Here is a 66,617-nt window from a genome sequence, read left to right as displayed (position 1 = left end):
ATTTTTTTCTTGTAACTTCTACACTTTTTTCTTTTTGATCATTGTGCCCCCTAATTTTTCCTTTTCTGTTATTTTGTATTTTATTATTTTAACTTAATAAAGCTGTTTTTTAAAAAGAAATTATGCAGAATGTTCTGTCTATATCTTTTGCTTCCTTGATTGAATTCTTTTCATTTAGTATATTGTCTAAGATTTTCTTTCATCTTTTGTACATCGATATCAGGATCCAGCAGAAATTAATCGTCAAATATTTTAATAATGGATTTCAATAGTTACCAGTACAAAAGAGCACTCTATTGAAGGCTGGAAGGCTGAAGAACAAAAAGGATCAGCTTCTATAGCACCACAATAGATGGGAAACTAGGGACTTGGAAGTTGGAAACATAATAAATAGAAATATAGAAGAAAAAAACAGACATTTAGCCTGATAAACGACTTTGACTATGGTAAGACAAACTGAAAGATGTTTATTGAATACCATAGTCATAAAATTCAATCAGTTCGTAGGGAAGGTTCTGCAATCTTGAAATAATGGAGGCGAATCTTGAAGGATCAGAATAGGAAAAAAAAAACCTCAGGACCTACTGAGTAATTACTGAGTAATTTGAGAGAGAGATGGGACCCTATCAATTTAATAACTAACTAACTCAGTTTCAATCCACCTTCAACTACAGAAGCTGAATAAATTTTTGCATGTGAATATTGTCTTGATCATTAGAAGGAAGTACAGGACATAGGTATAGTAAATAAACATCCTGTGAATTAAAAATGTAATTAAATACTAATCTTAGAGGAAGTGATTATCCCTGTAGGGAATGTTAGCTGAAGTCCTGTCCTCCAGTTTCCACACCTTTTTCTGTATGTCAATTAACATTAAAAAAAATACTATATCTTCAGGGTGTGGGGAATTTTTGTCAATATCACAACTGACAAAGGCAGTAGCATCTATGGGTGGTGGGTTCAAAGTCAATGGGAGGTGGGTTCATAATAGGAAAGTCAGCAGTCATAACAGTACAATATTCAAATCCTACCCAATTTCTACTGTGTTTCCCAGAAAATAAGACCTGGTCATGTTCATTTATTTATTTTGCCTCCAAAAGAGGCACCAGGTCTCTGTGTGTGTCTTTTCCACTCACCTCCGGCACTGACAGCCCTGCTTAGCCACCCATTTCTGCAGCCGAAGGAGCAGCTTCATTCTGCAGCTGAGGATGGAGCTCTGGCCTGCATTTTGCAGTCAAAGACCTTTCCGGAAAGCCAGTGCAGCCAAAAATCGAGCTATGGATTGAATCCATAGCTCGATTCTCAGCTGCAGAGGCCTTGAAGAACTGAGCTATGGATTCAATCCATAGCTCAGTTCTTGGCTGCAATGGCCTCCTGGAAAGGCCTGTGACTGCAAAATGCAGGCCTAGGGTTCACCACAGAAGAAGTGGGCCAACAAGGAGAGGCCTTGCTGCCAGGTAAGTGGGTGCAGGGTACGTGCGGCAGCTCCACACCTCCTCCCCAGCCCTAGCTTGATTTTTAGGTGTGTGCCCTTGCCCCAGTGGGGCTTATTTTTGGGATAGGGCTTATATTAGACCCACCCCCAAATTCAAGCTAGGGCTTATTTTCAGGGTAGGTCTTACTTTCTGGGAAATACAGTTTATCTACTGTAAATTCATAGAGGTAGGTATTTGATTATACTGTCGTGATCACTGATTATTCTATTTTAACATTTCTCCCTCTTGTGGAAGCCATTAAATTAAGGAGGACATACATTTTCTCTTGTGCACCTCAGTTCATAATTTTTGAAAACCAGCAATGTGCCTATCCATTACATCATTACAGGTAGTCCTCGACTTACAACAGTTTGTTTAGTGACCATTCGAAGTTATTGCAGCACTTAGTGACTTATGACCGTTTTTCACACTGTGGCAGTATTCTCATGGTCATGTGATCAAAATACTGATATTTATGATGGTTGCAGTGTTCACCTTTTGCAACTTTCTGACAAAATCAATGGAGAAGCCAGATTCACTTAACAACCATATTAGTAAGTTAATAACTGCAGTGATTCACTTAACAACTGTGGTAAGAAAGGCTCTAAAATGGATCAAAATTTACTTAACTGTCTTGCTTAGCAACATAAATGTTGGGCTCAATTGTGGTCGTAAGTTGAGGACTACCTATAATGTAACATGCAATTTGAACTTCAAGATTGTGGAAGCTGCATTTGACAAAACTCCTGCCAATGTTGTGTAAAGATTTGAGAACAATTTCTCCTCCAGTGGAACTAAAGAGCAGTGGCATCCACAGGAGGAGGAAACATGGCAGGTGGATACTTTAGGTGTATATTTAAAAACAAAAAACTAACATAGAATAAAGAAAACAAAGAAATAGAGAGAAAGGGGGGACAAGGATAAAAAGAAACAGAAGCTTCTGATTGCCTTTGTAGGAAATACAAGTAACTCTTAGTCTACAATTACAAGAAAAGCTCATCTTTTTATAATATTCATTTTTTCTAATCATAAAAACGTATCATAAATAAGTCATAAATGTACTTTTCCCAATTTCATGCAAAAACTCAAGGTTTTCAGGGTATCCATAGACATTCTTTTCTCTGATCAAATAAGTTAATATAGCCATTTCTGAAAATTCAGGTTTAGATTTCTACCTTCAGCTTTTCAGAATACCCAGAACAAGCATGTCAGTGAAGATTCTACCACCACCATTCTTCCAATAAAGGAAAAAAAATATTAATATCATTGTTCATTAACTTACATGATCTGATTTTCCATCTACCACTCAGGAAAAAGGGAAATAAATAATAACTTGTTAATACAATTTTTGTTCACAATGGGAAGAGTTCCAATCTTAATTAGTTGCCAACTACAATTCCCAGCCCTCCATTTTTAACTAGAATAGAATCTTTACATGATACTAATTCTTTTTCTTTTCTTTTTTTCAGGGCAAGTTCAGGCAAGAAACAAGAAAGTTTTGTGGAGTTTCCTTGTGCTTCCTATTTGTGGCTGAGCCAAAGTGCTTCAGCAATAATCTTCTGGTTTGACTGTTCTTTGGCATTAGAAATTGTTTACCTGCTTGCAAGTTTGGATTAGGGGAAAAAGTATAAATAAGCATGGATTAAAGCATCAAACTGGAACTTGATCCCAAAATGTGTACAATTCTTAGCTACAGTATTTGCTTTGCTACCTGAGTTAATTCAGGGCTGCAAAAATAGAGGGAGGGAGGGAGGGAGGGAGGGAGGGGGAGAGAGAGAGAGAGAGAGAGAGAGAGAGAGAGAGAGAGAGAGAGAGAAAGAGAGAGAGAGAAGAAAACAAGAAAAGTAGTAGTATAGTGAGTGGAAAAATGTAAAATCAAGTCAACTTGATACTTGGTGACATCAAGGAGATATCTACATTGTTATTCTGGTTCTATGGAGTAAAAATAGCAATCAGTAGAAAATCATTATACTTTAAAACATGTATTCTTTACTACGTGATAGAAGAATGTAATTGTGATGTTTTAGATCAGATATGTCAAACTCGCGATGTCATGTGATGTCGCATGACGTATCAGAACTTTTCCCCCATTTCCGGCAACAGGGTGGGTCCGGTTTCCTCGTGACGCATCTGGCCCGTGGGACAGCAGTTTGACATCGCTGTTTTAGAGGGTTCCAATATCGCAGCAATTATCCTTAAATATCTATAGAATTTATGTCTTTAGTAAAATGCAGCAGATTTGAGGATTCATAGTGATTCTCTCTTATCTTTCCATGGCTCTCACAATTTTCCCCCAAGAGTTCCTTTAAACCAGAGATTGGTACACAATTTCATCAAAGCAAAGATTGTATATTATGATCCTGGAAGCAGCCAAAGTTAACCTAAAGAGAATGGGGCTGCATTTCCTCTATATAAGTAAATTAAAGTATACAAATACCAGATATAGTAACATTAGGAACTGGTTGCACCAGCATATTTTTATTTGATGTAACAGCAAATCATGTGTTGAATGAGGTAGTTAGGGTGAATCAGTTAGGTAATGGAAACAGTACTACAATGCTACATTTGAGAGAACAAAGAAGTGTTATGTCATGAGTATAGTTGTAAAAAGTTACTTTTAGAATTTTACCTGATATTGGATAAAGCACTTATATTCTCTGAAGAAAACCCATCAAAATATTAACCAGCCCTATCTCTGACCTTTCCAACTATTCAAAAGTCAGGCAGATCCAGCCGCTTCTGAAGATAAATGGTATGGCCTAGCATAAATTCAGAACTCCTGTAATTTGGGCCTCTATTTTATCAGGGTCTGCAATTCTATGTTCTATTTATTTTCATCCATGTTCTCTGGTAGGAAGGAGGGATTTAGAACAAGCATCCATTGAGTGATGCTTGCAGTCCTGGATTTCAGGCAGTGAACATTTCCAGAACTTTATGGAAAAAATTGAAAATGAATCAACAAGAATGTGTGCCCTGGCCCTCATTATTCACCTCATTAAATTCTGGGCCAGGGGATTTGAACAATTGCACAAATTATGTAAGTTAATCACATTTGCTTATATGGTGTGTTTGCTTATTTACTTGTTTTTATGTTGGTTTCAGAAAGGCTGAAAAGGTATGACTATTGGAGAAATTTTAAACATGTTCATTTCTGTACCCAATAAAAGAGTTACCTTGAGGTAAGATGGGTAGCCTATAAATTTATAATACATACATAAATGCATATATACTGTACATACATAAAATATTCCTTGCTTTTTTCTTGCAGAATTACAATATACATGAAGAGTAAAGTCTTGCTCTGTTATAAGAAACACTATTATGTATTCAACAGCCCAGAAATACTTGTCAGAAATTCTTCATTTGTTACCTATAGGATTGTTCAGAAATAATGCATTATGTTGAATATGGGTTATGTTTCTAACATGTGGATTCAATCTTTAAAGCAGATTCAAGAAAATTTTATCAAATGTAAGAGGATATACAAAACCAAATATGAATATTTATAGATAAATTCTCAACTCTGTTTATAATACAATAAGGATATATCACAACTTGATACAAAAACTAAAAAGCATTGGGTATAGTGCTACTATCAGATTAGGGTTGACTTTCCAATCAATGGATTGTACCATTATTATACTGAACACGGTTAGGATGTCATTCTATGTATTCTCTGCAAAGCAACTACTGTATGTACGGCCCTGAATCATTTTTCATTTTGCAAGTTAATGAATGTAGTTAATACATTTAAGATTAATATATTTATAGTAAAATCAAAAGTGCATTTATTAAAGGTTGGAGGTAGACTGTTGTCATGGCCCCCTCAGAGGTTGGTTTGAAGGAGGAGGAGGAAGAGTTGGAGCTGGGACCGTCTGACAGGGAAGGCACACCAGGGGCTGAGGAGAAAGCTGTCCTGGGCCCCTCAGGCATTGGGGGAGGTAGTCAACCAGATGGAGAGCTGTCTGCCTGCACAGACATGGGGGAGGATTGGCTACTGACCAGCAGTGGTGCAGATAGGCAGCTAATCTCCTCTGGCAAGGAACTGCTACCTCCCCCACTTGATCCAAGGGCAAGGAGAGTGGAGTGTAGGCAAGCCCAGAGAAAGTTTGCAAGGTTACTCGGGAGGAAGTCGCCCAGTGGTGGGATTCAAATATGTGAACAACCAGTTCTCTGTGTGGATGCCACTTCTGGAAGTCCATTCTGGGCCTGGACAACAAAAAAGTAGCTACTGGTTCTGCCAAACTGGTGCGAACCAGCTGAATCCCACCACTGAGATTGCCCCATCCCTCCTCACAAGAAACACCTGGAGGGAAGTAACTTAAGGAAAAGCCATGGGGAGTCAGTCTTTGCCAGGAACAATTATTTGCTTTGGCTTATACTCCCCTGGATGTTACTCATGGCTGTTGCTGTTTGTCTTGCCTCATTTGGAAGGTTGCTCTTCTCATTTTGTTTTGGACCTCATTCTTCTCTGGCGGTCTACGCTTGGTCTTTGCTTCACTGAGGCTTTGGAACGGCTTCTTTTCTGGGACCTGTTTCGACTGCCTTTGTCTTGTGCCTGGACCCTGCCTGGTGGATTGGACTTGGAACCCTGGAACTTGCCCGTGTGAGCGTACTCCTACTCTGGGGGCTTTCTTGGTACTGTAGGGGCTGTTGTTTTGGGGACTGAGGGTGTCTGCCTTCAGGATAGCGAGAGGGTGGAAACTTACCAGTAGTTGGAGGGCTGTTGGCTGGAACATTGTTTAAGAGAAATAAAGAAGTCTTTAAATGCCTGCCTTGCCTTGACCAACTGTAGTATCCAATTAAATATATTTAAACCCATTGGCCCTGTGCTGAGTTATGCACTTCTCAATTATTTTGAAACTACAAAAAATGGGGAATCCTCTTGGAGACAGGCTAGTCTAACTCCATAAACTTTCCCCAAATAGACTCAAAAATATGACTTGAAAACGTGGCCCTCTTGACAGTGCAATCTGGGAGTCAAAGATCAATGGTTTATGGAATGCCTATCACTGATGTACATAGAGAGTCATGGTGGACTTGTGATACAGTAGCAAGGGATTAAGTCCTTAAGAAGTACATAAGATTTAAGCTGAAATAGGATTGGGCTCTTATATTTTCTAAAATATTATATTTATTTAAACATCAGGAAGAACATTATACTTTTCCTAATTTTCATAACAGACAAAAATCTTGAAGTACATTAATGAGCAAAGAAATGTAGTGTGTATAACATCTTTCAAAAATAGAGGTGCTCCTTTTATTGTCTTCATCCATTAAATGGTGCTACCTTCTCAATTTAAAATACAGTGATTTGTTGGAAAAATATGTAAATATTTTGGAAATTTGGCTTCTCTGAAAGTCTGTTTGAAAAACAATAAACTATTATCATCCCACATAAGTCTCCAGAGACAGTAACAAATGGATATAAATGGGTTTTACTTCTACAACAATACAGTAAAATATATATTACATCACTATTTATTGGTATATTTTGTCTTTTTCAATTTTTATTATACTGTGGTGAGTCTTAATACATTCTATTAAACTCTTTTTCTTTATTACCTCAAGAGAAATACATTTCACCAAACACTTGGCATTTGTATTTTGAGCGTATGTTGCATTACTTTGAAATGATTTTAAAATTAGAAGTTTGTATAATCTATATATAAACTTTAAAAACTTCCAAGATAAGGCAGGATAGATTTGACTGGGTGATGCAGTGATATACGTGCAAAACGAAAATGAACTACTATATAGGGGTATGCATGGGACTGATTTAAATTGAAGTCTGTGTATCAAGTGAAGCTTCAAATCAACTTCGAATCCCTACAAAGTTTATTTTTATTGGTAAATGGCCAAAATTAAGTTTCTGTCTGTCTGTCTGTCAGCCTATGATGTTTCAGTGTCGCTGTTCTCATGTCTGCTGTATTCCTTCTATTTTGAACATTATCACTCAAGAAAGATATAAAAGGTTCATTTGCAATACCCTTGTACACAAATTGAAAAAAATGTTTCTTGTAGTTTAGTGATTAAAGTACCAAGTTAGAAATTGGGAGGCCAAAACCATCTGGGTGACTTTGGGCCAGTCACTCTCTCTCAGCCCAACTCATTTCACAGAGTTTTTGTAGGGAAAATAGGAGGAAGAAAAAGTATTAGGTATGTTTTTTTCCTGCAGTTATTTATAAAAATAATAAGACAGGATTTTTTTTTAAAAAAATGGAGTGTGCTTGGATTCTGAATTTTTTATTGATTATTACTGTGTAATAATGTTCACTCTATTGGGGCCTGTTTCAAATGTGGGAGCATTTGATATTGACCAAAAACAACTGCATTTGTTTCTATGCAGTAACAATAGGAGCTGTACATGTGCATTGAGTGTAAACTGATTTTTTTTCAAGTTGGTGTTCACTTCTTGCAACTGCCTGAACATGTCCCTGCAATTTTCTTGGCATGATTTTAGAAGTTATTTGCCATTGCTTTCTTTTTCCCAGGGTTAGCAGAGATAGACTGGTTTGAGGTCCTTCAGCTGGCTTCATGCCTAAGGAAGAACCAGAACTCCTGGTCTCCCAGTTTCTTAACTGGATGCCTTGATCCTATATCCAACTGGGTCTGCAACATTCATTAATTACTTATATTCAATTATTTCACGCTAATTGAAAAGAGATAGCAATTCCAATGTTTTCCATTCTGTTTTCAATTCATGGATCATTCCTCATTTTTATTTACCCACTTGAGTTCCTCTGATTGTCAGAAATACAGATCATGCTGTTGATACTTTAATATTTATATAATTAAAGAGTCAATAGAATCTAACAGGAATCTTACCAAGTAGCATTCCAGTCTTTGTGGAAAGGAAAACATTTCTGTCTGCTCTAGAAAATATAATTGTACCTGCAATGATAGCTTAAAATGAATCATAATAATATAACAGCCGACAGCAAGCTTCATTCAGCATAGCTTCTTTCCTAAGTACAAAGAGAAAACTATTTAAACAGTTACATCTTGTTTGTACATGAGAACATATGATGCTCATCTGAATGCCAGACCAAAAACCATTATGGAAAATAAACTAACTTTAAAACATGTTGTAAATTAGTGCTTACACATTTCACAAGGCAAACAATGTCCTGCTCACAGTTATCACCAGCCCAGATCTGATCTTAAATAGCAAGTTTAAACAAGGCCTTTACAGCTAGGGTGGGTTTTTTTTGACAGACCATGCAAAATAAAATCTTATTTTACAATTTTTGGCTTGGAACCATGAGTAAAAATTTGAACATACTTATTATTTCCTCTTAAATATAAGTTTTTTGATACTACAATTTGCATGCTTTTCATAACTCACACATACAGGAAAAAAATGTCACAACTGAATGGAATTTGGGATGTCATTTCCTTGGTAAAATTTTACTTGGGTACTTGGCATAGGTACTTGGGTACCGATAGAGCACAACGAACTTCACAAAGGATATAATTCTTATACTGTAATATTTATGATAAAACAGGAAGAACATGTCAGTGTTTACATTTTGATCTAAATAAATCAAAATAAAAGTTCTAAAATCAAGAAATCTAAATCTAAAAGAATTGAATAGAAATAGTTTTGTGGCTGAAAGCTTTCTTCATATAAAAAGATGTGATCTTTTTTTTTTAAAAAAGTCTATATTTTAGAAGGCTGAATTAAATCCCATTTCTCTTTTTGCTAGATTTATGTGTACATAGATATTAATTTATGAATTTCTGTTGAAAGAATGAAATAGCACTTCAATATTTGATGGTCTAGATTGGCTTTTCTTGTTAAAGAACCTTTTGTTAAACTTTCCTATTGTTTATTACTCCAAGTGAGGGCTTTTGAAACAAACAAGCAAGCTAAACATTATTCCCTTTTCTTTTTCAGAGTTTGCTTTGCTAAAAGCTTGCTAAAAAAATTCAGAACATGGATTTATAATATAAAAAGACAAACAGGATGTCAGGAATAGGATAATTTGGGAATGTTGAAATATCCAGTCCCTCCAGTTTATAAACAGTTATAATCTAACATCCTAGTAACTGAGCAATAGATGCAGACTTATTTTTTAGGATGTTAATTTTCCATTTGCAGTGTTTTTTCAAAAATGTACTTCTTAAATTGGAGTTAGGAGAAGACTGCTCCCTTAGTAGCAAATGCTGTTTTAATAATATGTAATTACTTATGTCATACTTCATTGCATCCATTGCAGGACTTGGGAGATTGAACGTGTGCTACGAAGGAAGAGTGGAAATAAAGAAATATTGAATGATTTATGTCATGTCTCATCCTGACTTATTAGCAGATATGTTGGCAGAGTCACCGTCTTGTCTGGTCTGAACATATTGGTGGTGGTGGTGGAGGAGGAGGAGGAGGAGAAGGAGGAGGAGGAGAATAAGAATATCTCTCTCCCCCCCCTTGTGTGTGCATGTGTGTATGTTTGTAATCAGCAAAGTGGATATATCACGGTGCTAATGAACACAGGTGACAACAATATAAATTTGCACAATTACTATTAAAGGGAAAAGTAGTAGTCTTTCAGCACCCTCTTCTGGACTATAATGAAATATAAAAACTGTAAAACTATAGAGGCATTTAAGATACTATGATCTCACCATTTAGCCATTGGCTAGCTGATTATCTCCAATGCATAATTTAAGACCTAAGAACAAGGAGAACAAGGAGCATCCTAACTGGAACAGAGCAACTTTGGTTAATTTTAAATTTTATGTAATTTGAGAGAGAAAATTCCCATCCCGTTATCAAGTCAGGATTATACTTGTTTACTATATATATAAAAAGAATTTCATATAAACGTAGTTGCTCTTCTTAATTGTTCTGCCTAGATTTCTTCTTACTACTGATCAATGGATAAGTGAAATAGTTTCAAGTTTAAAAGTACCTTTAACCATTGTTTTGTAACAGAACATAGTCACACACTTTCAGTTGTACTATGAGTCCATCTGTTATTGATCTGTACCTTAATTAATCTCTTAATATGGGTCATAAAAGCTGTGGCAGAGAACTAGACATAGACTTCACAATGAAAAAATGACTGCGGCTGATAATTTAATTGTAATAGCCGACTAAAGCACATACCATGATGCCTTGAACAAAAGATCTAGTATCAAACTGTTCACTTTTAGTAACATTTTTGTGATTTGAATAGGAGATATTTCTCCCAGTTTTTAAACACTTATTCCACAACAAACATTAACAACTAAGTTTTCAAAGTGCTATAACATGCATTGATTTCAAAGGTTTTCTAAAAGCTTTCTTTGTCTTGATATTCACGGACCAATTGCATGAGGCACTTGTAGGAGCAGGGATAATTCTTAAAAATGTAATAAATGGGCTAAATTATATGCATGTCCCATAGAAATGAATGGGAAGTTCTTTAACAGCATCTTTATGTTCTTCCATTCTCTCAAATTCATTTCAAAGTGGTGTGGGCAAAATATGCTCTCAAAACATCAGTCTTAAACATGTATAAACCATTAAAGCAAATGGCTTTTACTTTTTGACTCAAAATGGATATATACTAGACAGTGGTGGGATTCAGCTGGTTCACACCAGTTCAGCAGAACCAGTAGCTAATTTTTTGTTGACTTTGGAGAACTGGCTGAAACCCTAGCCCTTTTTCACAAGGCCCAGAATGACCACTGGTAGTATGTGGATGCCACTTCCGGAAGTCTGTTCTGAGCCTCACAGGCTCTGGGGAGGCCTCCCAGGTCCAGAATGGTCCATTGGAAGTGCATGGACACCACTTCCAGAAGTCCATTCTGAGCCTCGGGGGCCCAGGGGAGGCCTCCCAACCCCAGAACAGCCCACTGGAAATATGTGGACACCAATTCTGGAAATCCATTCTGGGCCTCCAAGGACTTCCAGAAGCAGCGTCAAGACAGAGAACCGGTTGTTCACATATTTGAATCCTACCGCTGACACTAGAGCACCTGACACTTAGGTTCCCATCTGAATAGTAAAAGTCTTTGCTGTGCTATTAGTGGGGGCCAGCCCACTATAGGAAGAATTGGCTTGAGTCCCCAGCTGAGAGAAATGAGTATGTTGCTGAATGAAGAGAGAAGCCAGCCGCTTCAAAAGAAGGTTCTTTTTATTGGTGGTCAGAAGCAACTTCAGCAATAGGTTCTGGGACAGGTGACAAAACAGTCTGGCTGTTTTTCTGTGGTTCTAGGGCTTTGTGATTTAGATGCCCAGGTTCCTTGTGAAATGTACTTTAATCTGTGCTTAAGTGTGCCCTTTTAATATTCTAATTGTTGTTGCCTGACTTCTATGGTCACTGAGAGGTAGTGCCCTATTCTTGGAGTTGTGGTGGGCAGAATATAGATTTTAGGTATCTTTTATCTCTTTTTCATTTTAATCTGGTCATTTCCAGCCTTCTGTGGAGGCTGAAGATCAGGGGTGTCAAACTCCTGACCCATGGGCCAGATGCATCATGCGGAAGCCGCGCCCACCCCATTGCCGGCAATGGCAAAACAGTCCCGATATGTGCATGTGTCACTCATGTGACATCACAAGTTTGACATGTCTGCTGTAGATAAGGCATTCTGTTTATGAGTGGAACAGTTTGTGGAACTAAATATCCATTCATCTGCTTGAGTGGTTTTACTTTAGGGAAGGCTTTTCTCTTCCAGGGTTGGGGGGGCTTTCTTTGCTAATATGGGGGCTTTTTATATTAAAAGGGAGGGTTGAGGATTCTCCCTACACAACCCATACTGAGAAAAGGAATTATTTATTTTTGGGGGGAGAGGAGAAAAGCAAATATCAAAGTATACAACAGTACCTTCCTCCTCCTCCTCCTCCTCTTACTACTACTACTACTACTACTACTACTACTAGTACTACTACCACCGTTGCTGCTGCTGCTATTATTGTTTGGTAATGGCAGCTTCAATTGTGCAAGAAAAGCCGGATGCAAGAACTTCAGATAACAGGGGATTTCTCTATAGGTTCAGTTCTAGGCAATTCAGCTGTAGCATTGCTATTATTTATTAAAATTATATGTCAATGAACACCCAGTGGCTATTTACTAATTATTTAAAGATGGAAAAACAAGGCATTAAAAAAAGAAAAAACAACAAAAAATAGAAATGGGAAGATAACAAATCAGGTAGAAACAAAACAAAATCTAAGTTAAAAGGAAGCTACAAACATCCCATCAAAGGCTTTGGTCTTCCAGTCCCTTTAAAACACGAACAGGGTGATGGGTGGTGGCTGTTCAGATCTCAGTGGGAATTTCATTCAATGAAAATCTCTATATTGGTTTTTCATGAAAATCAAGGATATCTATAGACATTTCATGCTCTTGTGTAAAGTTCAATCCTGCTTAGTATCAAGGGCATGGGACATTTTTAGGTGGATGGAGAAAGTAAAAGATGTCCCTTCACATACTTTGAGAAAGAAAAGTACAAAAATGCTGATACTGTAGATCAGGGATGTCCATCTTTGGCAACTTTCAGACCTGTGAACTTCAATTTTCAGAATTCCCAAGCCAGAATTATTGGCTGGGGGAAATCTGAAAGTTGAAGTCCACAAATCTTAAACCTGCTGTAGGACTCTAGGCTTTGGTAAATACATACAAAATACCAATAAAATGGGTGGGATCTTGGAAACTGAATGCTTTAAACTCTTTTAAAAACTGTTTTTGTTTATATTATTAGCAAACATGACTTCTCTTTCTGTGAGATCCTTCCCAGCAATGTTCAGACACAGAGGTGCATGGGTTTCACTATGCATTATGCCAAACCTTTGGTTCAGGTATGGTTGACAATTAAGCTAGAGTTAGCGCATCCCAGCAAAGACGCAGGCCCAGATGGGGTGCTGGGGATAGTGGTTAAAAACTGTGCCGACCAAGTAGCAGGTGGTCCTGACAAGGATCTTTAACATCTCCTTGCAAATGTCCTGTGTACCATCGTGCTTGAAAGCAGCTACCATTGTCCCAGTTCCCAAAGAAAACAGCAGTTGAGTGCCTAAATGACTACAGGCCTGTTGCATTAATGTCTGTAGTGATGAAATGCTTCGAAAGACTGGTTCTCCAACATCTTAGGACATGCCTCCCACCGGACTTCGGCAAACATCAATTTGCCTACAGGGGGAACAGGTCGACAGACGATGCCATAGCTACTGCTCTACACTCTGTAGCAAGCCCTCTAGAGAAACCTGGAAGCTATGTCAGGATGCTTTTCATTGATTACAGCTTGGCTTTCAACACCATTTTGCCGAGCACTCTCATTGAAAAGCTGACTGTCTTGAATTTTCCCCTTCCATCTGCAATTGGATTAAAGACTTTCTTAGGGACTGGCTACAAACAGTGAGGGTTGGGTCTGTTTTATCCATCCCCCTGAACCTTTGTACCGGCTTGCCACAGGGCTGCATGCTTAGCCCCTACCTTTACTCATTGTACACATATGATTGTGTATCATCTGACCTACCTACTGTGATAATTAAGTTCGCAGATGATACCACCATAGTGGTCTTATTACAGGTGGAGATGAAACAGCATACAGGGCGGAGGTACAAAAACTATCCATATGGTGTTGCACCTGAACATCAGCAAGACAAAAGAGATGGTGCTAGACTTCCGGAGGAAAAGAGAGGAACCTGCCCCAGTTTACATTGGGGGGGGGCTGTGTGGAGAGAGTTTCCTCCTTTAAATTTCTGGGAGTCTACCTCTGTGAAGATCTTACCTGGAAAGTTAATACAACCCAGGTGGCCAGAAAGACCCAACAGAGACTCCACTTCCTCAGGATCTTGTGGAAGAACAGGGTAGAACAACGGCTAATGACCTTCTTTTACCTGTCTACTATAGAGAGCATCCTCTCACATTGTATTGTGGTTTGGTATGCTGGCCTGACAGCCGTGGATAGGAAAGTATTACAGAGAGTGGTGAGCACAGCACAAGACATTGTGGGCTGTCCCCTGACACCACTGGATGACATTGCCAGGGCTCGCTGCCTTGGAAGAGTGAGGAAAATTCTCAGGGACGACTCACACCCTGGTCAGTATCTCTTTACTCTCCTACCATCGGGTAGGAGATACAGGAGTATAGCCAGCTGTACCAACAGGCTGAAGAACAGCTTTTATCCATGGGCTGTCAGGCTCTTGAACGGGAAATAATTCTATAATTTTTATGTATGATTGACTTGCGAGGCCAGTGTGTTGTGCAATTAGCTCACATGCTGTAACAAGATGGTGGGTTTGTTGTCACTGTGAGTTGCGGTGGGGGGACACGAAGGGAGGCTCAGCCAATCTCAATGTATACATGGTTGTACTTTGACAATAAAGATTCATCCGTTCATGCAGGCTCTTACATAATTTGACTGGTAGACATAGATTGTGAAGAATCAAGAACTAATAAAATGCCAAATGGAATTGAACAGCATTCCCATTACGTCCAATATGCATGATACAAATTGTATGTCAACATATAAAGAAGACAGTAGATTGTGGAAGCATAGATTGTCATGATATTTCCTTTTAAATGGTATCTTTGTCATTATGTATTAATATGAAGACAAATATTTCCATATTCTTTGATGCGTTTTGGTTTTGCTCTGTTGGGTGTTCTATCACTCCTGGATAGTTTTTTTTTGTTTTACTAGATTTGTATTATGTGATTCCGATTGTGCCAGATCTCCCAAAGCAGCAATAAAATCAAACCAAAAGCATCACAATATATGAAAATATATATAAATAAATGTCATAAGTAATCAATAACTTTCCATGTACCAGGGAGCAACCATAGACCATCCACACATCAGGAGAAGCCAAAGTGACTCTCTTAACTTGCAAAGGTCCACAGAAATAGCCAGTTGTTGTGGAGTTTCCCAAAAGCCAACAGGGTTGGGTCACTTTGAAATCCGGAAGAATATTATTTCAGAGAAAGGGTAAAACTGAGAAGATCTTAATGTGGGATCCTTGCAGGAGACAGTCCACAAATTACAAGATTCATAGGGATCTTCTCTTCCAGATCCAAACAGATAAACAAACTTATTTCATTCAAAAATGATTTTTGGTTGTGAAACTGAAGAATCTATACTTTGCTTTACCTTTTAGTTCCTTTCCTCTATTTGCACCTTTTTCTATTATCAGTATGGATATTAATAAAATGCTATCAATCATCTATTAGCATTTCAACATTACCCTAAGCTTTGCTACAGCATTTTACATTTGTGCCTATGAGTTTTTTTAATCACTAAAACATGACACAAAACAATCTAGAAACTTTGTACCTTCACACTAATTTTCTTTAAACAAAAATCTGCACGCACTTTGGGGACACATTGATATAGGCTTATCATACACGGGCAGAAATGATATAGATGAGCTCTAGATGGCAGTAAAAATCCAGAGTTTTTGGTATATTTCTGTGAATTCTACAGAAGCTTAGATTGTATAGTATGGTATACCTAAAATAAATAATATTAATTATTTTCATAAGCATTTTTATCATGGAAATATGTTTATGGATAGCGTATTGGGGAAAATAGAAGTTCTGGCAAATTGCACATAGACAATTTTTGCACACTCGGTTCAAGAATAATAATACAATAAAGAATTCCACTATTTTACTATGGTTGGAAACAAGGCTTAATAAAGAACATGCACTCTTAGAAGAAACTCAGAAAATTCCAGAAATGACACTACAAATGAAGGATACTCAGCATTCAATTATAATCCAAGTATGATTGGTAGCTACATTTCATCTTGACATATTTTCAGTCAAAGAACAATATTCAAAAGAAGACAATATTTCAACACATCAAATATAAAACAATGAAAAAACCTAGAACTCATATTAAAGAGCTGGAAACAATAGTGTAACTATATACTGTATATCTGAGTATATCTAAGTAAGTATATCTCCCTTCCTCTCCTTGTACTATCCAGAAAACCAGGAGGGTCCTTTCTGAAATGCTTTACACACTCTCCCTTGCTTTGTGAATTGAGATATTTTTTTACCATGCTTATTGTCCACTCTGGCTCTCCCAACGTCATTTCTAGATAGCATTACACACTCATCATTACACAGATTAAATCTGGAAGAATAAGTGAGTGAGCAGAAATGTCAGTGTTAAGGAGATATGTCTTTCCCAACTGCAGCTCCAGCCCCTTGAACCCAGAGCTGTTACATGACTGAGATGAGAGACTTATTGGTTTGGTCAATAATATGTTGTATGCATTATTAAAAAATTCCTTTCAATGATATCTATACAAATGTACTATTTATAATCATACTTGTAATTTCTTAGTTTAGAGCTTTAGTGTGTGTCTGTGTATATTGCTAATAGATATCTTGCCTTCAGAAAATTGATCTTTTATTTGTTGTGTCATAGCAAATTAAATTGTTATACAAAAGCCCTTGTTTTGTTTTGTGAATCTGTAAATGATTTGAACTCATTGACCCAGTTTTCTCTTCTCATACCCTCAAGAGGAAAACCTAGTAAATTCATTAGAAGAATATTTCTGGAAATACACTTCTGGTGTTTTCATTTTCTCTGATTTGGGACAGCTTACATCTGCATCTATGCATATCAAATTCATGTTTACTTTGACATCATTAGCTTCTTTTGAGGTTCAGGATTTCTTTGTTTCTCAGACAATGTGCTCATAAGGCTTTTAAAAGATGGCAATTGTGCATGAAGCTTCACCACTGCATCCCCATGCTAGTACTAAGATTTGGGGAACATCGAATCAAAGCATTCTCAATTGTCCCCTATAAACTGAAAATTGCTGAGGCTTGCAAATAGAAACAATTGTCATGCTATTCCTGTCTGGGTCTCACTATGCAAAGTAAGACTAAGGCACTTATGGGAATATTAACCTATTACTGGTGTTGGGATCTAGGTAAATGCTTAAACTCATAGAAACCTCTGGTTGGTATTGATCTGAATATCAAGGACCCATTGCAGACAATGAGTTTGGGTCCATTCTGGAACATAATTATGTACACTGAGAATTAAATAACAAAATATGAAGAGGCCCACTCCAATTATATGACATACTTATCTGTATTATAACAAGAATGTATTATCTTTCCTATTTCTACAGCTTTTTCCAGAAACTCAAATGTTCTTGCTCGGTTTTTATTGCACTCTTGGTTGGGATACCATCTAAACTAGAAGGTGTAATGGGTAAAATCATAGGCATTCTTGTGGATCAACAATAATAGCAAATACTGTGGGTGTTTCATGTAAATTGTTAGGAATTAGCTTACATCATAAGTGTATTGGGAAATGTGAATGGAAGAAAGTTTTTTTCCTCTTCTAATAAACTGGGATCATTTATTAAAATAGAATTTAGGGAAATTCATGCCTCATCAAATGCCTCATAATTCATACACAACACATAAAAGTGGAATTGACTTACACTAGATGTGATAGCTACCAATTTAGGTGATTTTAAAAGGGGAATAAATTAATTTAGACAATAGAAGATCATGCTATTCAATGGCTAATAATTTTCCAAATAATAGGTAATGCATCTTAAATACCACTTAGAACTCACTTCTAGACTACATACTTCTTGCCCAAGTTTGCATGCTTCCTGAGTGCCTATGTTTGGCCACTTTAGATGGACAAATGTAATATTCTTTATATGTTCTTAACAAAGCACCTGTTTTACAGGCTTATTTTAAATATTGCAAAACCAATTAAAAATACATACAATAAGGTCTTTCAGCACTTAAAAAAATAATTGCTATGGCATAAGTTTCCAGGCATAACAAATTGAGTTATTCCTTAGGTCTTCTTCATTCACTCTACTGATAAAATACACAGATTAATAATCTGATCGGTCATACTGATTTGTGGGTTTTACAAATCAATTTTACAAATTGAAAATCTCTTGGAAATAGTTTTGCTTATTTTAGAGCCTTGGGCACAAGCTTCCCCTCATTAATTTCTGAAGCCCTCTTTTTGTGCTCAAGCTATGGAGCCAAAATATTTCTGCATTATTTCTTTCTAGGTCACTCATGTAAGTGGGGAAATGATGTGTCATCTTTGAAAATTTAACTAAGCATGACAATATGATCTTGACTGAGCAGTACAAGGCAATTTCTTTACCAATTTAATGATAATATATAATGGAATCATTAGGGTTTGAAGTAGTGCAATAGATTGGCAAATTTCAGTTAATAAAGAGCAAGAAAAATGTAGCTGTTATGTACAATAATAACAATATTTATATTGCTCACATAACTTTAACCTGAAGCTCAAATAGTATCACATTTTTTAAAATTAGCTTCAAAAGATATACTGTACATATAAAAAAAGACAGGGTATTGGTTCATGCTCTTAAGAGTATATGTTTAAAATTTGCCATGCCTGGAAGTTTTTGCACAAGTATGCCTGTTTTGGACCACAGTCTTGATACACTAAATTAAATATAAGGATTATGAATATGTAGCTCAATATTACTTGTTCAAAAATAAGTATTTAGTATTGCATCCTGTCATCTGATTCTATCACCTAACAACTGTATGGTTATTTACACTGGTTTCTACTAGCAATGATGTCTACAATTTATGTCTGGAGAGAAGGCTAAACACCACATAGTAGAACACCATCACACTAAACAGCAAATACCTCACACTAAACAGCATAATCTTTACTTGGGTGCATCAGTGCCTAACCCATATGAACTGTCATTCCAAGAGGGCTGTGGAAGAGTTAGCATAAGTGCAACAATTCCAGCAGAGTTTTGTACAGATAGAGCATTTTAACAAAAAAGAAAGAAAATGGAAATGTCTCCTCATCACCTCATATAGGGAATAAAATTGAGTCTCTTTTTATGAGTCAGCCTAGCAAATATTTGTACAAATTATTAGCATAAAATTTAAAAATCAGTTAAAACATTAGAAAAAAAACCTCAAAACCTTCTTCATCTGGGATTTTAACAGATGAAGGTTCAAAGGTTTCAAAGGTTCCATATTTCTTGATTGAATTTGAACAGAACCTCTGCGGGTTATAAAACCATGTATTAAACAAATAGGTGAGGGTCCTTTGAAGAACATCACTGAATAGATGATCAGTCTATTTTTTGACTTGCTGATCAATCATAAAATAAAGATGCTTCAGAATTCCCACTGAGGCAATAAATCATGGATTGCTTGACTACAGTAGCAACATCATTATATGGAAGGCATCCCAATTCCCATTGTATGAATATTCCTCTTATAGTGGTTCCTGAAATTTGACACCAGAAAGAATGCATAGGTCATGAAATTCAGCTCCTATATAATTAAGTTAGAGGTGAACAGCAAGAGTATTAAAAATACATAAAATGTGTGTATTAGGGCAATGTTTGCACAGAAAAGAAATAATGAAAGAAAAATGTTTTTTCTAAGCATGCATGCTACAAAAACTGCATACAAAGTGAACATATATGGGAAAATACTCATTAAAAAGTACATGTTTTTGTGAAGACTTCCCTGTCCAAATTCAAACACTTGGCCACTGACTCATATTTATGACAGTTGCAGTGTTCTGGGGTCATGTGATCACATTTTGCAACCTTCTGACAAGTCAATGGGGAAGCCAGAATCATTTAACAACTAACTTAACAACTTTGGCAAAAAAGGTTGTAAAATGAGATAAAATACACTTAACAACTATTTCACTCAGCACAGAAATTTTGGACACAATTGTGAATGTAAGTTGAGGATTACCTGTACTGCATATTTATTTGCTTATATTTTTATTTCAGTTTTTATTTTTGTCAATTCAAAGTAGTGTACACACCTAATGCTCTGTGGATCACATCTGAATTCCTACATCTGTATATGCTACATCACATCTGTTGCACTGGCCTTTGGATTCTTATAAAAGTCCCTTGGACCCAATATCATATGTTCATATGAATATTAGCTACCACTAAGCGTAGACAGGATACACTTTGGGTAAAGCAATCCTAGATTGCATTAACTGAGGGATAGAATCAAGATCACATGAAGTTTTAGTATCACTTTATAATGCCTTGGTAAGACCACACTTAGAATATTGCATCCAGTTTTGGCCATCTTGATATAAAAAAGATGTTGAGACTCTGGAAAGAGAAAAGCAACAAAGATGTTTAGGGTGCTAGAGGCTAAAACATATGAAGAACAGTTGCAGGAATTGGGTATGTCTTGTTTAACGAAAAGAAGGACTGGGGTGACATGATAGCAATGTTCCAATATCTAAGGGCTGTCACAAAGAAGAGAGAGTTTCTTCTATTCTTCTTTTCTCCTAAGCATTTGAAAGCAGAACAAGAAGCAACAGATGGAAACTAACCAATGGAGAGATTGAACCTAGAACTAAGGAGAAATTGTTCCTGACAGAACAATTGGTTAGTGGAATGCCTTGCCTCCAGAAGTTGTGAGTGCTCCAACACTGGAAGTTTTTAAGAAGAGATTGGACAACCATTGGTAGAAGGTTTCCTGCATGAGCAGGAGGTTGGACTAGAAGACCTCCAAGGTCCCTTCCAAATCTGTTATTCTTTTATTCTGAGTAGAGTGCATTTACAGATCAGCTCTATTTTTTCCAGTGATGCTTGAAGAAAAAAAATTATTTATTTTATTTTATTTTAATTCCATTTATATCCCGCCCTTCTCCGAAGACTCAGGGCGGCTTTACAAACTTAGCAGTAGCCTTCATTCTATGTATATGCCTGCTTATTAGGGCTTTCACACACCCCCCAAGCGGCATTATTACAAAGTCAGCTTAATTGCCCCCAACAATCTGGGTCCTCATTTTACCTAACTCGGAAGGATGGAAGGCTGAATGAAATAAAATGTTTTATAGATGTTCTAAACCTATAAATTGTCTCTCTTGAATGGTGCATTTATAACTAGATTTTGCATTATGAATTATTGCTGTATAATAGTAAAGGGATTGGGCCATACAGAATTTTTAGTCTAGTGATAAGCAATAACCCTTCCTCTCACATGACTGCAACCATTCTACAGTACTCAATTTTACCATTGCCAAAATTGTTAACATAACAGCAACTAGTCTGCAGTTATGTTATTTGAAGGTTTAGTTTTGCAGTCTGTCCTGAATGTAGATCAGTGTTTCTCAACCTTAGCAACTTTAAGATATGTGGACTTCAATTTCCAGAATTCCCCATGAAAGTAATAGCAAATGGCAGTTTGAAGCCCTCATATCTTAAAGTTTCTGAGAACTACTACTGTGATAAAATAAGGATATAGATGGAATATTCAAAAATTGTTTTGAGGCAGACCCCAAACTACATTTTTCTAGGTATTCCTTATTTTCTCTCTCTCTCTCTCTCTCTCTCTCTCTCTCTCTCTCTCTCTCTCTCTCTCTCTCTCTCTCTCTCTCTCTCTCTCCCTCTCTCTCTCTCTCTCTCTCTCTCTCTCATCTCTCTCTGTCTCTCTTCTCTCTCTCTCTCTCTCTCTCTCTCTCTCTCTCTCTCTCTCTCTCTTCTAAGGATGGGAAATATCTGGGAAAAATGTCCAGGTATTCAGAGACTTTTAAATAATATCCAGTGGGAGCCATATGGATCTCCTGCGGTTGATGTTTTAGAGAGGCAAATGCTGTAACTGAGAAGATCTGCTTCCTGGATTCCAATACTTGATTACTTGAAGTACTATCTATTATGATGAGAAAACATCATAATAGATAGTCCTTAGTAACCTATGCTATACCACTAAAAACACTACCAAGTAGATAAAAACTAGCTTGAATTGCATCCAGAGGCCAAATGGCCATCACTGCAGCTCACATAGTAGCAATGGCACATGGGCATACTGAGGCATGCCTGTTACCATCTGCACCACTGCATTGTGGCTTCTGTGGGCCTCAAGGGAAGCCCCATTGCTATAGGTCCATTACTGACTATCTGGAGAGCTTCCTGATCCAGGGGCAAATGCACCTGGTACAACAGATGGATTGTGCAATGTTCTTCCTACCCCTATCCTGAGCAAGAACTGTGAGTCTAAGAAAAAAAATCCAATTGTATATGAGTGCTGAATTGGGAATTACCTGAATATCTGCAGTCAATAATTTTGCTAGAATTAAGCCTGAACCCATTTCTCCCTATACAGAGCCTTGTAGCATGAAGGCAGAAAGAAACATGACTTTGAAAGAGACGTGCAAGGACTGTTATCTAGGCAAAAGGGGCTGAGGCATAATTTATTGGTCTGGGCTATCTAGTGGGGTCAACATCTTCAGACACTAGGACATTAGCAGTGTGTTTTGGTCAGCCTGTAATCATATGTACAGTCAAGTATCATCTGTATTCATGGTTGATCTTGTCCAGTTGTCTCAGGTAGATATTAGAATGAGAATGTTGAGCTGCAAGCACCCCACAAATGAGGCCTTGGATCTTATTGTCAAAACAACTGTAACTGGCCATAAAGAAAGGAGAATCTACTTTGTAGTCCCTGCCCCCCACATCCTTGGAGACAGTTCAGAAGAACATCATGATAAATATCAAACAATCCTGACAAATCAAGAAGAACCTGGACAATACTATCATTCCTATCTCATGATTAATGCTGGCTCCTTGCTATGTTCTGATGTGAAACTTGAGTGTCAGGGTCTGAAAGGACATCAAATAGATGACTAAATTAAGGGCACTGAGAAGATAAATGGTTGCAGTATGCTACTTGTATTGCTATTTTTCTAAGTTGCTTATACTGCATGCCCTTTTGTGCCAATGTTCTTTCCTTATTGTTTTCATCACCAAGATTCTATCTATGTTTCACCAAAGTTCTCTAAAGATTGAGGTTAAACTGAAGTGACTTCATACGAGGTGTTTAAGAAAGTTTTGTCTTCTTCTCACAGTGTGATGTATATAGTGTTATATATGAGAATATAAGTAACATATAATGATAAATTCCAGAATTAATCTAATCTGATATTTCAGCATAACTTTGTAAGTAAAATGGAGTACCAGTTTGGGTTGCTTATCTACTTCAGGGGGAATGTTTTAAATGATAACACTAGAGTAATTTATTTTAATTAATATATAGAATAAGATGCTGAAGTTCATGTTTATCTGTGTTTCAATACATTAAATATAGAACACCCTGTTAAAAATTGAATGGAGTGGGGAAAAGTTATAGGCTAGGGATAAAAGTGTACAGTATCCTGCAGTACTTTGTATGATCAGAATATCCTAATCTGAAAAATACATAAGTTGGGAAATACTATATACTCAGATGAGAAATTGGTAACCTTCCCCACCACTCAGCAGCTAGTCTCATGTTCTTTAGAGCAGGGCCGTCTGTAAATCTCCAACTCTTAACTTCACATGGCTTAATTTGACTGGCTCAAACTGATGCTCAGTATGGTCTACTTAAATAAAAATCCTTACTCCAGTTAGAATGAAACCACATTAAATAGTATTCCCTTTTACACAAAAGCCCTATTTTTCTCATAAAAGTAAGCACAGGGAAGAAGTCAATTGAAGTGTCCTATGGAAGACAGGTGATATCAGAAGCAATAACAGATCAGCAGCATCAGAACAGAAATAGGTTAGACCCATAGGCTTCTTGGAGAAGAGATGTGAAGAGGAGAGATCTGACATGGCATAGTTAACTAAGATTCTTTACTAAAATTAGACTGAACCCACAGTTGATTGAACAATGGTCTAAACCAGGGGTATCGAAACTGCCGGCCCACAGGCTGGTTTCATCATATGGATGCCACGTCCACCCCAGCTCTGGCAATGTGAAAAAAGTTGCGATGCGTTGCAACATGTCATGTGATGCAGTGAGTTTGATACCCGTGATCTAAACAAAGAGAAAAAGAAGACAGAATGTACAATGTTATATAAATGGGATTAAAATAAATAAAATAAATGTTATTTTGACAAACACAAAACATAAAATGAGTAAATAAAGTAAGTAAATAAAAAGTAAAAGGCCCTATTAATAACAATAAAATCCACAAGTTTTTCTTATAAATTCCATATAATGGAAGAATTGATAAAGTTACACCTGTTGCCATTAACAAAACAATAAATTCTGTCAAACTTGATAAAAATGTGATTCTTGCCTCTGGCAGACCAGTTATTCTAAGTTTGTCTAAGTTATTCTAAGGTGCTTTTTTTATAATAAAGCAATTGAGAATACCTTTTTAAAATCCTCAAATAAATGGTTAAGTTTTCAACATTGAGTATTAATTAATTTAGATTCCTGAAGTAAATAGACAATCAGCTCCTTATTTTTAAGTGGCATTAGATGGTATAAATTGGTTCAACAACCCTAGCTCTGGAGAATACCTGACTCATAATTTGCAGTAATTATAACATTTCTTATAATATTGTGCCAGAAGAGGACCACCTGATCCCTTCCGTGTACAGCTCACCAACGTCTTCAAGAGTGATTGTAGTGTATGCTCTTAAAGCATACATGGAATGTCAGCACAGCAGGGGGTTGGACAGCTCCAGGCTATAACCGCTTTTGGTGGGAAAGCCTGAATAGAGCAAGTCGTTGACAGCCCCAGGGCATGGTCAGCTCTGGCGGGAAGCCTGGGTTTAAATCCATTGGCCACCTGCACTGGCGGGAAGCCCAGGTTTGAATCTATTGGTCGCGATTCACCTGGGCAGGTATAAAGAGATGCCAGGTAACCCCTTTGCCCCAGCTTCATTCCCGATCCAATAAAGAAGTACTACCCAGCTCAAGTGTCCGTCTCTCTGTGCGACCACGCTACATTGCAGTGATTGTGTGGGATTTATGCTAATTCATCAATCTTAATTGTCATTTTTAACTGTAACTCTTGGTTAAAGCCAGAAGGAAAACCTCTTGATTTCCATAATGATTGCTATTTTGGTTCAACTATTACATTGCCCAAATCAGTACCCCAAGCCCTTTCAAACCATTAGAGGGATTCATAACTTTAGTTTTAAAAAATGGCATATACTTTAGATCTTTAACATTATTCCTTTTGGTTGTGCCAAGTAATTTGATATTAAATTATCAAAAAAATATGTATTTATTAAATTGATCGTTGCTTGTTAACCTTATCAAGTGACTCTGCAAAGATAATGCAGAGATAAGTTACAATTCCTAACTAATTGTTTATCCTGTTCTGTGTTAATCTAGTCTCGATTTTTTCCTTACCATGTTGCCTGGCATTGGTATAACAATCATTTATCCCATAAAAGTTGCAATTTCTCAATAATTTTAATTAAGTTAATCCATTTTTATTCCCCCACTTGGAAAAAAAGCATTAGCTTTGTTGGAGGGGAGATGAGACTAAAACCACAATCAATTGTCCTCCATCAATATAAAGGCCTAATCCTATTTTTTATTCAAGTCAGCTTAAACCCATTGCTTTTTCTTTACGTTATATTTCCTGGTTTTGTTTGGCATCTTTTCTCTGAAAACTTTGTTTCTTGCTGCTTACATTAGTAGCTAAAGACACGGGGATTTGTGTTGATATAGAAATTCTATTGCAATTATTTTATTTCAATTAATATATTAATTTCACATGTCTAATTAATTTGATCAATATTACATTAAACACCCTTTAGATATGATCAGAAATAATTGATTAATTAAACACTGGTTACCCTTTAACAAATAATGAAAAATAGCTGTCTTCCATATCTACCGCAACTATGAATTGCTGTCTTTTCTTATCATCACTGTACTTTTCCTGTTCTTCTTTCCTTCCCTCAAGGAAATAACAGTACCAGAAAAACTGCATATTATGTATCACCTATGGATCAAATGCCTGGCAGCTTGGATATTTCTGAAGAGATTTAATGGAGTTCATGTTATGCAGGCCAAAGCTCCAATGTATCCTAACGAGCCTTTCCTTGTATTCTGGAATGCACCTACTACCCAATGTCGGCTGCGCTATAAGGTGGATTTAGATCTCAAGACTTTTCACATTTTAACAAATGCCAATGATTCTTTAAGTGGGTCTGCTGTGACAATATTTTATCCTAACCATTTGGGGGTCTATCCCCATATTGATGACCGCGGACATTTCTTCCATGGGATTATACCGCAAAACGAAAGCCTCACCAAACATCTCGATAAATCAAAATCGGATATTAACCGTATGATCCCACTGAAAACATTTCATGGACTTGGAGTCATTGACTGGGAAAACTGGAGACCCCAGTGGGATAGAAACTGGGGCAGTAAAAATGTTTACAGAAACAGATCTATTCAATTTGCTAAAGATTTGCACCCAGAGTTATCTGAAGATAAAATCAGGAGACTAGCTAAGAAACAATATGAAAAAGCTGCGAAGAGTTTCATGAGAGATACACTTTTACTAGCTGAAGAAATGCGACCAGATGGATATTGGGGCTACTATCTGTATCCAGATTGCCAAAATTATGATTATAAGACAAAAGGTGATCAATACACAGGCAAATGTCCAGAAATTGAAATGTCACGGAATGATCAGCTACTTTGGCTATGGAGAGACAGTACTGCCCTTTTTCCTAATGTATATCTTGAAATCATATTGAGGTCAAGTGAGAATGCTTTGAAATTTGTGCACCATCGCCTTAAAGAATCAATGCGCATTGCTTCCATGGCTAGGGAAGATTATGCCTTGCCTGTTTTTGTATATTCCAGGCCATTCTATGCATATACGTTTGAACCTTTAACACAGGTAAGGTATTGGAGTATATGAATCTCAGAATCAAGCTCTGTTGACAGCTACATTACATATTTGTTAGAACTCTAAAACGTCATGAGAGAATTCATAGAGGATCTCACTCCATCTGGTTCATACTCATTAGCATGCTTTAATTTTCTCATTTTGAACACCAACATAGGACAAGTCCAACATGGGCCAATTTTCTGTATGTCAGATTCTTCATGTAATCAAGGATCCTAATTGTTTAGAATCCTTCATGTTAAAGGATCCTAAGTAAACAGGATAGGACTATTTTACATAATTATCAATCACATGGCCATGGGAAAGGAATAGTCAGCAGGTGAAATCCCACATCCCTCAGATATTCCTTGAGCTGTGTATACATATATGTTGACAACTGGAATGTTACTGTATGATACAAATCTGAGAATGCATAATGTTCAACCCTATTTTCATAGTTCAGTGTGCTGTCATAGGCTTGAATGGCAAGGCTGATCTTAAATATTTTATGTCTGTGACACACAGCAAAAGCTCCTTGCTTCTCAAGGCAAGATACTCCATACTCTAAGACAATCAAGTTATTTTGGCACATAGAAATTTCACAAAATACAGTAAAATACAATGGCAAAACAGTAGGTAGTTCAAATTGGGATAACATATTGTCCAGCAGCATTCTTTTCCCACAGCAGTATGATTGGCTTTGCCATATAAGAAATACCTGATTAGATCCAACTTCTTACTAAATTGAAGACTGCTATAAAGTACACGCTACAGCTATAGATTTGCTCCTAGGAATATTTCAGAGACTGGATAAGGAATGAGGAATGTAATGTCCCAACCTCACTTTTTAGTCAAATTTCCTCTCCTGCAGTTGCAGTTCAACAGGCAGGAAAAATAAATAAATATAGATATCTAGATATTTTCATTTGTGGATATACAAGTATGTCTATGTGTATATGAAGGAAGGAAGTGTAATTTTACCATTTCATTAAAACATAAGCATTATATATTGGTTCTATTGTCCCTTGTCCCTGCTTATATGATTATTACAAAAACTAGAATGAAGTTTCAGGGATAGATGAAATGATCAACATAGTGGACATACAGAAGCAAAATAATATGGCTCACAGTGCTAGATAACTTGAATGAAGGACTACATCCAATATTCCTGAACACAGAACATATATGTCATTCATATATATCATCTATATTTCTTATTGCTTTATTTTTAGCAATTCAAAAAGTACAATACCTCAGCTAAATTATAACTCATGAATGAAAATATTGGAATAACTTGAATCTCCAACATGGTGCTTGATATGTCTTACAAATTTTGGTGCTTACCAAGATCCCCGACCTATCTAGTTTATTTTTAAGGCTCTTTAAAAGACAATATTGGGAAGGAATGATTACTTAAGCAACACAGCTTCAAGCATATCTAACAAGGTTTTTGAGCCCTGCATAGGCTATACTGGCATTTTTAAAAGGTGGGTCTCTCTTTTCCTTTCCTTCTAGCATGTAACATTTTATTAGCAACAGCCTTCATAGCAATCATTTTAAGAGAGTCCCAATATCACATTTCAAAATTACTAATGCACCCACTAGCTCAGAAATCAGATTTATTGGACATACACTCTCAGCAAAGAATTATAGGCTATTTTCTGAACACAGCATTTGAATGTAAAGGAATTTCCCCAATACTATAAAGTCCACATATTTAGCATATTGTAACTCAGGGGTCTCAAAACTTGGCAACTTTCTGGCTGAGGAATTCTGGGAGTTGAAGTCCACAAATCTTAAAGTTACCAAGTTGGAGCAAAGCTGCTCTAACTTAATAATCTGAAAAAGCCTCATACCTGAGAAACTATCACAATAATTTTTACTGAGAGTATGCCTCAGCATCGTTGACTTTCAGCAAGGCATTTGATAGAGCTATGAAAGAGTATTCTTTCCCAGGGTGCTAAATTTGCTTTGTGTTGGGCCAAACAGGACGTGCTTAAACCTGTTTTCTCATAAATAGCCCTCCAAAAATAAGGGGGAGGGAAAATGGCTGCCAATATTTTAACTGTTTATTATCAGTGAGTGGTGCTCTATTAAAATATCCCTATTCATTGCCTTACTTTTCAGGAAGACTTGGTGACTACAGTTGGTGAATCAGCGGCCATGGGGGCAGCAGGAATTGTCTTTTGGGGAAGCATGCAATATGCCAGTACTGTTGTAAGTTAGTATGGGTGAACAAAATGCCCATAAGCCATATTTATTAAAATCCTTCCTTCTTTTTATGTCAACATTTAGAGCTTGTAATAAGTGGTCCAGGAATTGATATCATTAGGATTACCTAGGGGATTTTCAAACATGTCCAATCACATGGTGAAAACTTATTAAATACAATAAAAGCTAAAGATAAAGGTTCCCCCGCACATGTGTGCTAGTCGTTTCCAACTCTAGGGGCCGGTGCTCATCTCCATTTCAAAGCCGAAGAGCCAGCGCTTGTCCGAGGATGTCTCTGTGGTTATGAGGCCGGCATGACTAGACGACAAAGACGCACGGAACACTGTTACCTTCCCACCATAGTGGTCCCTATTTTTCTACTTGCATTTTTACATGCTTTCGAACTGCTAGGTTGGCAGAAGCTGGGACGAGTAACAGGTGCTCACTCTGTTACACAGCACTCGGGATTCAACCCGCCAAACTGCTGACCTTCTGATCGACAAGCTCCGCGTCCTAACCCACTGAGCCACCACGTCCCTTTATTAAATACAATAACTATCCTCAATTACTAAAATAATATTCAGAAAACAATTAAAGAAACGAAGAGATTTGTAGCATCATTGCCCTAATGTCTTCACTGGCACAGAAAAATAAAAGTGAAAACTACCCAAGTGTACCTTACCTACTGTAAGAAATCACATTATTTTTCTGCCCCTTGGTAGTAATGAATGGACAACTGGATAACATGTTGCTTATGACACCAGTCTTAAATCCTGATGATTTCTACAGATCAACCAGTTGATAACAAGGATCAAGTTTCTGACACACCCGCCCAAAAGAAAAAAATTCTCAGAGATAAGAGTAATAAATAGGAGCAGTCTGTAGTGTTTGAAGGAAAGAAGAAAAGAGACAGTGCTTAAGATCATTCTTTTAATTTATTTTTAATTTATTCAAGAGCGCTATTAGCAGTGAATGACTAATGGTCTGTAGTAGAAAAGAGATCAAAGTTATTGCCTGCACAATTATTTTTGTGATGAGAATTTGCCTATGGCCATTCACACACCAGCACATGTATTGGTAAAACTGTAGTGTGAGGTTATGCGCATTTTTAATAATATGTGCTTAATTAATAATTGATTCATGGTGCTGGTTATGACCTACAAAACCCTCCATGGCATGGGGTCAGGCTACCTATGGAATGCTCTTTGTCCCATTACATCAGCCTGTCCCTCCCAGTCAGGCAGGGAAGGTATGTTGCAGACCCCGTCAGTTAAGGAATTATGACTGGTGGGGTTTAGGAAGAGAGCCTTCTCACTGCCATTGCCCCCACCCTGTGGAATATTCTCTCCCCAAAGGTGAGGCAGGCCATTCCTCTCCTGGCCATCCAAAAAGGGGTTAAAACATGGCTCTGTGACTTCATGGGAGAGCCCAGAGGAACATGCAGCCATGATGCAGGTTGGCGCCCTGAGACCTCTCCCTTCCCCTTTTAAACATGGTTTAATCATCCTTGCTTCCTTTTAATTTTTTTTAGATGCTGTTTTTATATTTAATCATTTTATTGTACACAACCCAGAGTCCCTCACTGAGGGAGATGGGTGGTTTAAAAATGTGAAACATATATGTATGTATTTAATGGATTGGATGTGGATTGGATGACATATTTATTTGAATAGGTGCTTCTGCACACATCTGTAGAACGATTGTAGCTTTCTACTCTTTAGCCCAGTAGTAGAGATAGCTCTCTGGATACAAAAGCTATTTAAATGGCATTAATGATAAAAGAAAATTGTAATAAATGTAATTTCAAATAAAGTTATAATTAAATGGATATGGAACTCTTGATAGCTACACCGCATCATGTGAATAGAAATGTGAGATTAGAAATGAAATCGTTCTCTCTGATGTTTAAAAATGTCAATGTTTAATTTTCTTGTTCATGTCAATACTGAAGACTATAATATGACTGTGCATGTATGAATCAGGTAAGAGTCTGAAGCCATAAAGCAGTAATAGGTAATCCTGACCCATGGCCAGTAAGATCCTTTTGTGTCCCCTACAGCCTTATGTGAGTATATGGCTAAAGTTTATGTTATTTTTTTAAAAAAAATTGAGGGTAAAAGCAAAATAGATGCTTTAAGACTTGCAGAGATTCAAAACACTTATAAAATGACCAAGACTCACAAATTGGCTGACCTTTTTTCAGTTAGGTAGATTAACAGGTTAATAGGTAGAGGGACACTGGAAAAGAGGAGAATGGGAAAAAATAGGACAATGTTGAAGGAAGCCATGACTGTATAACAAAGAGGAATCTTCCAAACTGCAACATCTTAGTAAAGGTTTCTTTTATAACCTAATCACATGGCTAAGAACCTACAATGTTATTACAATGTATATTGAGGTCTGTCTTTTGGCAATAACTCCTACAAAGCTGACCTGTACATTTCTCCAAATATAAAACATACATGTCTATGAAAAGCTAGAAGTGGTAATAGGTTTGCTACTAAGAATTCCAATAACATCTAAAAGTAGTTCTCAACTTACAGTCATTCATTTAGTGACTGTTCAAAATTAGAATGGCATTGAAAAAAGTGACTTAGAACTAATCTTCAGACTAATGACTGTTGCAGCGTACCAATGATCATGTGATCAAAATTTGGGCACTTGGCAATGGGCATGGATTTACAATTGTTGTGGCATCCCTGAGTCATGTGATCACAATTTGTGACCTTCCTACCTGGCTTCTGAGAAGCAGAGTCAATGGGGGAAGGCAGATTTGCTTAGCAACCATGTGACCAACTGAACAACTGCAGATGAGGGGATAGATGGGGAACTCATCAAATTTGCAGATGACACCAAGCTGGCAGGAATAGCCAATACTCCAGAAGATAGGCTTAAGATACAGGAGGATCTGGACAGACTCGAACACTGGGCACTATCTAACAAAATGAAATTCAATTGTGAAAAAAGTAAGGTTCTGCATTTAGGCAGGAAAAATCAAATGTACAGGTATAATATAGGTGGTACCTTGCTCGATAGTAGTAACTGTGAGAGGGATCTCGGAGTCCTAGTGGACAATCACTTAAATATGAGCCAGCAGTGTGCTGCAGCTGCCAAAAAAGCCAACACAGTGCTAGCCTGCATTAACAGAGGAATAGAATCAAGATCACGTGAAGTACTAATACCACTTTACAATGCCTTGGTAAGGCCACACCTGGAATACTGCATCCAGTTTTGGTCACCACGATGTAAAAAAGATGTCTAGACTCTAGAAAGAGTACAGAGAAGAGCAACAAAGATGATTGGGGGACTGGAGGCTAAAACATATAGGGAACAGTTGCTGGAATTGGGTATGTGTAGTTTAATGAAGAGAAGGGTGAGGGGTGACATGATAGCAGTGTTCCAATATCTAAGGGGCCGCCACAAAGAAGAGTGAGCCAAGCTATTCTCCAAAGCACCTGAAAGCAGGACAAGAAGCAATGGATGGAAACTAGTCAAGGAGAGAAGCAACCTAGAACTAAGGAGAAACTTCCTGACAGTTAGAACAACTAACCAGTGAAACAACCTGCCTCCAGAAGTGGTGAATGCTCCAACACTGGAAATTTTTAAGAAGAGACTGGACAGCCATTTGTCTGAAATGGTATAGGGTTTCCTGCCTTAGCAGGGGGTTGGACTCCAAGATCCCTTCCAAATTATTATTATTATTATTATTATTATTATTATTATTATTATTATTATTATTATTATTATTATTATTGATTCACTTAACCATAGCACAAAAAAAATTATAAATTTGGGTGTGAATCACATAACACTGATTTCACTTGTGTTCATAAGTTAAGGTCTACTTCTATATAGTTACTCTGTGGCTGTATTTAGGGATTACAGCATAGAAGCGAAAGATTAACATCTATGAGACTTTTTGCAACATATGGATATGGATGAAAAATGTGCAATCCATGGGTTCCATGCATCCATACTGCAATATTATGTAATCTGTGATCAGACACTGAAATTTAATAGCAAAAGGGCTAACATCAGGCAACTAATTGAAATCTGTCAAACCTATGCAAATCAAAACATACTCAATCCTACCATAAAACTCCCAGATTCCCCAGGAAGCTCAAAACCAGTTATCATTCTACTAAAGTCATTACCTTATAAGTGGCCTCCTATAGTTTAATGGCTACAGAAACAAATATAAATCCCAGGCTGCAAAATGTTTACAGTTCTACTACAGGCACTCATTTTCTGCATATGTATTTCTGCTTGTAAAGTTCTATCCCAGCAGCCATCAAACTTTGCGATTGCCTCTTTTTTGTCAGACTTTGAATGTAGAGAGGAGAAAGGAGCTGGTTCCATTGGAGAAAATGGGGTGGGTGGAAGTGGATCTTGACCGGGACTACCAGAATCCAGCCATAGCCACTTTCTGTTTTCCAATGCTTTGCTTGCATAGCCATTTCCCAATATTTCAGTTTCAGTTCAATTTCTGAGTAGATACGTTTTATGTTCTACAGTAATGCAAAAATCAATTATTCTTTGTTTTATTTTAGGATAGCTGTCAAAAAGTGAAAAAGTATATGAATGGTCCATTGGGACGTTATATCGTTAATGTGACTACTGCAGCCAAGATTTGCAGCCGTTTCCTTTGCAAGAAAAATGGACGATGTGTTCGAAAACATAGTGATTCAAATGCATTTCTACACTTGTTTCCTGAGAGTTTTAGGATCATGGTGTATGCCAATGCAACAGAAAAGAAAGTGATTGTAAAAGGAAAATTGGAGTTGGAGAATTTGATTTATTTAAGAGAGAACTTTATGTGCCAGTGTTACCAAGGCTGGAAAGGACTATATTGTGAAGAGGATTCTATAAATGATATAAGGAAAATATAAGGAAATTAAATGCATTGAAGAATCTTTCATTTATTCCCAAACAAAAAAAATGTCACACAGATCACAAGGCAAAGAAATCCAACTTTGATTTGAGGGCAATTCTATTAGATCTTCTAAATACTTACAAATATGTACAACTTTTAAATTTCTAAGCAAAATAAGGTGCTGTAATTAAAAAATAAGGAAATAAAGGACACAGGTGGTTGTGTACTGTAATGTGCTTTGGGAGGAAGGAGGGACATGACTGTTTTTCAGTTCTTGGGTCTACCATATTAAAACCTTTGCTTCCTTTTCCCCTGCATTCCACTTGGAATGGTCTTTGCTTACATCTAATACTTCTTCAGAGTCTTCAGGACTGAATTTAGGAATGCATTCTTGTTACAATTGCAGCCACATTTTTTTCTTCTACCCTCTCCCCCACTTCCCCCCCTACATATTAAAGTATTCTGCTGGATGAAAGATTCTTAAGAATTTGAAAGCTTGCAATCATTTTGTTAATCCTTAGTACTTCAAACTACTTCAGTATTGATTCGGAATTCCTTATCAGAAGTTATGGGTAATTTATTCACTAACAGCCAGATTTCAACTTTTCTAGCAACTTCAGAGTGGGCAGATGGTAGACAAAAACATGGGGCCCATTTTTGAGAGAAGAAGAGAATGAGAGGTTGTGGAGGAGAGACTCAAAATGGTTGCCTTATGCCAGAAAATAAGGTTCCATTTCTTTTCTTAAAACTTCAATGCCTCTAAGGTGTGATTTTTTAAAAAAATATTAGGGTAGGGATTAAAAAAGAAATAAGTACTTTAAGGTTATGCAAGTGTAAGTTTTTTCGCTTAGCCTCACAATTGTCCCAGTGCTACTCAGGAATTTAAAAGAGCCAAAAGAAACTCCTGAGCCGAGGTTTCAGCAAAGAATTACAACTTTATTTTTATCAAAACAGAGAGGGGTGACCTTCTTCCTTTTTGTGGCTGGTAGAGGAATTAAGCCAACAACCAGGAAAGATGTCTTCCACCTTTTATACCTTTTCAGAACAAAAAGATCAGGTCTCTGTATCAGGAGCAAGAAGGTACAGAAAAACAATTCCAAGATGATGACTCATACACAACAACCCAGGCTCCATCCATAACTCCTTTCCCCCCTCCCCTTACCGTGCTCTTTTCATGTAAGCAATCTCCTGTATGTTTAACATGACACTTTTACTTTTCCAATATACACAAAACACCTGCTCAGGCAATTGGCTACAAAATAATGATTACAAAATAACAAAACAATGATTACATAGTAACACTACAAGTATCAATATAAAATGGTTACTATATATATAAAATGTCAAGCTTAAACATACTAAAATCATAAACACAGTAAAATCCCTTCACAAGACTTAAAGCACCACTTTCTTCCCTTGACCAATACCTCTACATCAATCTTTCCTAAAGACCACGTACTCTAGCTTTGTCCACTTCAGAGATGCAATGATATCACCAGCCTTGCTAATTTCAGTCCTTGGAGATCAAGGGAACCCTTGCTGCTTATTGATAGGTGATTTCCTGAATACAAAACAAAGGGAATTTTTAATTCAATAGTTAGGTACTTGACTGTCTCATATACATTTCAGAATTGCAAAATATATTTCTGATTAATTAATTGTACAGAGTTGTAATACATTTTTAAAAATATAATAATGATTTAAATGTATACACATAGTCAAGCTATTTTTACAGACATTTGATATTCTGTAGTCTATCTTGAACAATACACACATTCCCTTCCTAATTTTGTCATGAGGTAAAGATATTTCTGGTTGCTAAAATGGTTAATTTTTGAAGGAGATGGACTGATACATTGATACATTCATTCATTCAAAAACTGCTTTAGTAGTTGACTAATAATGTGCACAAGACATAGGACAATTTAGCAATGGCAGCTATAAAATAAAATATACAGTCATATGAATCCAATAAAAAGCCAGTGGTATATTACTTTGTTATGAAGAGACCTGCCAATTTATCACTTGACAGAAAGAGAAGAAGAAAAGAAGAGGGAGAAGGAGAAGAAGAAGAAGAATATCTCCAATTTACTTTGGAACATATTAGCTGTAGATGGGGAATATTCTAGTTGTTGGAATTCTTGCAATTCCATTGGTTCTCAAGGATCTTGTTAAAGAAACCATGTGAGAATTATGCATGGAAAAGAAATTAGTTTTAGTTTAGGTAAATGCCCAGCTTCCTGGCAGTTACTAAGAAGCCTGGCCTACAATGGACTCAGTTCTATGCAAACGGGCTCATTCTTCTGACATTGTTAAATATTTTTTGTTTTGCATTTATATATTGGAAGCATTATTTAGATATAAATTTACATAGGAGAATTCAAAACAAGGAAATAACAAAAGCCAAAAATATAATAATAACAACAACAACAACAATAATAATAATAATAATAATAATAATAATAATAATAATAATAATAATAATTTGGAAGGGACCTAGGAGGTCATCTAGTCCAACCCCCTGCTAAGGCAGGAAACCCTATACCATTTCAGGCAAATGGCTGTCCAGTCTCTTCTTAAAAACTTCCAGTGTTGGAGCATTTACCACTTCTGGAGGCAGGTTGTTCCACTGGTTAGTTGTTCTAACTGTCAGGAAGTTTCTCCTTAGTTCTAGGTTGCTTCTCTCCTTGACTAGTTTCCATCCATTGCTTCTTGTCCTGCTTTCAGGTGCTTTGGAGAATAGCTTGACTCCCTCTTCTTTGTGGCAGCCCCTGAGATATTGGAACACTGCTATCATGTCACCCCTCACCCTTCTCTTCATTAAACTACACATACCCAATTCCAGCAACCGTTCCCTATATGTTTTAGCCTCCAGTCCCCCAATCATCTTTGTTGCTCTTCTCTGTACTCTTTCTAGAGTCTCGACATCTTTTTTACATTGTGGTGACCAAAACTGGATGCAGTATTCCAGGTGTGGCCTTACCAAGGCATTGTAAAGTGGTATTAGTACTTCACGTAATTTTGATTCTATTCCTCTGTTAATGCAGCCTAGCACTGTGTTGGCTTTTTTGGCAGCTGCAGCACACATATTTCACTATTCATCATGACTACTACCCAGTGTGTTAGATATTATATTTAATGTTATAACATTCCTATCAGTCTTTTTAAATGACCATTTATTAGAAGAGACAATCTTCTGAGTTTTGCTCATGATATGTATCTTCAGCATATAGGATATGTTTTATTAAAAACTTTTCCTAATTCAAGAATAAAGCTGGAAGAATTTATGAACAGTACACCTTTTGGTAATTCTTTTTTATTATATGATTTTTTTTAACTTGAGGAAGTTCTAAGCAAGTATTAACATACATTTCAATTCATAGCCAACATTTCCAAAGGACTATATTCTTTGTGTTTTTTATATCACCAAGAATAAAATCAGGGTGTCTAAAAATTTCTACGTGCTAAAGTAATTAAAAGAATTAATATCATTCACATGATGTTTTAATTTTGTTTTAATTTTTATTGGTTTTTAGTGGGGCTTTCTAAATTTAATCTCTTTTAATATTTGTATGTATTGTTTTATTGTTGTTTTATTGTTGTTAGCCGCCCTGAGTCCTTTGGGAGATAGGGCGGCATCTAAGTCCCATAATTAAATTAAATTAAATTAAATTTTATATGAACAATTGAGAACTTTCATGATTTTGATGAGTTAGTGTAAAACATATTGCATTCAAGAAGCATCCATGCCTTCTATGAAGAAACTTTATATTCTTATTATTTTATATATTTCATTCATAACAATGTCTGATGTTTTTTCTTGTTTCTTAGCAAATGCACTAAGACATACATAGTGTCTTTATTTTAAATTAGGGGTGTACCATTCTGTAGCTCTCCAAATATTGTAAATTGACATGTAGGAATGGAAAGCCATGAACAGCTTTCCACAATTTATAATCTCATAGGTTACAGTGAATTGAGATCAGGACTACATGATTTACTCATGTTCTGCATGAAATTTAAAATAAGGCCAGAATCATTTTGAAGATGAAAACTGTATAACTATAATGCACACACACAACGCATACATACATAGAGAGTGAGAGAGAGACAGACAGACAGATGAAAATTATAGTACAAATGATGCTTAGAGTTTCTCACCGTGTTAAGTGTCATGGTTCCAACAGATGAATCTCTTCAAAAGAATTTTGAGGCATTGTTTTCCTTAAAGAATCTTTTATTCGAGAAACAAAGTATTGACACTACATAGTTGAAGCCAAAAACTCAATTCCCCTCCCCTGGCACAAAGTAGCAAAGTGCAATTCCCTCCTCCAACTAACAGTCATAAATCACACACCCCCAATTAGCTTGAAGCCCGGGCTTTCTCCCCATCTCTCTTGCCTGCCAAATTTCTATCAACTCTGGACCTAATAACCTTGGGTTTCCATGGCTGAGTTATTATTGTTATGAGTAGCTGGACTTTCATCCACATTTCCTCTTCCAATCTAAAAGATAGAGAAAAGATGCCTACATTTCCATCTGTTGTCAAAGCAAGAACATCTGACGTTAGCAGCATTGACATTAAGTTCATGATCGTTAGGAGGAAATATTGGATTCAATAGAAAATAAATCAAGGGTAAAGAGATGTCTGTATAAATAGATATATAGACATATAGACAGACATACAGACAGATGGATGGAACTTCTTTGTGTCCCAAGTCCCAAAGCATTGTCCTTCAGTAATTGTTGCAGGAAATTGACATTTTTCTTATAACTGCTGGTGGGATCTCTCTTCAAAGTCTCATTCATACAGTGTCCTTCAGAAAATTGTTCACCTTGGCATTTATTTATTTATTTATTTATTTATTTATTTATTTGTTTGTTTGTTTGTTTGTTTGTTTTTTTATACCGCCCTTCTGCCGAGGGACTCGGGGCGGTGTACAGAGCAAGGTAGGTATACAGTTAAACAATAGTAAAAACAAATGAAACCCCAAGAGCTATCAGGCCAGGCCGGACTGCTGGAACAGGTAAGTTTTTAAGTCACGCCGGAAGGTGCGAAGGTCGGGGGCCATCCGGATTTCGGTAGGCAAGCAGTTCCAGAGGGTTGGCGCACCCACTGAGAATGCCCTCCCCCTGGGGGCCACCAGCCGGCATTCTTTGAGCGGTGGCACCCTGAGGAGGCCCTCTCTGTGGGAGCGCACAGGACGGAGGGGTGTTGACGTTGGCAGAAGGTGCTCCCGTAGGTAATCCGGACCCATGCCATGTAGGGCTTTGTATGTCATTGTTAGCACCTTGAATTTCACTCGGAAGGCAACCGGAAGCCAGTGCAGCTCACGGAGGAGAGGTGTGATATGGGAGTATCGGGAGGCCCCCAAAAGTGTTCGTGCAGCTGCACTCTGCACCAGCTTAAGCTTCTGAGTGGCTCTCAAGGGCAGCCCCATGTAGAGAGCGTTACAGTAGTCAAGGCGAGAGGTCACAAGTGCATGGGTGACTGTACGTAAGGCATCCAGGTCCAGATAAGGTCGTAGTTGGCGCACCAGTCGAACCCGAGTGAAGGCCCCCTTGGTCACAGCTCCTATGTGATCTTCCAAGGTTAGCTGTGAGTCTAGGAGGACACCCAGGTTGCGGGCCCTATCAACAGGGGGTAATAACTCACCCCCGATGTTAAGGGATGGAATGTTCTGAGTATCCTGGCATGCCGGTATGTACAGCCATTCAGTCTTGTGCAGGTTGAGTTGAAGCCTGTTCCTCCCCATCCATTCCCGAACCGCTTCCAGACAACGGGACATCACGTCGAGGGCATCACTGATGCTGTTTGGAGTTGAGATGAAAAGCTGGGTGTCATCAGCATACTGATGGAACCCTACTCCAAAACCACGAATGATCTCGCCTAGCGGCTTCATGTAGATGTTGAACAGGAGAGGCGAGAGAACCGACCCCTGAGGGACTCCACAAACGAGAGGCCTCGGAGTCGACCTCTGTCCTCCTGCCAACACCGACTGCGAGCGTCCCAGGAGAAAGGAGGAGAACCACCGCAGAACCGTGCCTCCCACTCCCAATCCCCTGAGGCGCCGCAGCAAGGTACCATGGTCGATGGTATCGAAAGCCGCCGAAAGGTCTAATAAGACTAGGAGAGAGGAATGGCCCCTGTCCCGGGCCCTCCAGAGATCATTCATCAGAGCGACCAATGCCGTCTCCATGCTGTAGCCCGGCCTGAAGCCCGATTGGCACGGGTCTAGATAATCCGCTTCCTCCAGGACCTGAGGAAGCTGATGCGCCACCACACTCTTAACAACCTTCGCAAGGAAGCGAAGGTTGGAGACTGGACGAAAGTTATTCAATGAAGCTGGGTCCAAGGTGGGCTTCTTGAGGAGAGGTCTCACCACCGCCTCCTTCAAGGAGGTGGGGAAGTGACCCTCATTCATAGAAGCAGAGATGACCGCCTGAAACCAGCCTCGTGTCCCCTCTCGAGCTGCATAAGCCAGCCAGAAAGGGCACAGGTCCAGTAAGCATGTGGAGGAGCTCAACCTCCTCATAATACTGTCCACTTCCTTTGGAGTCACAGGATCAAATTCCTCCCAGATGACGTCGACAAGACTGCCCATGTCCTGTTCCTCAGACTCTGCCCAGTTGAAGTGGCGTAGCGTGGGGGGTGCAGGGGGGGCCGGCCGCACCGGGTGCAACATCTGGGGGGGTGCCCATTAAGCTCGCTGGAGGGGGACGATTCTGCTTCACCGAGGGTCGGAGGAGCGAGCGAGTGGGCGGAGCAGAGAAAGCAACCACATTCGCTGCGCCCAGCCAGAGCGGGATCCCGTCCTCTCGCGGCTGCGGATCACCTCCTTTCTCGGGTGGGGGTGGGGAGGCTTGGCGGCGTCTCACCTCCCTCTCTTTCTCCCGCCGCGGCTCTCCTCCGCTTGGCTCTCAACCTGCAAGCCCGGCCCCCCCGACCCAGCTCCCGCCCCCGTCTCCTTTCCTGGAGGTAAAGGTAACAAGTGCAGCCGCCGCACCTGCGGCTGCTTGCTGCTGCTGCTCCTCCTCCTCCTTCTCCTCCTCCTCCTGCCGTATTGACTCTCTGTGGCCACTCGGTTCCCCCTGCAGGAGGCGATCGGGACGCCCCCCCGACACACGTCGCCAGCAGCGAGAGTTTCCAGCCAGTCCGGCGAATCTTTGGGGCAAGGTGCCAAAGAGAAGGAGGCGGCTTGGCTTGGATAAGCAGCGTCTGGACAGAAAATAGGTCAGGCGCCACAGCAAGTATGAACTCCTGGGGTTCAGCCTAAGCAGGCAAAGCTGCAGGGTGGGTTGGTTTCCTTTTCCGGCTTTGGAATAACCTTGGGAAGCTGAGGCATTGTAAGTTGGAAGTCATTGTTTGTTGCCTAACATGTTGGGTCACCCCACACCACATGCTAAGCCATAAACCGTGGTTGGTATCCAGGGTTTAGGACAAGATGGAGAAAACTAGCCAATTGTGGGATCATAAATCTTGATGAAGCCCATCATCGCTCCATGTGATGTATGCACTCAATCTACAAACGTAGTCCAAGCCTATTCACATCTGTTGTAAGGTCATTCTCTCGTGGGGTTTATCTTGATATCCACTAAGAGTGGAACAAACATGCCCCATTAACCATTTTCAACGCCATGTCCTCTCTTTGTCTCATCCTAAATCACAGCTGAGGCACCTTAAAGTTGCCTTGTTTCAGTTTTAAACTAGCATTTTCCCTCTTCTCCAGAGACCCTTTTTTGCCTTGAACCTAACTCAAGGGTAGGCAACCTTGGCTCTTTTATGACTCATGGACTTCAACTCCCAGAATTCCTGAGCTAGTGGAAGAGACTCGAGTGCTAAAATCCACGGGTTAGGGGGCGCAAATTACTTGCCTTGCCCCGGGTGCTGACAACCCACGCTACGCCACTGCCCAGTTGGAGTCCAGGCCGGTTCGAATCCGAGCGATTTTATCCAACAGATATTGACCGAATTCCTCGGCTCGACCCTGTAAGGGTTCCTCCCTCACCTCTTGGTTCAGAAGGGAGCGAGTCACTCTGAACAGGGCAGCCGGGCGATTATCTGTGGACGCGATGAGGGTGGAAAAGTAATTGGATCTCGCCACCCTTATCGCTGCGAGATAAGACCTGGTGTGGATTCTTAGTCGCAACCGGTCGGATTCGGATCGACTGGATCTCCAACGGCTCTCTAGGCCTGTCTCCGACGCTTCATCTCCCGGAGCTCCGCGGTGAACCATGGGGCTCGCTGGGATCTGCGCCGGGTCAGAGGCCGCAGGGGTACAACTCGGTCAAGTGCCTCTGTGGCTGCCCTTTCCCAGGCTTCCACTAAGGCATCCGCCGAGCTGTGAGCAGGGAGTGCAGGTGGGTTCCCAAGCGCTGCCTGGAACCTATCAGGGTCCATTAGGCGCCTGGGGTGGTACCATCTGGTTGGCTCCGCGCACCCACGGTGGGGGGTGGCAAAGCGGAAGTCTAGCCGTAGGAGGTGATGATCGGTCCATGACAGGGACATAACGGTTGGGGAGCCCCCACCAATATCATCACGCCACCGTCCAGATAAGAACACCAAGTCGGGGGTGTGGCCTCCCTCATGAGTCGGTCCTGAAATTATTTGTGACAGGTCCATGGCCGTCATGGAAGCCATGAACTCCCGAGCTAGTTCGGACGATCCTCCTAGGGACGGTAGGTTGAAGTCGCCCAAAACCATGAGTTTGGGGAATTCAACCACCAACCCCGAGAGGACATCGAGTAGCTTAGGCAGGGCTGCCGCTGCGCGATTAGGTGGAAGGTACGCCAGCAGCAGGCCCAACTGCGCCCCTGGACCGTATCTCAGAAAGAGAGACTCACACCCGACTATCTGAGGGACGGTGGTCTCCCGTGGGCTAAGGGTCTCCCTGATGATTACTGCCACTCCTCCGACCCTACCATGGGCCCGAGGCTGGTGCAGCACCCGGAAACCAGACGGGCAGAGGTCAACCAGAGGGACACCATCCTCTGGACCCAGCCAGATTTCCGTGATGCAAGCCAGGTCTGCGTGCTCACTCTCCACTAGGTCTCGAACAAGGGGAGCCTTATTAGCAACGGACCTGGCATTTAGGTAGACCAGCCTGAGCTCAGGAGGCTGCACATCTTCGCTCCTGGGTCCTCGGGGGAAGTACAGAGGGTCAGAGCATCTCACCGCTTGTAGAGAGCGGAGATGACCCTCCCGATGTCGATACGGCCCTCTGCTTGTGCACCTTCTGCCGTTTCCCACCATCCTAGGGATTGGTTGTCCGTCAGCTCGCCACTGGGCTTTGTCGGCGACTGAACCCCGCTCCTCACCTTCTTGGATGGTTGTAGGCCTGGCCTGCGCTATGGTTGTTGGAAGGCCCCCCTTCGCCGAACAACCATAGTCCTTTCCCACCCCCCTCCCTAACCCGACAAAGAACTTAACTAAGAACTTAACCAGGGGCCTCTTGTTGGACTTATGCTGGAGGCCCCTGACCCTGCCTGGCCATCTCTCAGAGGCCCAATGGTCGGGCCCATCATCGAGATTGGATGTAGCGTAGGTGGGTCGCACCCAGGAGAGGGGGGAACCCCTGAGGGCGTGGAAGGTCTGTGCTGGAGTATTGAAGGAGCATAGAGTCACAAGGGTTTTGGGAAGGCAGTCCCCTGGATGGAGAGTTAGCAGGAGGGTCGAGTCAGGTAGGTGGGTATCTGGACCGTCAACCAGCCACTGCCACTTGGCTGGGTGAACCCCAGAAGCAGGCCACTCCCCATCCTCTCACGATGGGTTGTGACTCTGTTTCCGGGGGTGGTCCAGAACACACTCTGGGTGAAGCATACCCCATAGAGCTCTCACCTCTATGGGGCTGCAGGTGTAAGGTCAAGCCACTCTGTCACCATGGCTTGCACCCAGGCCCATCATGTCCTGTGGGGAGAGGGTGGGCAGGGAAGGTTGAGAGTTGGCAGAGGCAAGGTGGTGTCGGCTTCGATGGTCCAGTCGCCGCTGTCTCCACTGATCAGCTGGACCATGGCGTCTCCTTGGTTGAAGATCGGCACGGAGACACCGTCGCCGCCCAGGAAAAAGGTTGAGGGGGCCAGGTTGTCGGAACCTACTCGGAACGGCTGCATTGTAATCTGTGATCAGGATAACTGTGCATCATCTTTTATCAGCCAGCAAGGTGGTGATGTTCAGGTCTCTAGTGGTATCACTTCTCTCCTTGAGCAGTGAATTCTTGAATTGTGAGGTTGGAAAGGGGTGTTTTGGCACTGGCAAGGGCTGCAGATACCTTCGTCCTTAATTGTTCTGCCTCTGATTCTGCCAATTTGTTGTTCCTGATGACTGACTCTGTGATTGTTGGTAGCTATTGGTAACTATTCTGGTATTACTGCAAAATTCAGTCCTTCGGGTAAAGCATTCTTTTCTGTTTGAGTTAACTCTCTCAGACAGATTTCTCACCCATTGGTTAGTTCTCTGAGATATATCACTGTCTTCTCTCATCTAGGTTGATTCTTCTGTTTTGTGTTTTTCATGTCTAAACTGTAAGGTAGAAAACTTGCTCTTCTATTGTTCTTTGCTATTGTGTTGCACTAGTTGTGCATTGTTTGTAAATTCTCTGACCTCCTCCAATACTTCTGCTGGTAGAAGTGATTTAACTTCTTGGAGTCTGTGTTCCAAAAACTCAATTGTAAAATTTATCTGTCTTATTCTTTCATTGAGAAGCTGGAGCTGTGCTTTCTGCAGGATGTTTTCTGCACTGTTTCCTTTAATTGTTGATGCAAGATTTTGGGGATGAGTTTGCGTTGTCTGTATCTAAAATTGAAATACAAATGGTCCCTGTAGTCTGGAAATCTGTTCATACTCCTGCAGAATTCAAAGAGTGTTCATCCAAAAGTGCATGGCTAAATGTCTATGGAGATTTTCAATCATCTAGTTCATAGTTGTCCCAAAGGTGCACTTCAAAAGACAACAACTTTCTTGATTTTTTTCCTTGAAAACATTTTATTTCTCATCCAAGAAGCTTCTTCAGTTTTCACTGAATGGTAGGAAATAGGATTTATATTGTTTGCAGTCATCTGGTCGTTAGCACTCTGAAAGTCAGTCTTTAGCTCTCTGAGAGTCCTTGAGGCCAGTTGAGATTTATTTGTGCCCTCAGGATCACCTGAATCACAGTGCAAATGGGTATGGAACCTTCTTGGGACTGCTGAAAGAACTATGTTGTAGACAAGAGATAGGTGGGGCTGTGGAAAGAGGACTGTTCAATTTCATCATAAATAGCTTATTTGATCCCTCTTTCAAACCAATGGTCTTCACTGTCCAAAATGTGGACTTTGCAGTCTTCAAAAAATGATCTCTACCTTTCAAATGCAGATGAACTGCTGAATCTTGTCCTGATGGGTTTGTTCTATGTTGTGCTACATTCTGGATAGAGAGGACCACAGGTGTGAAAGAAGGGTCAAAGAGGCATCATCTTGGTTATTAGTCAGCTTGCTCAAATGATGGTATTCCAATAACATATTATCTCCCCTATGTGTGCGTGTGTGTGAATGTGCATAGAAAAGCCAATTTAAAGACAGATATAGGATACAGGATAGATAGATAGATAGATAGATAGATAGATAGATAGATAGATAGATAGATAGATAGATAGATAGATAGATAGATCTTCCCTCCGCCCAGTACGCTCCCACAGAGAGGGCCTCCTCAGGGTGCCGCCGGTCAAAGAATGCCGACTGGTGACCCCCAGGGGGAGAGCGTTCTCTGTGGGTGCACCGGATTTATGGAAACATCTTCCGGTAGAGTTCCGGATGGCGCCCGATCTCCGCTCCTTCCGGCGCGACCTTAAAACCCATCTCTTTAAGGAAGCAGGCCTGGCCTGATGGGACGGGGTGGGTTTGTTATTATGACTTTAATTTTAAATTTGTATTATGGGCATTGTTTAATCATGTTTTAATAATTTTAACTTTTGTATCTGTTTTTACGTATTGCCCTGTTAACCGCCCTGAGTCTCTTGAGAGAAGGGCGGTATATAAATTAAATTAATAAATAATAAATAAATAATAGATAGATAGATAGATATAGACAGACAGATACAGGATAGATAGATAGATAGATAGATAGATAGATAGATAGATAGATAGATAGATAGATAGATAGACAGACAGACAGACAGACAGACAGACAGACAGACAGACAGATTAATGGATATATAAGTATCAAACTAAAATTACATAGCTTCCTTCAATTTTTTCCAAGTAGTGGTTCACTGTTTAAACAATGTCTTGATTCTAGATCATAAAAAGTCATATTACCCAGTCTTGTCCGTCTGTTCCTTCAAAAACTGAAAGTTGACCAGTTTCATTGATGCACTGAATTTGACGAAGTCTCAAAAATGAAAAAAAAATGGAGAAAAAAAATCAAACTGATGTAATCTCTCAACTCTACTAGGAAGTATGTCCAAGGAGCTCAACTGGACTCACTTTTGAGAAGAAGTGCTTAGCACTTGTCTACATGAGTCTAGCATATAAGAGAATTGCAATGAATATTTTAAGGTAATAATGGCTAGTTTAAACCAAGGCATTTACGTGGGACTGACTTCAGTTAAATAGAGATTTAGCACAAACTTCCAGTTTTGCTTGTTGCCCTGACTCACCCTGTAATGACATGTTTTCTGGAAAGCAGACCAAAAACGTTTTGACATTCTGTTTCTCTCTGCATGGAATAACTTGCATACTGATGGCACACTGGAAGGTAATCATAATTATATTTTTCTCATCTAAAATGTTATGTTCATTCTTTTTAGAAGAAACTTAAATGTCTTGACATTTATGATATTTATTTTGTTTGCCTAATATAACTTCAGTGCCAGCTGCTGACATATAAACTTCTGGATGAACTAAATTAATTTGACTACATGAAGATAATCAGACTGCCATTTCTTGGTAATGCATAATTAATCCAAATATTTCTTTAGAATTGTAACATAAATGTGCTTTATTCTATATGAGGGATTATATTCTTAAATCCTAGGGGCATTCCAATACCACTGCAAAAGGCTTTTCCATGCTAATGCATCTTGCAAAGTGTACACCTCCTGCCTCATAAACTAGACATTCAAATTAGATATACTCTTGTGGACTAATATTCTTATTAGTAAGTAATATCTTTTAAATTCTGCTTTAGAAAGAATATTAGATAATTTCAAAACCTGTAAACTATAAGCTCTACAAAGTACATTTTTCCCGTACATAATTTTTGTGATTTATCATGAAAAATTTACAAACAGAAACATTAAAATGTTGAATTAAACTATTTGCCCAAAAGGAATAGTTTCCAATTTGGGCTTTTAGCCAATTGTTTCTTCTCATTAGAAATTCTATTTTATTGTCTTTGCACTTTCCATTTTTCTTTCTTAACATTCTGTGGCTGCCCACTGTGGTAAATTCTCATTAGTCCTTATTTTGTCTTGCCTCATTAGATTTTTCTATTTGTGTTTCTACACATTTGGTAATCCAAACCCCCCACCCCCCACCCCCAAATTCACTGTTGCCTCATCATTTTGGCTCCATTCTGGTTGGTCTTCATAACCTGAAATCATTATTAGAGGAAATGATTAATTCTTCTATATAAACGATGTAACTCTTTAGAGGTGGAGAATGAAATATTATATCACTAGTATACAATTAGTAATTTAATGACAAATTAAATTCAGAACACTAACACATATTCAAATTGTGACTGATATTTTATCTGTGTTTCTTCTGAATTATAAGGGAAATTCCTTCCTCAATATATATTCCTGCATTCCTAAGTTTTCTGATTTTGCTGTAAGTGTATACAGTGATATAAATAGCACTGTAATCATCCCACAAGTACATGGCCTCCAAAAATTATTCAGAGACAGATTTCTTTGATATTTCAGTTATTATTTTATCGTGCTACTGTCTGCTGCAGGAAGTTTTTTAAAAAGTTTTCCTTATCTTCACAACTTTCAAGGAATAATATGCTGAGTTTAATTTGCCTAAGATGAATGATACACATGATAATTAGGAAGTTATATCAAGCTGGGTCTCTGTTTTTGAATCTGACAATGATACCACTTTAATTATAAACCCGATGGATGATGCTTACATTTGTTCTAAAGTGAGGTAATGGATTCCCCTTTGTTCATTGCTTTTTAATATTTTAATAATTGAACAAACTAATCCAGGGATAGATTCCCCTGTTACAATGCTCTTTTATTGAAATAGGCACTGTACTGGTGTCCCTGTAGAAAAATAATAGGTTTCTGCAGAAGGTGGTCAAAAAACTCAAGATGATAGTCACAGCAATGAAAGCCCATACAAAAGGGGTGGGACTTTGATCACGCTCCGGTGACTCCCATCCTTGACCTTTTTGACCCTTCTGGCCCTCCCCGATGGACCTCACCAGTATCGACAATGCACTCTCTCTACACAGTTTTTAATACTACTAAATGGAAGTCTACTCAAAGGTTAATCCATGAGTTCAGTTGGGGTTATTTAATTTTACTGCTAGAGTTTAATTTAGGAACAAACACTTCTTATATTCTTTATGTGGCTCATTTGTTTTCTAGCCTTTTTGGATTAATAAATCTGGGCTATTTCAAAGGTGAACAGAAATAACATGTATGTTTTTCAGATAACAGTGCTTCAGATACTTCAAATAATACTTCAGATACTTCAAATAACATTCCTTCAGATACTTAATAACCCTGTTCTTAGAACACAGTAAATCTAGTCAAGCCACTTTACAAGTAGTTCCAGCAGAAGATAAATACAGTAATCAGGTCAATCCACCATGTAGAAAAACAGAGGCTCCAGTATTTTACATTGGAAAAAGTAACATGACATCACTGTCCCTTCCATTGACCAGACAGGCACTGTGACCAATGTTTGGGTGATTTGTGCTCCATGGTGCCATGCTTTGGTGATGATTTTTGCAGAGGAGAAGCCTATTTTCTCTTTTTCTCCAGATCCTTTTCTCCAGCCTCAGGAAGCAAAAACCAGGTCAATTGAGTTGATGTGAATGTTGCAATCACTGCGTAGAATTAGTGAAATGTTGTACATAACTGTATCTGTTCTGCATATCCTCTTGGTTTTTAGTTGCTCAATGTTGGTGTTCCCATAACATGGTTATCTGCCCTACTGACACAGTTAAATCTTTTATGGACATAAGGCCCATAACAATGTAGTATAATCTAATTTAAATTCAACAAACTCTATTGTTAAAAATGTTTTTTAAGATTGTAATCTTAAATAAAGCCTTTGGTACCTTGCTACCATCTTTGCAGTCCAGATCTGATTGCACCAGTCTTAAGCACTACAAAATGTTTAATATTATTTATTTATTCATTATTGCAAATATCACTAATTCAATAACTTTACTAATAATTTGGCTAAATATGAGACACAAATTCTTCCAGCAAAGAGCTATGTGGCTTTTTAAAAAAAAAATTAGCATCATATGTGAACTAAGCCATTATGATTTGTAAACTTAGATTTATTGCTTCATGTTATAGATAAACCAAGCCATTATGCTTTCTTTAATTAACCTTTGTTACAATGGCACAGTGCGTGTGCAAACTATATTTTTTGACTTATTCCCAAATTTATGTCTTCATGAAGCTGCAAAATAGTTCAAGTAAAAAAAGGGATGGGGTGGATTTTATTGTATGATATAATTTCAGAGTATTGAATCATTACATCTTTTTGTTTAAATTCTTATTTTCTTCTAAATATTACTTGTATTGGAATACTGTTTTAAACCTTTATTTAATGGGATAATGGGATTCATCTTCTCCCCAAGGAGGTCATGTATCCTTTTAGGTCAAAGCAAAAGCCATTTCCTATCAATCTGTGCCAGCTTCGGAGAGTGGGAGCCTTTGCAAACACAGGTTTGCTAAAAATAAACAGGAAATTATAGTTTTGTAACAGAGAATGAATGCCTGGACACAACTTAGTACTTTAAAAAGCCCCAAATCTTCAATATGACATCATTGTTCTAGCTCAAGTTAAAAGATCCATGTGTGGAAGGAGACTCCCACTTCCACTTGTGGGATTAGGAACCTTAAACTTTGTGTCTTCCCCAATCCCCATCTAAATTGTGAATTAATAAAAAAAATCTTTTCTACTTCTCTCTAAAACAAGGCAAAACAAAACATAAAATAAATAAAATAAATAATAATAATAATAATAATAATAATAATAATAATAATAATAATAATAATAATAATAATAATAATAATAAAGCAACAACACTAAAAATGCTTTCAGATACTTATTCCTAGTTGACTGCTATTCCTAGCATTCAGGAAATCTTCTTGCAAGTGCTTTCTTCCAAGAACATGTTGACTTCCCAGATGAACCAACAACCTGTTTCTAGTTTAGACACGCCCCCTCCCAGAAGGACTAGCAAAACCTGAATTTCATTTGTATCTGGCATCAGCTAAGAATAGCTAGATGAGGCCATCAGCTGAGATTCTTGGTCCTACCTTTTTTCTGCTTCCTCTCCCTCTCCCTGTTTCTCTTCCCCTCCCACCATCCATATTGATGCTGTTGCCAAAAAAAAACTACATAGCTGGGTCTTTGTATTCTTCAGGACTTGAACTTAACTAAAATTACTTTATTGAGATTATTCTTCTCTTTATTTCTTTAGGGGACTCAGTAATTATCACAACAGTTTTCCTGGATGTTCTTTCTCGTTAGTATTTGACTTATTTTTTTTTACCTCAGCTATTCTTTCATTTCGTTGGGAAGGGAGGCATATCTGGAAAATAATAACAATTGCAAATTTATTTATTTATTTATTTATTTATTTAGTATAGCCGCACAATTCAACCGACTGACTCTGAGAATCTTATAATTCTAAAATTCTAAAACAATTAAAATAATTTAAAAGTTATTAAAATAATAAAAACACCACAAAATACTTATAAACAGCACCTGTGATGACTAATCAGCTAATGTTCACAAGTAGTAGCAAAAATGAAATAATCCAGAAGCTATATTATACTAACATTTCCTTTCCTAAATCAATTTCTGACTTTATCCAGATTAAGATGACCAGTCTTTTAATCCTCAACATTTTTAGACATATAATTCATGCACATGTTGCAATGATTAGAACTTTTCTTCCAAACCCAATAGATTTCTGCTGGTTTTTTTTAAACTTTCTTTATTCCGCTTTCCTGTGGGCTATATCAGCATCACTTGTTCTGGCTATGACAAATGTGCCATTCCAGTTTGACAGCTACTGAACATTTTTCAGCAGTGAGAATGTGCAAAGATGCCTTTAGCTTTACAGCTGCAGTGACTTTAATGTGCTAATCATGAAACGTTGGTCCATGTCTCTTGAAAACCTTGCACTAATTGAATTTGGGAATAATGAAAAGATGTTGCCAGCCTTTAGGTCAGTTTTGCAAACTCCTGCCTACTAAAAGTAAGAAGCTGAACTGTAATAGAAAAAAATGGCATATTTAGAAGAAAATTTAAAAAGCTCATGTTTGTTTATGCAGTTTCTTTATGTGTGCCTAGATTTCAATAATTGCCTATATTTCAAGTCCGAATCCTAAAGATGTCAATTGTTCAGAATAATTTACATTGCACATTCAAATTTAAATTGTCAACATTTTCTGTTTGTAATAGATCTTTAACAGCTTTGATATAAAATCCACAGAGGGAGGAAACTGAGAACTGCATTTGACCTTTGATTATTATGTCACCTGTCACAAAGATAGTTCCTAACTTATAACCATAATTTGGAATTTCTGTTGCTAAGCAAGGTAGTTGTTAAGTGACTTGTGCTCAAATTTATGTCTTTTTGCTGTGGTTGTTAAGTGAATCACTGCAGCTATTAAGTGAATCATGAGGTTGTTAAAGTAAATCTAGCTTTGCCCACTGACTATTGCTTGTTGGAAACCAACTGGGAAGGTTGCAAATGGCACTCACATGACCCTGGCATGCTGCAGTTGTCATAAATACATGCCAGTTAATTTAGATAATCTGGACCCATGCCATTTAGGGCTTTATAGGTCATCACCAGCACCTTGAATCTCATGTGGAGGGGAACTGGAAGCCAATGCAGCTCGCGGAGAAGAGGTGTTACATGAGAGTATCGGGAAACTCCCATTACTACTCACACAGCTGCATTCTGCACCAGCTGAAGCCTCCAAGTGGTCCTCAAGGGCAGCCCCATGTAGAGAGCATTGCAGTAGTCTAACTGGGAGGTCACGAGCGCATGAGTGACTGTGCATAGGGCATCTCAGTCCAAATAGGGTCACAACTGGTGCACCAGGAGAACCTGGGCAAAAGCCCCCCTGGTCATGGCTCCTATATGATCTTCCAAACTGAGCCGTGAATCCAGGAGGACACCCAAGTTACGAGCCCTATCAGCAGGGGGTAACACCTCACCCCCCATCGTTAACGATGGACAAAAATGGTTCACCCGAGATGCCGGTATGCACAGCCACTCAGTCTTGGCAGGATTGAGTTGAAGCCTGTTTCTCCCCATCCAAACCCGAACCGCCTCCAGGCAACGGGACATCACGACGAGGGCATCACTGGGTTGGTTCGGAGCGGAAAAGAAAAAGCTGGGTATCATCAGCGTACATATGTATATGTATATGTATGCACACACACACACATACACACACAACTTTCCTTGCACTGCTATTAAATGAATCATTGCAATTGTTAAGTTAGTAACACGGTTGCTAAGTGAATCTGGCTTTCCATTGGTTTGGCTTGTCAGAAGGTCGCAAAAGCTGATTACATGACCCCAGGACACTGCAACCATCATAAATATGATCCAGTTCCTAAGCATTAAAATTTTGATCATGTGACCATGGGGATGCTGCAAAGTGGTCATAAGACACTTTTCCAGTGCCATTAGATATACAGTATATATATATTGCTCAAAAAAATAAAGGGAACACAAGATAAGACATCCTACTATTAAATACAGTACATTGTGTTTAATAATAATAATAATAATAATAATAATAATAATAATAATAATAATAATAATAATAATAATAATAATAATAATAATAATAATTTTATTTATATACCGCCCTTCTCCCGAAGGACTCAGGGCGGTGAACAGGGCAGAGATATAAGAAATACAAAAATACAAAAGTTAAAAAATATTAAACATATGCCCAAGCTAAAAACAGTAAATACATATATTAAAAATGACAATAAAAAACCCAACCCATCCCCCATCAGGCCAAGCCGGCTTGTTCAAATAAATGTGTCTTCAGCTCGCGACGGAAGGAGCGAAGGTCGGGCGCCATCCGGAGCTCAACCAGCAACCGATTCCATAGTTCCGGGGCGCCCACAGAGAAGGACCTCCCCCTGGGGGCCATCAACCGACATTCTCTGATCGGTGGCACCCTGAGGAGGCCCTCTGTGTGGGAGCGTACAGGGCGGAGGGAAGTTGATGCCGGCAGCAGGTGCTCCCTAAGTGTTCCCTTTATTTTTTTGAGCAGTATATATGTACATGGATTAATCCTCTTGATGTCAAGGCTTTTTCTACTTCTCTTGATATAATAGTATAGATCCTCAACAGAGATAAGTAGCCATTCTAAAAATGATTGTTTTCTGTTTTAAAACCTACTGTTCAAAAGCCATATATTTTTAAACTATGTTTTTAAACAAAGGCATTCCAGCCAGTATTTGGTATACACCTAAATTAACACAAAACCACACTCTGAACCTTTCTTTAAATAGCTTTGTTTTATTTTAAAGATGCTTGAAATAGAATCCCAATGACTGACAGTGGCAAAGGAGAAGATCTACAATTCTACTGAGTTAAATTAAATTCAGTTAAGTTAAACATAAAAAGCATAGTATTTCTTTGGAATGAGATGTTTTTGATCACAACCTTAAAATCCTGGTTATATATTTGTGGACCATGACCAATGATCTTGTAATATCCATTGATCTCTTATGCAACATGATTTTATTCACACACAGAGTAAGAAACTCAGGCTTCCTATATGTAGAACCGGTGTCCCAGATCTGGACTACAACTTCCATAAGATGACAGCAAAGAGATACAGAAAACACTAACACTTAGTCATCTAGTAAGGCGGGGTTAGGCACTATAGGCATTATAGTGTAGAAATATATAAATTACTTATTCTGAACCACTGTTTAAGACCTAAAATTATTTGTAGTGATATTTTGTGTTTCTTGTGCTATGTTAGGTTCCTGGTCAGTCCTTTTTGATAAAGTTGCATGAGTATCCATTTTGTTGGAAGATTTTGCATAGACACTTATGTAGATGATGAAAACATAATTTCCAACCAAGTGGTCTGGCAACAGAAAAAACTTTTATAATGTTTCCATACATTAAAAACGTCTCAGAAATCACCAGCAGACTATTACTACCTCATGGCATCTCCATAGCACACATACTGATTAAACCTCTCCAGAAGAAAAAAACAGGAGTCACCTATAGCATACAGTGTAAGAATGTAATAGTGCTATATTTGACAAATAGGTAGAATATTAGCAGAGCACATCCATGAATACCAACTAACAGTCAGAAGATACAATGAAAATTCTTTAATTTCACAATACATGGACAAACAACCATAGTTTCAACTGGGAAACTGTGACCATCCTAGACCAAGACAAGTCCCCCAAACACTAGAAAATTCCTAGAAGTCTGGACTCAGACAAATTGACCATCAACAGATACACAGAGATAAACAGGATACACATACCATTCAAAAGAGACAATCAACAGGCTAAGAAGGAAGCAAAAAGATTTCTCACCAGCAAAAATTCCTCACCAGCAATCAAAACCTGATGAGATTAACAGAGATTAACACCAAGATTAATACTAGATCAACAGTCAAGAAGGAATTACCAACTCAGACAAAAAAGCTAAATAACAGCCTATTCAAGGTACCACCAAGACCTCTCCCACAAACACTGACAGGCAAGCCACCAGTATATAAAATGAGAGCAAATCCCACTGTCTTCTAGCACTAATTATGTTACCTAGTTTTGTAATGAAGTGTCTGTAGAAAACAACCAAGCTCAGCGAGCACCATACAATCCACAGTTCAGTCTGAGGGCTACAAATATTTTCTTCTCTTGGGATTGATGAATACAAGCAAAGAAACAAAGGTAAAGGTTAAAAACAGAAGGATATATATCATGCAGCTCATAAAAATATTAAAAATGAAAAATAGATGGGTTTTTTTAGAATGTTGTTATGCTGACAGAAAAATAAAGTTTATTTAAAAGGCAGGAAGTCCAATTATCAAAGTATATTTCCACTTATTTAGTTATACGGGAGTAAAAGTTGAGTATGTAAGGAAACCCCTTCATGGATTACTGCCTTGTCATGGCGAAGGGGCTTGGATAATTTGATGAAGCTATGAGCTATGGCGTGCAGGGCCATCCAAGACGGACAGGTCATAGCAGAGAGTTCTGACAAAATGTGATCCGCTGGAGAAGGAAATGGCAACGCACTCCAGTATCTTTGCCATGAAAACCCTATGGACAATACCAAAAGGCAAAACGGTATGACGCTGGAAGATGAGCCCCTCAGGTCAGAAGGTGTCCAATATGCTACTGGGGAAGAGCAGAGGGCAAGTACTAGTAGCACCAGAAAGAATGAAGTGACTGGGCCAAAGCTGAAAGGACGCTCAGCTGTGGACATATATGGTGGTGAAAGGAAAGTCTGATGCTGTAAAGATTTTTTCTCCATAGGAACCTGGAATGTAAGATCCATGAATCAAGGAAAGCTAGATGTGGTCAAACAAGAGATGACAAGACTGAACATCGACATTTTAGGAATCAGCGAACTAAAATGGACAGGAACGTTTAATGCAAAAATGGGCATGATAAAGGACCAAAATGGCAGGGTCCTAACAGAGGCAGAAGAGATTAAGAAGAGGTGGTAAAATTACACAGAAGAACTATACAAGAATGAGCTTAATGTCCCTGATAACCATGATGTGGTGGTCACTGACCTCGAGCCAGACATCCTAGAATGTGAAGTGAAGTGGGCCTTAGAAAAGTTGAGCAACAAGAAAGCTAGTAGAGGTGACAGTATTCCAGGTGAGCTATTCAAAATCTTAAAAGATGGTGCAGTAAAAGTGCTACACTCAATTTGCCAGCAAATTTGGAAAACTCAACAGTGGCCACAGGATTGGAAAAGATCAGTTTACATTCCAATTCCAAAGAAAGGCAGTGCCGAAGAATGTTCAAACTATTGCACCATTGCACTCATTTCATGCTTAAAATCCTACAAGCTAGACTCCAGCAGTATGTGGATCGAGAACTACCAGAAGTACAGGCAGGATTTCAAAGAGGCAGAGGAACTAGAGATCAAATTGCCAACATACGCTGGATGATAGAGAAAGTTAGAGAGTTCCAGAAAAACATCTACTTCTGCTTCATTGACTATGCTAAAGCCTTTGATTGTGTGGATCACAACAAACTGTGGCAAGTTCTTAAAGAGATGGGAGTACCAGACCATCTTATTTGTCTCTTGAGAAACCTATATGCAGGTAAAGAAGTAACAGTGAGAATTGGACACGGAACCACTGATTGATTCAAAATTGGGAAAGGAGTCCGGCAAGGCTGTATACTATTGCCCTGCCTATTTAACTTATATGCAGAGCACATCATGAGAAAGGCAGGGCTAGATGAATCAAAAGTTGGAATTAAGATTGCCGGAAGAAATATCAACAACCTAAGATATGCAGATGATAGCACTCTAATGGCAGAAAGTGAAGAAGAACTAAAGAGCCTCTTGTTGCAGGTAAAGAAGGAGAGTGCAAAAGTTGGCTTGAAACTTGACATTAAGGAAACCAATATAATGGCATCCGGCCCTCTCAGTTCCTGGCAAATAGATGGGGAAGAAATGGAGGTAGTTACAGATTTTATTTTCCTGGGCTCCAAGATCATTGCAGATGGGGACTGTAGCCAAGAAATTAAAAGACGCTTTCTCCTGGGGAGGAAAGCCATGGCAAATCTAGACAGCACACTGTCAACAAAAGTGTGTATAGTCAAGGCTATGGTCTTCCCAGTTGCAATGTATGGCAGTGAAAGTTAGACCATAAGAAAGGCTGAGCGCCAAAGAATTGAGGCCTTTGAACTATGGTGCTGGAGAAGACTCCTGCGAGTCCCTTGGACTGCAAGGCGATCAAGTCCTAGAAGAGGTCAGTCCTAGAAGAGATCAACCCTTACTGCTCTTTAGACGGCCAGATCCTGAAGTTGAAACTCAAATACTTTGATCACTTAATGAGAAGGAAGGACTCACTGGATAAGAGCCTAATGCTGGGAAAGATTGAGGGCAATAGAAGAAGGGGACGACAGAGAATGAAGTGGCTGGATGGAGTCACTGAAGCAGTATGCATGAGCCTAAATGGACTCCAGAAGATGGTAGAGGACAGGAAGGCCTGGAGGAATGTTGTCCATAGGGTCACGATGGGTCAGACACGACTTCGCAGCTAACAACAACAATGTAAGGAAGATCATGTAAGTAAATCGAATACAGTGGATATGTTTTATTTAAGAAGTATGTGTAGTAAAACAAGAAATGATAAGCTCAGGAATGAATGAATGTGAAATGAGTATAAATGTGAGTGATTTATAAAAATGTATTATATAGAATGAATCAGCACTGAACTGCAGAACAAGTATACGAACGAAGAATGAATGAATTGAGAGGAAGACTCAGGAGGTTTTCTTGCCAGAAAGAGAAGTGAAAAGATAATGTATCAAGCAATTTATGGATGGGTGTTGAAGCCAAGTTGGCTGACAAGGAGAGAAAGAAGCCAAGAGAGCCAGTTTGGTATAGTGTTAAGCCACCGGGCATGACACTAGGAAACTGTGAGTTCTAGTCCCACCTTTCCCATGAAAGTCAGCTGGGTGCCCTTGGGCCAGTCACTCTCTCCCAACCCAACCCACCTCACAGGATTGTTGCTATGGGGAAAATAGGAGGAGGAAGTTGTGTTGAATATGTTCACTGCCTTGAGTTATTTGTAAACATAAAAACGGCTAAATAAAAATAATAGATAAATATATTGGGTAGGGTTGTATACATTTGGCTGATTTTGCTCTATTTCATTTCCTTTTCTTCTCTCATGTCTTAATTTCTTTGTATTACTCTTCTCTGCCATGCTTCTGCATAATGTTACTTGACCCTTTAGAGCAGGCATGTCAAACTGCCAGCCCGCAAGCTGGATGCATCATGACAAAACCGCGCCCTCCCCATTGCCAGCAATGAGGAAAAAGTTGTGATACATCGCACAACGTCACGTGACGTCGCAAGTTTGACATGCCTGCTTTAGAGAATAAAAAGATGGGCTTGGATGTTTTTATATGTCAAAGATTTTGATTTTCCTTGACAGTTCAAAATTGTTTTCTATTTCCTAGCAGATCCGCTCTACATTCTGGTTACAGATGTCATTTATGTGGAGTTCTGCTTTGGCCCTGAAGTCTGCTCAGCTTCCAGTGTTCCAACGGATGCCTTTCATAGCTGCCTGGAACGCACCAACAGATCATTGCTCCATCCGATATAATATCACAATCAGCTTAAAAATGTTCCATGTGATTGGAAGTCCATTTGCCAAAGCAAGAGGACAGAATGTGACCATATTTTATGTCAACAGGCTGGGTTATTATCCCTGGTACACATCACAGGAAATCCCAATCAATGGTGGCCTCCCTCAGAATTTCAGCTTGCAAACGCATCTGGAGAAAGCTAACCAAGATATTAACTACTATATTCCTGATAAGGATTTCACTGGGTTGGCAGTCATAGACTGGGAACACTGGAGGCCCCAGTGGGAGCGTAACTGGAATACCAAAAATATTTACAAGAGACAGTCAAGGAAACTGATTTCCAAACTGCAAGAGAATATTTCTGCAAATGCTATCGAAAGTTTAGCTAAATTTTCTTTCGAAAAATGTGCTAAGGCTTTCATGAAAGAAACAATTGAGCTGGGGATTAAAAGCAGGCCGAAGGGCCTCTGGGGATATTACTTATATCCTGACTGCCACAATTACAATTTCCATGAGCAGAACTATACTGGCTCATGTCCAGAAAATGAACTCATGAGGAATAATGAACTGTTGTGGTTGTGGAATAGCAGTGCAGCATTATATCCCTCCATTGGCATTAAGAAATCCCTTGGAAGCAGTGAAAACACATTACGCTTTTCACAGTTTAGAGTGAAAGAATCCATGAGGATTTCCTTTATGACCTCACATGATTATTCTCTCCCAGTCTTTGTATATACTCGACTAGACTACAGAGATCAGCCATTGTTATTTCTTTCTACGGTAAGCTCTCTGGAGATCATCAGTTGCTTCTGTAGAACAAATGCACTATTGCCATGGACCAGTGGAACTATTAATCAGGAACTCTTAATTCACATTTAACTTCAACCAAGAGTGCCTAAGGGCATTTGGTTGGTCATAATGGGAAAATGATACTGGAGTAAATAAGAACTTGCTCTGATCCAGCAATTTTCTTTTTAGATTCTTAAAAATACAGGACAAATTCTCTTTTTCCTTCACTGTCTTCCATTTCCCAGCTAACTAACCACATCCCTACCACCGCATTCCTATCCTTCCTAACTCCTTCTTGCTCCCTCAGACAATTACCTAACATTCTGCTCACAGTGAGGTCCATTTCTTTCCTAATACAAATCCTAGATTTGATTAATGGCTATTGCCTCTACTTGGAGTGGAAAATCTGTGAATTAAGTTTTGAAGAGTCATTGGATTGTGGTGGAGATGCAAGTTAAATAAATGCACAATTATTCAAGGCATCAAATCTATTTGAATGTCAAGTAAGAGAAGCATAATGTCTAAGTGTCCGGAATGCTGCATGATCATCATTAGCCCTCAATTCATTTCTCTTCTAAGCCAACATTTCTTCATAGTAAAAAAAATCCTTGACATATAGAATTTCAACTTTAGACATTTTGTGGAAAATCATTTGAAATTATTTATTTTAATACATCTCAATATCATATCTTATCTTTGTGTGCAGACATCTTATGTTTGAAGAATTATTTACTTTTTTTCCTTTTGATTGAGTGTTCTCACTCCACTTGTTAACTAATGACCCAGGACTTGTTTATTTGTTTTGTTTATATAATTTATGCTTTCATTTGAATATTTAAACATTTATAGATCTCAGGTTTGGTTTGTTATATTTGAGATCAACCCAGCATGAAATGAATATACTATATGCACAAAACAAACATAATCACATCTGTGAAAGACCTTAGGGCTTCATCTACACAATGCATAAAAGCCTGGCTAATTCTCTCTCTCTCTCTCTCTCTCTCTCTCTCTCTCTCTCTCTCTCTCTCTCTCTCTCTCTCTGTGTGTGTGTGTGTGTGTGTGTGTGTGTGTGTTTGTTAGCATATTCAGTTGTTTAGTGTATGGTTCACTGTATTGTTATATTTTGTTTTGAGCTTCTTTTTTCTCTATAACAACAATTTCTTCTGGGTGCATTACATATCATGCGACCTGAGAAAATAGAAATAGGGCTGAAATAAATATAAATGATACATAGAAAGGTGTTTTTTTTTTAAAAAAAAAGTGATAAAAGTTTTAAAGGAGACATCAAAAATTCAGTCAACAGGAAAATGGCCCTAATTGTAAAATTCCAGGGAAACAGTCTAGGAAAAATTAAGTAGATGTATCTTTACTTTTATTCCCTCCCCTAATATTCTCATGTTGAATAATATCTGATCTAATTTTCGAACAGCAAGATTTTTCTAGATTCATGACAAAAAGCATTGGTGGAACTTCTATTTTATCTTCAAATTGAAATGCTGAAATTGAAATAACAAAATATCCATACTACAGATATAAAACTGACTGAAGATGAAACACATTAAAACTTTGAATATTTTCAGCAATTAGTTACTAATTCTCCTGAAAGCTTTGGTGCTCAGAATGGGGTGCCTCATAATAATGCATTAATGTGCTGTTTTTAATGGCATCAGTGATGATATATAATAATTGACTGATAATATTTTCTTCTGTTCCTGTGTAGGAAGATCTTGTCAGCACAATTGGTGAGAGTGCTGCCTTGGGAGCTGCAGGAATTGTTATTTGGGGAGACATGAATTTAACATCATCAGAGGTAAATTAAAGTCATTGTTTTAAATATTTTAACTTGCCTAAAAGTCCTTCTTTTCACATGAGATTCTTTAATATAGTAGGCTCACTTTTTATCTATTCATTCTCCCTTATGCAAGGTCAGATTATGAGTAAGGGAAGCTTCAAGGAACATTTGGCAAAAACCTATAACTTTCTTCCAAAGCTTTAGAAAGTAAGGTTACATAGGTGATTTATATATATTTATGGTATAGACACAACACTGGACAGCATTCCCATTTTTCACATATTTCTTCTTTCTTGCAGGCCAATTGCACAAAGGTGAAGGAATTCATTACTACTAATTTAGGTCCCTACATCACCAATGTAACCAAAGCTGCAGAGGTTTGCAGCCAGCATCTGTGCCGGAATAATGGAAGGTGCATACGAAGAAATTGGAAAGCTTTGGATTATCTTCATTTAAATCCTCAGAATTTTCAAATCAAAACTTCAAAGAATGGAGTTATTGTGAGAGGGGTAGCATCTTTAACTGACCTTCAAACAATGGCAGAAAAATTCACTTGCCATTGTTATCAAGGATTTGAAGGAGGTGATTGCAGGAAAATTAAGACTTCTGGCTGGCAACCAGGGCACTCTGTCAGTTTAATCTCACCCAGAATACTAATTGTGATAAACTTTGTTTCCTTCATCTTTTTAATGGTTGAGATTTCTTTTTGACAATGACAAAGTAATAATTCCCCATAAGATCTGTTGCTCCAGAAGAGCAATGGAAGTATAAAAACAGTTATTGTGTGAATTCTTATTTCCATGCATAAGATTGTAGACACACATAAAACCACGAAACCACAGTTTAGCACACCTTGATACAGTGATCTTGGCCTGCAACAGGCAAACATCTGCAGTGATTTATGTCGCTTATATAATGGTGTCACTAAATATTTTGCATCACACTTGACATAGTGATGCAAATAACATTGCTATGCTAATGATATAATCTCTGCAATTACATACTTTAATATTTAATGGGCATTGCCTAGATAGAATAACACATCCCCTCCCCACCCCACTTTCATTCCATTAAAATGAGATGTCACTCTATAGGAGAAAACTTGAAACTAATACATGTAGCATTTTTATGTGCTTCTGTGAGCTAGATTTTTGTTGCTTTCCTACTCATGCAAACATGTAAAAATTAGCAGGCACATTTTGTACAATTTGCCCACTGGTTTTATTCCAATGTCACAGCAGTCAAAAGGAGCGGTAGTGAAGTTTCAAGTACCTTTCACACAATCATCAACTTTGCCCCATTCAGCATTATTTGTACAATACTTGGTAAGTGTCATCATCATCCCCTCTTTAAGCTCTATCAGCAATTCTTCCAGCTGGGTAAGATGACAATGATCAAAAAAGCAGTTTATTTTACTGGGAAGAGAAGTACTTCAAAAAGGCCCTAGAATTCACCTGCAATGAAGTATTATATTGTAACTCCTTATTCAGATACATGCTTACCTACACAGCATTGTGGGTGGCCAAATTATTTATTGGAAGTAGTGTTAAATACAAGGCAATCCCCTTGGTGTGACAAGGAGGCATGCTACATGGACATGGTGCTTTATCAAAATAGAATGAGAAAGATAGACTTCATTCACCTCTTCCAAACAAGGTGACTCTTCTCTGAATTACGAAACCAATTCTTCCAATTTTTTTTCTCATAACTTTTATTTGATCTCCAGGCACTTAAACCTGATGAGGCAAGTAAAAGGAGAGCAAACAATTCAGTTTTAATTCTGGATGAGGCATTTATCCTGAGTTCAAGTGTGCCTAAAGTAAATGGGAGAATAGAGATATGGATCATCCCAATTGCCAATGTCTTTTTACCCATCAGCTTGGATTTCTCCAATCCCATTCTCAGTGGAAACATTTGAACTGATTTTCAGCTACACTTAAATTTATACTGAAGCTCTACTAATGTTCCCAATATTTGTAGGTTTCTAGGCTTCCAGAATTTAGAAAAAGCTTCTAAGACATGAAAGAAGTAAGATGCAATTATTAGAAAGGGAGGTAGTAGTTACATTGGGGTGTAGGTATGGTTATTTGTTGTTATTGTGGTTGGTCACATAGCTAGATATTTAGGCTGGATCTGGCATTTTTATCAACCTATTAAGTCCTTCCCAAGAACATGGGTTATATAGACGTTGTTGTTTCATAGTGTTAAAGTTGTTGAATGATGCATTATTGAAGTCTTGAGTTTAAAGAGCAAAATGGATGCCTTAAACCTTGCAGATACACACTCCTGGTTTAAAGCATGAGACCTCTATACACCTCTGAGACTCACAATCAGTTTAATTAATGAATTAATTAACTAAAGCTTAATTATGAAAGGCAATTATTATATCTTATATTATGAATTAACATTATTATTTGATGGGAATGAAATGGATTAGTGAGAGTAAGGAAATTATAATAAACCTTGGTTCAATGGACTGGAGGACTTAGTCATTAGTAAAAGAGGATTATTGTGCTACAGGACACATAAACCAAGCCTTTTTCTTTATTTATTTACCAAGAAGTAGGAAAGATTTTCTGTAAGAAATTGGATCAACCCTCTCCAAATGAGGAAAGTGAAACAGTTGTTTCAGTACCCATGTGGATCTAATGATATATAGTGCTGTTCTTCAGTTGGAAGCGTTACTTTACTATATTTTATCAAGAGGATAAAATACAAAATGATAAGCTTTTTCCTGCTAAATAAAGCTCATTAGCATAACAAGCATGAAATATAAGCAGCTACTTTTACAGGTCCAGGTTAATGTATGAACAAGGCATAACTGCAAAAAAAAGCTATTATGCATATTATAAATAATAGTACAAAACCAAGACAAGAACATAATATTACATATATATAGCACATACATTTTAAGCTTTGTAGTAATAGTATTGTGTTATTTTTATTAAGCTCAGTAAAACTAGGGCATGTGTTAGCCATACTGTTAAAATGTACTTTCCTCACTTCGACAAAGTTACAGCACAAACGTACCTTGGCAGAATCTTATTTTTTCCTACTATGTCTCCAGTATGTTACCTTTACTTCATCCCTAGCCCTTGAGTAAGACTGGCTTAAGTCATTCCTAACTGTAGTAGCATTCAAATAAGGTGTTCCTCCTTCTTCCAACATGACTGTAGGGTGCAAACAATCAGGCCCACGTGTAAAGAGTTTGAATGTAGCTACATTATTGTTCAATGCCTATTTCACAGGAATCATCCTCGACTGATAGCTTTCACCTAGGAAAACATTAGGTAAGGTTCAACGGCATTTGGGGATGGGGATGACCTTGCCCTCTTGTTTTTACGTAATGACTCCAAATTATTTCCTGTTTGAGCCCCCACAACTGGGATGATTGGTCTCCAACAATGATCCAATGTAATCTCAAAACATGTAACATTTGGTACACTTTATCTTACTTCAGAAAGAAGTCAAATTGATATAGAACTTCAAACAGAAGAAATAAAGGCAGGATAAGGAACAGTAATGGGGGAAGATTTTATATTGGTATTGTTTTCTTCCGGTTTAGGAGAAAGAATCTAGTGCAGGCATGTCAAACTCGCGACATCACGTGACATCGTGCGACGTATCGGAGCTTTTTCCCCATTGCCGGCAATGGGATGGGTGCGGTTTCGTCGTGATTCATCCGGCCAGCGGGCTGGCAGTTTGACACCCCTGTTCTAGTGGTTCTCCCTTGAGTTGGAATATTCATAATGTCCTTATCTTCTTCAGGTTCTTTGAATGCATGAGTTGGTTTTAATTCTTCAAGTCTGGTGAGGCATCCATATAACCATCATTCTGTTTTGGTGGTAGAGAGAGAGCAAACAGATACAAGAAACTGTGGGAAGAAAACAGAAGAGAACTGTAGTCTAAGTGAAAAGAGACAACATAACCCGGATGTGAGAAGATGGCATTTTAAAGAGAGCCTCTCTTAATTTACTCACTGTAACTCTAGCTTGGCGTGAGCTCTTTGAGTTTTCAAGAATCTGGTTTTATAACAGACTAGCATTTAAGAGATCTGTATGCCACTTTTACTTTCGCAGTCTTGTTCAGCTGTTGGAGGCTTTGCAGGGCACAGCAATAAATAGTCTGATTTATATTAACCAAAGCCCAGATAGAAACTTTTTGGTAGCAAAGTGAGTTTAGGGTAGAATTGGAATGGGCTTTGTTTTTGTTTTAGAGGATATAATATTGTATTTATGTAATATATAATGAGGAACTGTGTCACCCTAATGGTATTGACCACACCCCACCTGCGCCAGCAGAAGGGATATGCTATAGACCCTGTGGGTCAAGGAATTCTGGCTGGCTGGGTCCAGGAGAACAACCTTTTCTGTCATGGCTCCTGCCTTTTGGAACCCTACAGTGAGATCTGCACACTTTTGGCCTTCTGAAAGGGGCTAAAGATCTCACTCTGCCAATTGGCCTGGGGCTCCAGTGGGAGTATGTCATTCTGAAAGTGGTTAATAGACTAAGATAAGACCCCATTTCCTCCCTGTGTGCATCTTGTTGCCTTCTTTGCCATCTTGGCTAATTTTAAAGACAGTTTTAGTGTTACTATTTATTATTTTATAGTTTTAATGTTTTGCCTTGTTTTTATTGATTATAAGCCACATAGAGTCACTTTTATGTGAGATGGGTAGCATAGAAGTTAAATCAATTGATTGATCGATCAATCCATCAATCAATAGTATAGTTCTGGATTGTTGCTACAAAGATCCATATGTCCCACTTAGCTGATGGTAAGTCCTATCAAAATCCATGGACCTTACTACTAAGTAGGCCTGTAGAGGCGAGCCCTCTAAAACAGGGGTGTCAAACTGCCGGCTCACAGGCCGGTTGCATCATACGAAGGCCACGCCCGCCCCAGATCCATCAATGCAAAAAAAGTCATGATACGTCATGACATATCGTGTGACGTGGCAAGTTTGACACCCGTGCTCTAAAACTTGGATAACAGATACAGAAAACTAATCTTTCATAGTCTTTTAGAGGTTGTGCAGATTTTCACAACTTAGCTCTGGTACAAAAAGAATGATCACCTTTCTTTCAGTGCAACACATGTATTTTTTATTATTTGTAGAGAAAATTGAGAGTAAGAATGGGGATTTCTCATTTACAGTACTTAGAATTAAACCTTGACAGTTATCCTCAGCTGGAGAAATAGAACTGCTATATAAAACTATTTTACAGTCAACCACTAGGCGGTAGCAAAGAAATGCATATAAAGAATTTGAAGAACAAGTTTTTAATTTAGAGTTGTTCCAAATGTCTTGAAATGGCAATAAAATGATTTTGTAAATTCCTA

General features: G+C 38.5%; 2 protein-coding genes across 4 annotated transcripts; both read left to right on the top strand.

Annotated features, from left to right (window-relative positions):
* The first annotated feature begins 5,909 nt into the window (after nucleotides 1-5,909).
* Nucleotides 5,910-34,364, top strand: LOC310642061 (hyaluronidase-1). Of its 3 annotated transcripts, none has more exons than XM_083365449.1 (4): nucleotides 5,910-6,079; nucleotides 26,136-27,086; nucleotides 29,202-29,291; nucleotides 33,836-34,364. In XM_083365449.1, the coding sequence occupies exons 2-4, from the start codon at nucleotides 26,166-26,168 to the stop codon at nucleotides 34,172-34,174; spliced, it is 1,350 nt and encodes a 449-aa protein (XP_083221575.1). In that variant the 5' UTR covers nucleotides 5,910-6,079; nucleotides 26,136-26,165; the 3' UTR covers nucleotides 34,175-34,364. The 3 variants fall into 3 exon arrangements, with proteins under 3 accessions (XP_083221575.1, XP_083221576.1, XP_083221574.1); XM_083365450.1 differs by having other exon boundaries at nucleotides 5,944-6,081; nucleotides 26,146-27,086; XM_083365448.1 differs by having other exon boundaries at nucleotides 5,983-6,113.
* A 24,223-nt stretch (nucleotides 34,365-58,587) lies between these two features.
* Nucleotides 58,588-61,983, top strand: LOC310642060 (hyaluronidase-4-like; the record flags this gene model as incomplete). Its single annotated transcript, XM_083365447.1, has 3 exons — nucleotides 58,588-59,469; nucleotides 61,202-61,291; nucleotides 61,573-61,983. The coding sequence occupies 3 exons, from the start codon at nucleotides 58,588-58,590 to the stop codon at nucleotides 61,981-61,983; spliced, it is 1,383 nt and encodes a 460-aa protein (XP_083221573.1).
* Nucleotides 61,984-66,617: the final 4,634 nt, after the last annotated feature.

The sequence above is a fragment of the Vipera ursinii genome (genome assembly GCF_947247035.1).
Source record: "Vipera ursinii genome assembly, chromosome: 6".
In the NCBI taxonomy this organism is placed as follows: domain Eukaryota; kingdom Metazoa; phylum Chordata; class Lepidosauria; order Squamata; family Viperidae; genus Vipera; species Vipera ursinii.
Note: the sequence above shows the minus strand (reverse complement) of the source record. Positions and strands in the feature narration are given on the sequence as shown.

What these genes read in the sequence shown, in the direction of transcription:
- LOC310642061 (XM_083365449.1), top strand. Translation starts at nt 26,166, where the DNA reads ATGTATCACCTATGGATCAAATGCCTGGCAGCTTGGATATTTCTGAAG. An exon ending in CGTTTGAACCTTTAACACAG is followed by an intron (nt 27,087 to 29,201) that starts GTAAGGTATTGG and finishes CTTACTTTTCAG; the next exon opens with GAAGACTTGGTGACTACAGT. An exon ending in TGCAATATGCCAGTACTGTT is followed by an intron (nt 29,292 to 33,835) that starts GTAAGTTAGTAT and finishes GTTTTATTTTAG; the next exon opens with GATAGCTGTCAAAAAGTGAA.